We start from the raw sequence: 72,089 nt of genomic DNA on the forward strand, positions 1-72,089 counted from the left end.
ACATTTCACATTCTTAAAATAAAGTGGTCATCCTAACTGACCTAAGACAGGGATTTTTTACTAGGATTAAATGTCAGGAATTGTGAAAAAATGAGTTGAAATGTATTTGGCTAAGGTGTATGTAAACTTCCGACTTCAACTGTATGTTATGTCGGAAAAAGTCAGTTATAAATGATTCTGTCCTATAGTTATCATCCAATAGGCTTTGATTCAATTTCCAATATCCTCGCCCATGTGGAAATCCAGTAAGAGTAATATATATGCCAATTATTTGATGGTCCGACCGCATTCTGTCCCCTATCAACACATTTGGTGCCAGAGAGAATGACGACTAGCATGATTGAGCCTCCGCCATGTGTATCTCACTAGGTCAGGATATTTAAGCCTCCGTATATCCACTAGTTCCTATATATCCATGACATTTGCGATTTCCTTAAATGCGTGAGGGTGATAGTTTGTAGTGTGATTTCCTTTACAGTCCATAGAGGATTTTAAAACAGTATTATAATCTCCCACCATAATAATAGAGTCTTGTATTGCTTGCAGGGTTGATAAATTATTATATATTTTTAAAGAAGTGTGGATCATCATTATTTGGACCGTATAGGATAATGAGCCACATCTGTATATGGTCCAATAACTACCTTGAGGATCTGTTTGAACAATCAAAATTACTGTTCATTAATATCATCACCCCTCTTGAATTTCTTTTTGCCCATGGGAGAAATATATTTTGCCCGTCCAGTCATTTTCCCCCACAACAAAATTGAATGAGTTTCCTGTAAAGAATAGATATGCTTTTCCTCCTCTTTTAGCCAGGTAAATACTGATCGTCTTTTCTTATTATCTTGCTAAACCATTATAATTATAACTGACTCTACTTATTTCACCATTTACAATAATGAGATACAAGTTTCAAATCCATTTATCACAATATATGTTTGTAAACCCACCAAGACTCTTCCTAGAGCTGGGCACCCGGTCAAACTGAGCAATCGGGGGAGAATGGCCTTGTTCAGGGAGGAGACCAAGAACCCGATGGTCACCCTGACAGAGCTATTGAGTTCCTCTGTGGAAATGGAAGAACCTTCAAGAAGGACAACCATCTCGGGAGCACTCCATCAATCAGGCCTTTATGGAAGAGCGGCCAGACGGAAGACACTCCTCAGTAAAAGGCACATGAAAGCCCGCTTGCAGTTTGCCAAAAGGCACCTAAAGGACTCTCAGACTATAAGAAACAAGATTCTCTGGTCTGATGAACCCAACATTGAACTCTTTTGCCTGAATGCCAAGTGTCACCTCTGGATGAAACCTGGCACCATCCCTACGGTGAAGCATGGTGGTGGCAGCTGTGAGGATGTTTTTCAGCGGCAGGGACTGGGAGACTAGTCAGGATTGAGGCAAAGATGAACGGAGCAAAGTACAGAGAGATCCTAGATTAAAAAATGCTCCAGAGCACTCAGGACCTCAGACTGGAGCTAAGGTTCACCTTCCAACAGAACAATGACCCTAAGCACACAGCCAAGACAACGCAGGAGTGGCTTCAGGACAAGTTTGTGAATGTCCCTGAGTGGCACAGCCAGAGCCCGGACTTGAACCCGATCAAACATCTCTGGAGAGACCTGAAAATAGCTGTGCAGCAACGCTCCCCGTCCAACCTGACTGAGTTTGAGAGGATCTGCAGAGAAGGATGGGAGAAACTCCCCAAATACAGGTGTGCCAAGCTTGTAGCGTCATACCAAAGACTCGAGGCTGTAGTTGCTACCAATGGTGCTTCAATAAAGTACTGAGTAAAGGGTCTGAAAACTTATGTAAATGTGATATTTCAATGTAGCATTTGAGTCCTGCCTCAAGCAGGGCAGATACACAGTTTCCAATAGGCCTATGGACGCATTACCGCTTGACCGACATCACTGGTATAGAGACGGACACCGTGGAATACTGCATAAATCCTGTCTTCAATCATTAATTTCGCTAAATGGATAGGCTATACTTTTGGCCTATTCAATAGTAGCTTTTTTGTATCGTAGGCTAATTGTCCAGTAGCCTATACTTATACAGAACATTTCCCTGACAATCAAGGCTAGGATACTGCAAAAATACCAATGTGTGAAATCACTGGGAAGTAATTTATCCGATGCCCCCCATCAAGCTATATGGCGAGCTGCTCTGCGCCCCTGCATTGTAAAGGCATAGTAGCCTGCATATTTAGACAAATAAACGTTGTAAATTATAGCTTAATAGCATTGCCAACTTGGCTGTTGAACTGTGAGGGACTTTTCCCCGGGAATGTCACCTAAGGTGATGCAGTCCAGGAGAGAACGGACGGGTCAGGTCTTAAACACTCGGTTGCGCATCTGAGGGTTTCAAAGGACACATCATCTCATAGGTCTGTTGAAAGAGCTAAGTTTTTATATCATACCTAATTATTGATGTAGGTTTATAGGCTCATCAGAAATATCCAGATCCTGAAATCGACAAAACTAGAAACTGTTCACCCTTGGTTATGACCACTGTGTAAATCATTGGTCATTGGCACGAATTTTACCAGACCCCGGCTTGCCTGCCCATGGTAAATAATGCCTCTATAATTGAATATCGAATGACATTCATGCTTTCCTGTAAAATCTATTGATTGTTGTCTAAGCTCGTAGGCACTGAAGCTTGTGGTGATGAGTTGCATGTTATTGAGCCTATCCACAAGACTACAGGTTAAAGTGCTTAAGGTTGTAAAAGTTGTGGAAGTGGCTGTCTCACTGACCTAGGCAAATTTGGACTGGTCACATGACCCAATACCATAAGTTATTCTGTGGGTTTTATGGCAGCAGGTAGCCTAGTGGTTAGAGTGTTGGGTCAGTAAGCAAAAGGTCACTGGTTCAATTCCCAGAGCCGACTAGGTAAAAAATCTACTGATGTGCCCTTGAGCAAGGTACTTTGCCCTAATTGCTCCTGTCTGCGAAATGACTAAAATCTAAATGGTGTATTATAACCCAAAAAGCCTCCACCAACTGGAAGGGGTTGAAAAAAAACAAGGTAAAAAGAACATCCATAGGTGATAGGGGAAACTAACAATCCATTCAAGTAAAAATTGTACAAAACCAAGACTCCCACTTCAAATGTCCATATCTCAGGCTCTAGGCCAGGGCCTGAGAGGGTCGGTAGGGCTTGTGACAATACTCCATTCAACTCCTCTGCTGAGAAGTCTTTCAGTCTCTGGAACTGCTCTGTTGCATCCATAATGATATCTATTTTCTAGGACTTCCTCTCCACCTTGGCAGTGGCTATAAAGGCCACAAATTCCACCTTCTTAACCTTTAAAATATCTGGGCACTGCTGGTGAAAGGCATCCCCTGCAGTGAAGGCCTATCCACCACCATGGACTCTTCAGGAGCACCATTCAAACCCTCAACCCTTTTAACAGTTGTTGCATATGAAATTCTCTAGACAGCCCTGACTTTGGCCACCTCATTCTCTTTCACTTTTGTCGCGTATTCCAAAGACGTGGCTTCATGGTTCCCACCACAATTGCAACATGTCACATTTTCATCACTTTTAAAACATATGATACTTTCCACAACTTGTACATCTTGGCTTCTCCCTTCTGCAAACACTTGAAACATGTCCAAAAGCTTTAGTGATCACACTGCATTGGTTTTGGGTTAAATGCTCTGACTCTGTAGTTTATATACCCCAACTGCACTTGAGAAGAGAGACTCCACTTCAAAAAACTAAAGAACAGATACTCTTCACTTTTTCTTCATTCACCACATGATTCACCCTACATGCATCAATCATTCCAGGAATATTTTTCATTTCTGCAACATCGACTTCCCTCGAGACGCCAGATATTATCCCCTTGAGTGGGCCTGTTCCGAAGAGACACACACGACATGTTAAACTTCTCAAATCGAGTGAGATGCAACACACGTTCCTTCCGATCCTCAGAAGTACAAAACATCTAAACAAGCCCGCCTCTCGTGATCCTCATAGCCTTCACTTTACCCAGAACTCTCCACCAGTTTGGATATCTCAAATGGATTCTTCAATTTTGGTAAGAAGGGACATTCTCAGCATTGTACGCTACTTTGCTCCATTTTCCATTCTTTTAGACAATATTACAATTCTCCTTGATTACACCATTAGATTCAAGATCCACATCAGCGTCCACTTCCGCCATCTTTTCCTTCTTCTTCCAACATCTGTTCGCCACTACAATGACTGTCAATGATCACATCATTGGAATGAGAAGAAAAAAAGAATCAATAGGCCTAAATAATCTTTATGTTTATTCAATTACATAATATGTAAGATAAAAATCATGAAGATCAACCCATTTATAATTTTCTGTGTTGTTAGAAAGTCACAACTATTAATAGGCCAAAACGTGTGCATGGGTTGAACCACAACTTATAATTAAAAACAATATATTTGAATAATCAAACCATTATTCAGTTTCTCGTTATTTCATATTTCCTTTAATTTAAACAATAAAAACTAAACCGTTTGTGTTGTTTGACTTCAAATTCAAATCAAATAAACAAAGAACGATCCTGTACTCGTTTTGTATCATGTCTAATATGAAATATTAATTGGCCAAAAAGTACACGGACCTTTAAATATATCTTATGTCAATTTCTAATTGATAACCACGAAAGTTTGTTGTTGACTAAGTAGGAAACCGTTGAACTGTCGCACGTTTTGAACGTCATGGCCGTGTGACAACGAGGCACTTTCCGCGTTCAAAACAACTGGGAACGAGGAACTCGTGAAGCTCCGACTTCAGTGCGTTCAAAACAACTGGGAGCTCGGGGAAAAAAACTCCGTCTGGGAAAAATTATTTTGTACGGTCATCCAACTCGGAATTCCAACTTGGGCACTTTCTCTTTATTTGACTTCCTATTTTCCGAGTTCCCAGTTGTTTTGAACGCGGCAACTCTGCCTTGGCATTACACGGCCATGACGTTCAAAACAACACACTTTCGTCGTTATCGGTTCGTAATGTCAGAGAACTTGGTAGTGACATAAAATCCTCTTTCGCAAACTAGCTACAATGCTGAAGCCTGAATTGATACAGATTTTGACAGCGAGTGATTTGGTTGATTTACGAATCGACGAAATTCCTAAATTGCAGGTGGGCTTCAGACCGGGGAGTTTGTTCAGTTCGTTCACATCACAGGACAGGGAGGCGAGGTTAACGTTCACCTTCATTCCACATCAAATACTGCTCAACAAGGACCACGAGTTTTTTGAGGTAATCTAGCTGCTGCTGCTGCTAAATCTATAACTGCTGAAAAACTGAATGTAGCCTATGTGTTCTGTGTTTTTCACCAATTTTGTTACGGAGTCTAGTTGATAGGTAATCGACTAGCCGGACTGTTCCCCGGACTCCGCGTGTAGGGATTTGTACAATGCATGAACAAGGCTATTGAACTAGACATTGGTGTCTGTCTTTATTACTTTATCCAATATATCATACTGAAACATGGTGTCAGAAGTGGGATCGTTTCAATGCTTGGTTCAGATGCTTTGGGTCGATGCAGACCCTCAGCTTCTCTGGTTTTTTTCACTATGACCATATTGCTGATCCAGTCAGTTGGTTCGGTCACAGATGTCATGTGGCCATCGGCCTCATACTTGTCCAGCTGGGCCTTCACAGCCACTTTCATTGCAATGGGCACATTGCGAGGAGCACACTGGACTGGAGTGATGCTCTCATCCACTTCAAAGTGTACCTCACCAGGCACTGATTCAACGGGCATGTTGAATACATCGTCATATCTGCTGAGTAGTTGTTCTTTGGACAGGGGTCCATGCTGGACATGATCCACAATGTGCAGGTCATTTGGTACAGTGAACTGCATCAGTCCCAGGCGTTCGCATGTAGAGCCTGAGAGGAGAGGATGTTGACTGGTTTTCACAATCTCAAACTCCAGCTTGTGTTTGCGTCCCCGAATAACACATTCGGTCTCAAAGGTGCCCATAGAGCTCATTAGCTCTCCTGAGTACAGCTTTAGTCTAGTATCGCTGGGCAATAGATGTGTGTCAGGTGCCAGATTGATTTTGTCTTTGTAGCTCATTACATTGCATGTAGCACCGGAATCCAGTTGACATTGTTGTTGCTTGTTGTGTAATCGTAGTGTCACAAACCATTTCTTCCCTCTTGAGTGTACAGCCCCAATGGATTCATGCATGTAAATGTCACTTTCACTGTTCAGCTCTGAACATTGAGTGACATCATCAACACAGTGAATCTTGCCCTCACTCACCCTTCTTTTGCTTTTGAGACACACTTTTGCAAAGTGATTATTAGTTCCACAAGCTCTGCATGGTTTTCCATAGGCAGGGCAGTGCTCTTTGCCACGTGTGTGCGTATTCCCACATTATTTACATGCTACTGGGCTCTCTGTGTTCACCGTTCGTGGTGAATTACTCTGCCTTGATTGGTTTTGCCTGAATGTCTGCCTAGCAACAGCGTGAACAGTGTCAACGTCGGAGCGTGGGGTTTCGATTTCCATTGCTCTCATTCTCATGTCAGTGACTTCAGCAGTGCGGCACATTTCGATGGCAGTTACTAATGTTAAGCCTCTCTCTCTCTCAGTAGACGCCGGCGTGTATCCTCATTTGCAATTCCCAGTACTATTTTGTCACGAATCAATTCATCTTTCAATCCCCCGTATTCACAAGTGGCAGATTTTTCTCTCAAACGGGTTACAAAGTTGTGTACTGACTCACCCTCTTCCTGTTTGCAGCTTCCGAAAACGAACCGCTCGTAAATTACGTTTCTGGCGGGTTTGAAGTAATTCTCCAATGCATCCAATATAGCCTTTGCATCACACTGTTGTCGCGCTGTGAGGGTGAGATTGTGCCGGTAGATATGCCTGCATTCGCTGCCCATTAAACTCCTCAGAGTTGCCGCTTGTACCTCGTTGGGTTTCTCATGTAGACCGGTCGCCAGCGCATAGTCCTCGAATTCATCCCTGAAATTGTCCCAATTAGTATTCCAGTCCCCTGTGAGAACCATGGGATTAGGTGGCGGAATGTTCGCTGCCATAGCGATGGAATAGGAGACTTCTTTGCCTTCAGTCATCGAGGTAGGTAGTGATGCTAGCTAACCAGCTAACAACTAGTTGATCAGTGTTGTGAGTAGGAATCTGCGTGTGTTCGCATATGGAACGTAACCGCGCCTATACTGTACTTAGCTACAAAAATAACAAACGTATGGTTTTCGAGCCACTTCTGATACCATGTTTCAATTCTGCACAAGATGACAATTAAAGAAAAAAGAAAAATAAAATTTAAAAAGAAAGGAAGATGACAACTGAAGTAAAAAGAAAATGTCATGCGTTCTTAATTGTTATGACTTGATTGTTAAGAATGTAATGTTATGCTGTTATGTTTGCACTTTCTATTGAAAAGGATGATGTTACGGAGTCTAGTTGATAGGTAATCGACTAGCCGGACTGTTCCCCGGACTCCGCGTGTAGGGATTTGTACAATGCATGAACAAGGCTATTGAACTAGACATTGGTGTCTGTCTTTATTACTTTATCCAATATATCATACTGATATATTTAGCATTTTGATGACCGCAGATAAGGAAATGCAACCAGGTCAACCGTTTCATATTATTCTGTCCATTTAACGTAGTATTGTATTCATTTGTGGATGTCCATCACTCATTTCGTATATGTAACAAATTACTATTCATATTATGTTACGAATTTTCAAAACGTTCAATATTTTAAGTATTTGCTAAACGTATATGTTCAGATTCTAGTTAGGTGGCTAACTTTAGCTAGACAATGGGTTAGTCTTAACTAAAATAGTTAAGGTTAGGGGAAGGGTAACCATCTGTCTTATGTAACCATAGTAATTATATTATATGCTATATAAGATGGGCTATTCGGGGTAATAAAATGTATGTTTATAATAACTAAAACAATACATATTTTTTTACAGTGTGGTAATACACCATCATTGCCACCACCAGCAGTGTTATAGTCACATGCAGAGAAGCTACAGCAGTGTAACTGACGTGTGTGTGTGTGTGTGTGTGTTAGGATGGGGACATACATAGACACCTGTACCTCCAGAACCTCTCAACCTGCCCAGCTTATGACTCACCTACAGCCAGGTAACAATATTATCATTATCATGGTGATCAACAACAGATTTTACAGTATAACCCATTCACATGGTAATACAGTGGGGCATGGGAAAGAAGGACGTATGTGGAATAATGTTACAAATAGCTGATGACTGTTAAAGAGCAGTATTTTCAGATAAGTTTACTTAGTCAGGTGACAGACTTGAGTCAGTTAAAAAAAAGTTAAAGTCAGAGGCACGGTCGAAGTAACAGCTTTAACACAGTGTTCTGGGTACATGCAGTCACATTCACAAATGCAAGATGCTAAGACAAGTCACATTCAAGATAGGATGGCTTCCTTAGTCTTGATTATTCAATGTCTTCCTGGCACAAAACATAAGTTTATTGTCAGTGTCTAGTTTCTGCTAAATGGCATTAGGCCTAATTGATAGAGAGCTGATCTTCAGCTTCTGCCTTCTCACATGGAACTAAAAGTATCTTTTGACTTCAGCTACTTTTTATTTCTGTCCCATGGTGTCCAGTATACAGATCAGCAGTTATATTAGTACAAAGTTAAATTGTGGAGGGATTCATGAGACTGTTCTGTGTCCCGTGATATCTGGAGAAACACTGACATAGTACTTCAGACAGTTTTTTTAGTAAGTCAATTGAAGTCATTAGAATAACCTTCATGTTGACTTTCCGTTTTTCTCTCTTCCCCCCTCCTTTTTTTCCTTCTCTCAGGCAGTGTGAGTTCAGGTGTCATATATCTGGCTGTAGCCAGGTGTTCAGTACTGTGGAGGACTATGAGCATCACTATAACATGCTCCACAGACACGTGTGTTCTTCCTGCCAGAGGTCGCTGCCCTCCGCTCGCCTGCTCGACATCCACATCCAGGAGTGGCACGACTCGCTCTTCAGCATTCTGGCTGAAAGGCAGGACATGGTAGCTAACATACATGCACACAAACACACGTGCACACACACTCACTATGTTGCTCACTCTGGCCTTGACTTGGACCAGTCTATGCACCCTGTTTCTCACTCTCTCTTTTTCCCCCCAAGTACCAGTGTCTAGTGGAGGGTTGTGGTTTGAAGTTCAGAACCAGAGAACAGAGGAAAGACCATATGATCAAGATCCATAAGTACCCTTCTGACTTCATGTTCGACAAGGCGAAGAGGATCAAGAATATCAAAATGTAAACACAAATTCAAGGGTTGTTCTCACTGTGTCCAACAGGTGGTGGAAGCGTGTCAGAATGAGTCATCTATCAGCATTCAGGACTGGGTAAAATCTGTGATTGAAGTATGTGTGTGTAGAGGATAAAGCATTCCCCCCTGTCTTACAGAGCGAAGAAGAATATGCCACAGAAAGGCACAAGTATGGAGGTGTCCATGAGTGTGAGTGAACCTGAGGGTGTGTGTGAGGTGTTGCCTGACCAACCAGAGGAAGAGGAATATATGGAGATAAATCACTCTCTGGAACCAGGTATCCTGGACCCTGCAGGAATCCCAATTAACACAGTAGAGCTGCCCACAGATCATGATACTGCCCCAATCCTCTCTGTCACCATCCAGCCCACCACAAACCAACAGAGACCACAGCACAACAGAGAGAGACACTCCTACAGGTCAGTATTCACTTCAAATCTCAAATGGCACACTATTTCCTACATGGTGCACTACATTATTCTACTGTATTTCCCTTAGACCTACAGTCGATGTGCAATGACCCTGAATGCATACATGAATATAGAATAATACATTTGAAGTGGGACTGGTGAACTGCAATGCCTTTACATAGTCCATGCAATTTTTGTTATATTTTTTTAACTATGCAAAATGAAGCCAAGTCCCACAACAATGGGAGGGGTATAGCTGGATATACACAACCGCTGTCGTGGGACGCGGTAGTGCACTTCTCAGGAACGGATTGTGTATGTTTAGTGGACTGTGTTCTGTTCCACCAGGGTTCCTAGGACGGTGTGTTTCGGCCAGGGTTCTGTCCAAGGGTTCAGAGGTCGTGGCAGGAGGATTTAGAGAATCTTTAAAGGTGATGAGTCTTAGACAGGATGCGACCCTTGCATCGGTCTGGTCTGGCGTGTGTTTTAAAAATAATATTTTCGACAATAAATCATGTTTGTTAAACTCAAGATAATGTGTCAAATGTTATCGCACTAGCTAGCCCAACACCAATTTAAAATAAGCTACTAAAATCATTCCAATCCAGATTGAAAAGGCAAAGGCGATTACAGACCTGCCAACATGCATGCATTTTGCGTACCAGCTACGCAATTCTCTGTCCATGTAAGCAGGTACGAAATCCAAGTTAAAAGTACGCAGAAATGAATACAGCCAGATAAAAATGTTTTTTTAATGTGTACTTTTTTGAAAAAACTAAATTCATAAAAAATAAATCCACTGAGTAAATCTAACATCCCGATTCTTGAGCTGCAACACACAGACATGTACGGAGTTTGTGTCAACGGACATGGAGATGAATACATCATTATTCGACGTAGCTACCCCGTGTCTGCCCCTCCTCCTGTTTGTTGTGATGCCAAGTTTGCCGACTGTCAGCTGTACGTAAACACATGGACAAATCCCTTTTCGACTCTGTGTGTTGTGGAAAGGTAAACACTAATTGCTTCAAGCTAAAGTTATCGAACATAAGATGGACATTCAGTAGGCTCTAAAGTGCCAGCAGTTCACTCACATTTGCTAGTGAAAGAAATTAAATGCAAATATGAAAAAGAACGGGTCGCATTTGTGCGAGTGTGATATACATTTGATTCTATGTCCCATTAGTTGTATTTTCCACGTAACATTATGAGGATCACGCAAACCTGATAGACTAACTATAATCCACATCACAGAAAGCATTACAAAAGTATAATCAAAAATAAATATAAACATCATGGCATTAAATGGAGTCGGGAGTTTAGAAGACTGCGCGATGAAGAATGAATGAGTGTCCGGTGTTAGCTATAGAGGCAATGCTTGTAAAATGTCTTTGCACAAGATTTGAGATCAATTTAAAAAATCTGAAATGTATATGCTGCAAAGAAATACAATAGGCACCTTTACATAGGCTGAAGCACCGGACTCTTCTAGCGAACAGTGTTCAGATTCCCTTTGCAGTAGCCTACTTAAGCTTTGTGTAGCCAGTTTGGTCTGTGTCGATGTGATTTTATTTAATTTTTTTCCCAAAAAGATTTAGCTTTTAGTGTTGATTAGGAACCGTGTCTAAAAAGCCTATACTTGTGAGCTGGCCCTAGTGGTTGGCCCTGTTTGAGAGGTGACAACGCGTTCCTCTACTATAGAGACTAAATTTGGGGGCATGTGCTAATTATCTACAACGTTTTTTTCTTATCTCCATTCTACACTGTACATGTAATGGAATAAACATAGACCGTCTGTGCTAATTCCACAAAACATATATTTATTTTATATGTTCTGTACTCATCAGTATGAATCTATTATTTATGTTCTGTAAATACCTTTTCAGAGGACTGATCTGAACCAGGTGTGATCCATAATGTCTAAGCACATGAATCTCCAATTTGCCCCGTGCGTCTGGTACTCTAAAAAGTTTCACAGTGCTGTCAGGTCTGCTATTAGTGTTATTAGAGGCTTGCTTTAGGACCATGCTGACGGGCAGGCTGTTTAGCGGTAGTAGAGAGTATGTTTTAAGACCATGTGGACTCCTCGGAGCAGGTGGGAAGGCTGTATGCCTGGCTGGCTTTAGGACTATGGAGAGTACATGGATGCAGCTGCAGTGAAGAGCAAAACTTTTCTCTCAAAACAGTGCAGAGGTGGAGATGGCTGTAGATGTCTTGGTAACTTCTGTTTGACATAGCATGAACCTAAACTACAGTTATTAATCCCGGTGCTGAGCTAGTGCGTAGCAACTAATTGCTTTATGACATGTTTGTAGAATGTTAAGTCCCCTGTCGACTGAGTTAACCTCTCTTGGGTATGTGGGACGTGACCGTCCCACCTGCGGGACACACTCCCAACAGCCAGTGAAATAGCAGGGCGGCAAATTCAAAACAACAAAAATCTCATAATTCAAATTTCTCAAACATACGACTATTTTACACCATTTTAAAGACACACTTCTCCTTAACCTGTTAGGGCTAGGAGGCAGTATTTACACCACCGGATAAAAAAACGTACCCGATTTAATCTGGTTACCACTCCTACCCAGTAACTAGAATATGCATATACTTATTAGATATGGATAGAAAACACCCTAAAGTTTCTAAAACTGTTTGAATGGTGTCTGTGAGTATAACAGAACTCATATGGCAGGCAAAAACCTGAGAGATTCCTTTACAGGAAGTGGCCTGTCTGACCATTTATTGGCCTTCTTTGTCATCTCTATCCATTACAAAGGATCTCTGCTGTTACGTGACACTTCCTACGGCTCCAATGGGCTCTCAGAGCCCGGGAAAAACCTGAATGACGTAATTCAATGCCCTGGCTGAAACACACGAGCGATTTTGCTAAGTGGTCTATCAGAGGACAAAGGGCTTAGGCTCGTGCACTGGCCGCCCCCGCCTTTCTGTTTTTCCCTCTATTTACCGAAACGCAGATTCCCGGTCGGAATATTATCGCTTTTTTACGAGATAAATTGCATAAAAATTGATTTTAAACAGCGGTTGACATGCTTCGAAGTACGGTAATGGAATATTTAGAATTTTTTTGTCACGAAATGCGCCATGCGCACGACCCTGATTTACCATTTCGGATAGTGTCTAGAACGCACGAACAAAACGCCGCTGTTTGGATATAACGATGGATTATTTGGGACCAAACCAACATTTGTTATTGAAGTAGAAGTCCTGGGAGTGCATTCTGACGAAGAACAGGAAAGGTAATAACATTTTTCTTATAGTAAATCTGATTTTGGTGAAGGCTAAACTTGCCGGGTGTCTAAATAGCTAGCCCGTGATGGCTGGGCTATGTACTTAGAATATTGTAAAATGTGCTTTCACCAAAAAGCTATTTTAAAATCGGACATATCGAGTGCATAGAGGAGTTCTGTATCTATAATTCTTAAAATAATTGTTATGCTTTTTGTGAACGTTTATCGTGAGTAATTTAGTAAATTGATAGTAAATTCCCCGGAAGTTTGCGGGGGGTATGCTAGTTCTGAACGTCACATGCTAATGTAAAAAGCAGTTTTTTGATATAAATATGAACTTGATTGAACAAAACATGCATGTATTGTATAACAATGTCCTAGGTGTGTCATTTTCCCTGTAGTTTGGAAAGGGAATTAATTTTAAAAAACTACAGCCTCAGATTTTCAACTTCCTGGTTGGATTTTTTCTCAGATTTTTGCCTGCCATATGAGTTCTGTTATACTCACAGACATCATTCAAACAGAGTGTTTTCTATCCAAATCTACTAATAATATGCATATTCTAGTTTCTGGGCCCGAGTAGTAGGCAGTTTAATTTGGGTATGTTTTTCATCCGGCCGTGAAAATACTGCCCCCTACCCAAGAGAAGTTAAATGAAGCTACAGCAGCCAACGTAATGGTTGGACTAAATGTAGCTTGTTTTTTGTAATCCAAATACTATTCGTTTTTACATTGTATAGAAATGCAGTAAATGAGCTTCAACTTCATAAAAATAAAGTTGAAGCTCACCCTAGGTTTATCTGAAATAGGCAAGCCAGGAGACTAGGCCTACATTGGCCCAATTTTGCCATTCTCCCATATGATGGCGCTGCAATATCAGCAACCACTGACTTATGAGTAAATATCGGCAGCAACATGTTGCAGATGTAGTCTCGAAAACAAGACCCTAGGCAACAGTAGCTATGTTTCCATTAACCTCTATGGGCTAGGTGGGACGCTAGCGTGCCACCCGTGGTGCACTCCATCAACAGCAGGTGCATTTCAAGAGCGGCAAATTTGAATCCAAATAAATGTCAAAATTCAAATTTTTCAAACATACAACTATTTTACACCCTTTGAAAGATAAACATCTCCTTAATCTAACCACGTTTTACGATTTCAAAAAGGTTTTACGGCGAAAGCATAAATTTAGAGTATGTTAGGACAGTACATTTACAAGAGTTGTGTGTAATGTTTTGTCAAGTCAAAGACAGGGTCACCAAAACCATAAAACCAGCTAAAATGATGCACTAACCTTTTACAATCTCCATCAGATGACACTCCTAGGACATTATGTTAGACAATGCATGCATTTTTAGTTCTATCAAGTTCATATTTATATCCAAAAACAGCGTTTTACTATGGCATTGATGTTGAGGAAATCGTTTCCCTCCAATAACCGGCAGTCAAGTCAGCGTCACAAATTAAATAATTAAAATTAGAAAACATTGGTAAAATATTATATTGTCATTTAAAGAATTATAGATTTACATCTCTTGAACGCAATCAACTTGCCAGATTTAAAAATAACCTTACTGGGAAATCACACTTTGCAATAATCTGAGCACTGCGCCCAGAAAAATACGCGTTGCGATACAGACTAGACGTCATGTTGGGGAGATCTAAAATCGAAAATACTATGTAAATAATCCATTACCTTTGATTCTCTTCATCAGATGTCACTTCCAGGTATCACAGGTCCATAACGAATGTAGTTTTGTTCAAAAAAGCTCATCATTTATGTTCAAAAATCTCCGTCTTGTTAGCACATGATCTAAGCCAGCCGGACTTCTCGTCATGAACGAGGGGAAAAAATATATTTACGTTCGTTCAAACATGTCAAACGTTGTATAGCATAAATCATTAGGGCCTTTTTTAACCAGAACATGAATAATATTCAAGGTGGACGAATGCATACTCTTTTATAACGTATTGGAACGAGGGTACCCAACATGAACTCGCGCGCCAGGTGTCTAATGGGACATCATCGTTCCATGGCTCTTGTTCGGTCAGATCTCCCTCCAGAAGACTCAAAACACTTTGTAAAGGCTGGTGACATCTAGTGGAAGCAATAGGAAGTGCCAAAATATTCCTCAGCCCCTGTGTTTTTCAATGGGATAGGTTTAAAGGTAATACAACACATCAGGTATCCACTTCCTGTCAGAAAATGTCTCAGGGTTTTGCCTGCCAAATGAGTTCTGTTATACTCACAGACACCATTCAAACAGTTTTGGAAACTTTAGAGTGTTTTCTATCCATATATAATAAGTATATGCATATTCTAGTTACTGGGTAGGATTAGTAACCAGATTAAATCGGGTAAATTTTTTTATCCAGATGTGCAAATGCTGCCCCCTAGCCCTAACAGGTTAACTTGTCCAGTAATTGTTTTTGTCGACATTTAGAAAGTTTACATAGAAAACAGATTCGATAATTTGTGCGTGTCTAATTAACAATCTTGTGTCAATTAAAAACAGCTGGAAGTAATGACTTCACACCATTTAGGCAAATTGCGCATTTAATAAATTGTTGACGGCCTGTATGCCCCCCCCACACCTACCTGTGTCTCGGGCAGCATGAATAGAATGCAAGAATTTACTAATATTTGTCATGCTGATGGACGAGCTCTCTCCACACTTTCAGTCTGTATATTTGCATTGTGTCCTGCTACCATGTCCCCCATGGCAAGGGGTTGTTAACAATGATGTGCATTTGGAAAGTATGTTACGTTACAGCCTTATTCTAAAATTGATAAAAGTACTTTTTTTCCTGATCAATCCACACACACACACACACACACACACACTACCCCATAATGACAAAACAAAAACAGGTTTGTAAAATACAGAAATTCCTTATTTACATACGTAGTCAGACCCTTTGCTGAGACTCGAAATTGAGCTCAGGTGCATCCTGTTTCCATTGATCATCCTTGATGTTTCTACAACTTCATTGGAGTCCACCTGTGGTAAATGGTAAATTCAATTGATTGGACATGATTTGGAAAGACACACACCTGTCTATATAAGGTCCCACAGTTGATAGTGCATCTCAGAGAAAAAAACAAGCAGTGAGGTCAAAGGAATTGTCTGTAGAGCTTCGAGACAGGATTGTGTCGAGGCACAGATCTGGGGAAGGGTACTAAAACATTTCTACAGCATTGAAGGTCCCCAAGAACACAGTGGCCTCCATTTATTCTTAAAATGGAAGAAGTTTGGAACCACCAAGACTCTTCCTAGAGCTGGCTGCCTGGCAAACTAAGCAGTCGGGGGAGAAAGGCCTTGGTCAGGGAGGTGACCAAGAACCCAATGGTCAGTCTGACACAGCTCTCGAGTTCCTCTGTGGAGATCGGATAACCTTCTAGAAGGGCAACCATTTCTGCAGCACTCCACCAATCAGGCCTTTATGGTAGAGTGGCCAGACGGAAGCTACACCTCAGTAAAAGGCACGTGACAGCCCGCTTGGATTTTGCCAAAAGGCACCTAAAGGACAAGATTCTCTGGTCTGATGAAACCAAGATTGAACTCTTTGGCCTGAATGCCAAGCGTCACGTCTGGAGGAAACCTGGCACCTTCCCTACGGTGAAGCATGGTGGTGGCAGCATCATGCTGTGGGGATTTGTTTAGTGGCAGGGACTGGGAGACCAGTCAGGATCGAGGTAAAGATTAATGGTGTAAAGTACAGAGAGATACTTGATGAAAACATGCTCCAGAGCGCTCAGACTGGGGCAAAGGTTCAACTTCCAACAGGGCAACGACCCTAACAAGCAACCGGGAGTGGCTTCGGTACAAGTCTCTGAATGTCCTTGAGTGGCCCGAACCTGAACCCGATCGAACATCTCTGGAGAGAACTGAAAATAGTACCTGTGCCTAAGGAAGCGAAGGTAACCTGCCTAAATGACTACCGCACCGTAGCACTCATGTCGGTAGCCATAAAGTGCTTTGAAAGGCTGGTCATGGCTCACATCAACACCATCATCCCGGAAACCCGAGACCCACTCCAAATCGCATACCGCCCCAACAGATCCACAGATGTTGCAATCTCAATCGCACTGCCCTTTCCCACCTGGACAAAAGGAACACCTATGTGAGAATGCTGTTCATTGACTACAGCTCAGTGTTCAACACCATAGTGCCCACAAAGCTCCTCACTAAGACAAGGACCCTGGGACTAAACACCTGCAACTGGATCCTGGACTTCCTGACAGTCCGCCCCCAGGTGGTAAGGGTAGGCAACAACACATCTGCCACACTGACCCTCAATACGGGGGCCCCTCAAGGGTGCGTGCTTAGCCCCCTCCTGTGCTTCCTGTTCACCCACGACTGCGTGGCCAAGCATGACTCCAACACCATTAAGTTTGCTGATGACACAACGATGGTAGGCCTGATCGCCGACAAGCAAGGAGGCCTACAAACCTGACTCAGTCACACCAGCTCTGACAGGAGGAATGGGCCAAAATTCACCCAACTTATTGTGGGAAGCTTGTGGAAGACTACCCAAAATGTTTGACCCAAGTTAAACAATTTAAAGGCAATGCTACCAAATAGTAGTTGAGTGTATGTAAACTTCTGACCCACTGGGAATGTGATGAAAGAAAGCTGAAATAAATCATTCTCTACTATTATTCTGACATTTCACATTCTTAAAATAAAGTGGTGATCCTAGCTGACCTAAAACAGAGAATTTTTTTCTAGGATTAAATGTCAGGAATTGTGAAAAACTGAGTTTAAATGTATTTGGCTAAGGTGTATGTAAACTTCCGACTTCAACTGTATATTCTAGACGGTGTCAGAGGAATGCCCCCAAAAATTGTCAGACTCCAGTCACCCAAGTCATAGACTGTTCTCTCTGCTTCCGCAACTGAGCGCCAAGTCTAGGTCCAAAAGGCTCCTTAATAGCTTCTACCCCCAAGCCATAAGACTGCTGAACAAGTTATTCAATTGGCCAAACTGCCCCCCCCAGACCCCTCCCCCTAAACCTATTTTTGCTTTGTCATTATGGGGTATTGATGAGAGGGGGAAATGATTATCAATTTTAGAATAAGGCTGTAACGTAACAAAATGTGGAAAAGGTCAAGGGGTCTGAATACTTTCCGAATGCAATTTGTTTAATAAAGCTGAAATGTTGGTTGATATGTCTCTTGAGTTTCAACTGTTATTAGGTCATGGCTAGATGGGATACAGCTTTTGACAGATTTTACTTTTCGTAGGTCAGGTTAGAAGGGTTTGCAACATCAATAACAAAGTCACCTTTTGACATTTGTTTGAGAAATGCTGTATTGGTTCTAGCCATGACCCTGCTATGGGATTTCAAACCATGAATAAATTAATTGTCAATCAGCTGCCCCCTTTGTCTTCCCCTCAGAAGTGCACTTGTGAGAATAAGCTTATTAGAGAGAGCGGTAGGTGAAGTCTCAGTAACAGATGAACATAGAAAATATGATTGTTTAGGATGTATTACCTATCATTACAATGGAAAACATTGCAATCGTCTTTGGTTGATATATCAAAGCGAGCGCTCAGACTTGTCTACCTTACATCACTTCTGGAGGTTGTTCACCTCAGAGAGAGTGCTATGTCAGTAGGTCGATTTGCAGGAAATGCTATTGAGGGTCCCCACTTACCCCAAATTGGTCATTGCATCGGTCAATAGGGGCCCACTATGTTTCATTTCAAACCTCTAAGGTACAGTATAGATTAGGTTGAAGGCCTACTGTTAAATTTGTGCCCTGTCATGTATAGCCTACATTGTTTCATACCGCAATGCTCACTGTACTAACCCAGGGTCCTATGTTTCTAATAAATATTCAAACGGTTTTCTTTTCTGGGGCAAAAGGATCCAGTACAACCCTCAGATTGTGTTTTCAATATTGATGTTATTCTAATTTCTTGATTTTAAAGCTTAAAACTAGTTTCATTTGACTTAATGGATGGACCCACCTCCAAGGTAGTCATCATAAGAACGATGCTCCAGCACACTGGACACAATTTAAATATTTTTGTTTTATTTAACTAGGCAAGCCAGTTAAGAACAAATTCTTATTTACAATGACGGCCTATGAACCGTGGGTTAACTGCCTTGTTCAGGGGCAGAGCGACAGATTTTTACCTTTTCAGCTCGGGGATTCAATCTAGCAACCTTTTAGTTACTGGCCCAACGCTCTAACCACTAGGCTACCTGCCACCACAATAACATGACTGAAGAGCAGAAAAACAATAGGATCCACCCATACCTGCTGTCCTACATTGCAACCTGGACTCAGGGGTAGACGTAACATAGTAAACAAATCTGTTACACTCAAATTAGTATATGTATTAATTTGTGGATGTCCATAATCCATTTTGTATGATACAGTGCCTTCAGAAAGTATTCATACCTGTTGACTTAATCCACAGTGTGTTGTGTTACAGCCTGAATTCAAAATTGATTAAATATTTTTTTAAATCTCACCCATCTACACACAATACCCCATAATGACAAAGTGGAAGCATGTTTTTAGAAATGTTAGCAGTGTATTGCAAATGAAATGGTCATCTCATTTACATAAGTATTCACACCCCATTGCTATGATACTCTAAATTGAGCTCAAGTGCATCCAATATCCATTGATCATCCCTGAGAAGTCACTACAACTTGAGAACCTGCCAGAAAGACAACAATCTCTACAGCGCTTTACCAATCTGAGCTTTATGGGAGAGTGGCCAGATGGAAGCCACTCCTGAGAAAAAGACACATGACAGCACGCCTGGAGTTGCTAAAATGCACGTGAAAGACTAAGACAATAAGCCAAAAGATTCTGTGGTCTGATGAGACAAACATTTTACTCTTTGGCATTAATGCAGTGCTATGTCTGGAGACAACCAAGCACAACTCATCACCCTTCTAACACAATCCCTACCGTGAAGCATGGTGGTGGCAGCATCATGCTATGGGGATGTGTTTCAGTGGCAGGAACAGGTAGACTGGTAAGGATAGAGGGAACAATGAATGGAGCCAAATACAGGCAAATTCTTGATGAGAACCTGCTTTAGGGTGCAAACGATCTTAGACTGGGGTAAAGAATTATGTTCCAACAGGACAATGAACCAAAGCATACAGCCAAAGCAATGCAGGAATGGCTTCAGAACAAGAATGTGAAGGTCCTTGAGTGGCCCAGACTTTAATCTCATTGAAAATCTGTGGAAAATTTGAGATTGCTGTTCACTGCCGCTCCCCATCTAACTTAACAGAGCTTGAGAAAATCTGCAAGGAAGAAAATCCCCAAATCCACGTGCAAAGCGGACATACCCAAGACGACCCAAAGCTGTAATCGTGGCCATAGGTGCTTCTACAAAGTATTGACTCAGTGTGAATATCTGTCTGGCCACTACCATAAAGGCCTCATTGGTGAAGTGCTGCAGAGATTGTTGTCCTTTGGAAGATTCTCCCATCTCCATAGAAGAACTCTAGAGCTTTGTCAGAGTGACCGTCGGGTTCTTGGTCACCTCCCTGACCAAAGTCTTTCTCCCTCGATTGCTCAATTTGGCCGGGCGGCCAGCTCTAGGAAGAGTCTTGGTGGTTTCAAACTTCTTCCATTGAAGAATGATGGAGGCCACTGTGTTCTTGGGGACCTTCAATGCTGCAGACATTTTTTGGTACCCTTCCCCAGATCTGTGCCTCGACCCAATCCTGTCTCGGAGCTCTACGGACGATTCCTTTGACCTCATGGCTTGGTTTTTGTACATACACTGTCAACTGTGGGACCTTATATAGACAGGTGTGTGCCTTTCCAAATCATGTCCAATCAATTGAATTTACCACAGGTGCACTCCAATGAAGTTGTAGAAACAGCTTAAGGATGATCAATGGAAACAGGATGCACCTGAGCTTAATTCTGAGTCTCACAGCAAAGGGTCTAAATACTTATGTAAATTAGGTATGCTTTTTAATTTTAATACATTTCCAAAATATTCTATGGGGTATTGTGTGTAGATTACTGAGATTTTTTTTATATATTTTTTTTTATCCATTATAGAATAAGTAATGTAACAAATGTAACAAAATGTGGAAAAAGTCAAGGGGACTGAGTCCTTTTCAAAGGCACTGTTTCTGGCACTAATAGTGGAATGATAGTGTTTCACAGTATTACTTACCCATTGTTTTCTCCCGCCGGAGTGGCATCTGTCAAAGTGCGAAAGTTGTTCAAGCTGTGGCGAACTGCTATCTCAAGGCCCTCCTCATCCATCTACTTTGGCAGTAATTGTCCTGACGTCTCTTTGGCCACTGTTCACTCTGACGTGCCACACGCTCCTTTGCTTGGCGTCTACAACATAAAAATCACAGGGTAGTGCAAAGATGAACTAAAAAAGAAACTAGTTCTAAACTGGGTGACATTAAAGCAATAGAAACTGTGTAAGAGAATAATTACATGCTTGGTCTTTGAATGGACATGTTTGACGAAGGATGACATCCTCATCTTTTTCCAGAAAGAAGCCCTTTTAGCACTAAATAGAGTTAGACTGCAATATTACATCAAACCAAAGCACCAAGGAAGGGGTGGCAGTTAGCCTAGAGTTTAGAGAGATGGGTTTGCTAGTTCGAATCTCAAATATTTGACCATGTTACTCCAACGTCCCTGTGTGTGTTTGTGTGTGTGTTGGAGGGGTTTGGATAAAGCAAAGACAAATCACAGTCCCACAATTTTTCTTCATGGAAAATTACTGCTACTAAAAAGAAGACCAACTGCAATCTAACATCACAAACATACACTGACTGAGTGTACAGTCGTGGCCAAAAGTTCTGAGAATGATACAAATATTAATTTTCACAGTCTGCTCCCTTAGTTTGTATGATGGCAATTTGCATATACTCCAGAATGTTATGAAGAGTGATCAGATGAATTGCAATTAATTGCAAAGTCCCTGTTTGCCATGCAAATGAACTGAATCCCCCAAAAACATTTCCACTGCATTTCAGCCCTGTCACAAAAGGACCAGCTGACATCATGTCAGTGATTCTCTCGTTAACACAGGTGTGAGTGTTGACGAGGACAAGGCTGGAGATCACTCTGTCATGCTGATTGAGTTCGAATAACAGACTGGAAGCTTCAAATGGAGGGTGTTGCTTGGAATCATTGTTCTTCCTCTGTCAACCATGTTTACCTGCAAGGAAACATGTGCCATCATCATTGCTTTGCACAAAAAGGGCTTCACAGGCAAGGATATTGCTGCCAGTAAGATTGCACCTAAATTAACCATTTATCCGATCATCAATAACTTAAAGGAGAGCGGTTCAATTGTTGTGAAGAAGGCTTCAGGGCGCCCAAGAAAGTTTAGGAGACGGTCCTGGGGCTTGCTGAAGTTGATTCAGCTGTGGGATCGGGGCACCACCAGTACAGAGCTTGCTCAGGAATGGCAGCAGGCAGGTGTGAGTGCATCTGCACGCACAGTGAGGCGAAGACTTTTGGAGGATGGCCTGGTGTCAAGAAGGGCAGCAAAGAAGCCACTTCTCTCCAGGAAAAACATCAGGGACAGACTGATATTCTGCAAAAGGTACAGGGATTGGACTGCTGAGGACTGGGGTAAAGTCATTTTCTCTGATGAATCCCCTTTCCGATTGTTTGGGGCATCCGGAAAAAAGCTTGTCCGGAGAAGACAAGGTGAGCGCTACCATCAGTCCTGTGTCATGTGTGGGGTTGCTTCTCAGCCAAGGGAGTGGGCTCACTCACAATTTTGCCTAAGAACACAGCCATGAATAAAGTATGGTACCAACACATCCTCCGAGAGCAACTTCTCCCAACCATGCAGGAACAGTTTGACGAACAATGCCTTTTCCAGCATGATGGAGCACCTTGCCATATGGCAAAAGTGATAACTAAGTGGCTCAGGGAACAAAACATTGATATTTTGGGTCCATGGCCAGGAAACTCCCCAGACTTTAATCCAATTGAGAACTTGTGGTCAATCCTCAAGAGGTGGGTGGACAAACAAAAACCCACAAATTCTGACAAACTCCAAGCATTGATTACGCAAGAATGGGCTGCCGTCAGTCGGGATGTGGCCCAGAAGTTAATTGACAGCATGCCAGGGCGGATTGCAGAGGTCTTGAAAAAGAAGGGTCAACATTGCAAATATTGACACTTTGCATCAACTTCATGTAATTGTCAATAAAAGCCTTTGACACTTATGAAATGCTTGTAATTATACTTCAGTATTTCATAGTAACATCTGACAAAAATATCTAAATACACTGAAGCTGAAAACTTTATGGAAATTAATATTTGCGTCTTTCTCAAAACATTTGGCCACGACTGTACAAAATATTAGGAACACCTGCTCTTTCCATGACATAGATGACTAGAGAATGACTTTTGAGCCTTGAGACAATTGAGACATGGATTGTGTGTGCCATTCAGAGGGTGAATGGGCAAGACAAATATTGAAGTGCTGTTGAACGGGGTATGGTACTACATGCCAGGCGCACAGGTTTGAGTGTGTCAAGAACTGCAACATTGATGTTTTTTTTACATTGAACAATTTACCGTGTGTATCAAGAAGGACATCCCTAAGGACATCCAGCCAACTTGAAATCAAATAATTTATCACATCCGTCGAGTACAACAGATGTAGACCTTACCGTGAACTGCTTATTTACAAGTCCTTAAACAACAATGCATATTTATTTATTTAATTAAGTATATAAGTGCACTCAGGCTATCCGGAATGCCAAAGTGAGTTACTTTAAGGAGCAGTTCTCTCTCTCTGGGTCTAACCCCAAGAAGTTCTGGAAAATGGTTAACCTGTTAGGGCTAGGGGGCAGTATTGACACGGCTGGATAAAAAACGTACCCGATTTAATCTGGTTACTACTCCTGCCCAGTAACTAGAATATGCATATAATTATTGGCTTTGGATAGAAAACACCCTAAAGTTTCTAAAACTGCTTGAATGGTATCTGTGAGTATAACAGAACTCATATGGCAGGCAAAAACCTGAGAAGATTTCATGCAGGAAGTGGCCTGTCTGACAAGGTGTCGTTCTTCTTGTCTCTGTTTATTGAAGAGTGAGGATCTTAGCTGTCCCGTGACACTTCCTACGGCTGCCATAGGCTCTCAGAAGGCGGCAAAATGCTGAATCGTGGCTTTGCAGGCTCTGGCTGAAACAAAGTAGCGCGTTTGGGTAGTGGCTGGTTACAGTACTGTGAGACTCAGGCTCGTGCCCGCGTCGACCGAAAGCTTTGTTTTCTTTCCTCTGTTTAGCTAAATGGACATTCCCGGTCGGAATATTATCGTTTTTTTACGAGAAAAATGGCATAAAACAGCGGTTGACATGCTTCGAAGTGTATTTAGATTTTTTTTGTCACGAATTGCGCCATGCGCGCGACCCTGATTTACCATTTCGGATAGTTTCTGGAACGCATGAACAAAACGCCGCTATTCGGATATAACGATGGATTATTTTGGACCAAACCAACATTTGTTATTGAAGTAGCAGTCCTGGGAGTGCATTCAGATGAAGACAACAAAAGGTAATCAAACTTTTGTAATAGTAAATCTGATATTGGTGAGTGCTAAACTTGCCGGGTGTCTAAATAGCTTGCCCGTGATGGCTGGGCTATGTACTGAGAATATTGCAAAATGTGCTTTCACCAAAAAGCTATTTTAAAATCGGACATATCGAGTGCATAGAGGAGTTAGTGAATAGAGGAGTTAGAGGAATTGTTAGTGAATTCGCCGGAAGTTTGCGGGGGGTATGCTAGTTCTGAACGTCACATGCTAATGTAAAAAGCTGGTTTTTGATATAAATATGAACTTGATTGAACAAAACATGCATGTATTGTATAACACAATGTCCTAGGGTTGTCATCTGATGAAGATCATCAAAGGTGAGTGCTGCATTTAGCTGTCTTCTGGGTTTTGGTGACATTATATGCTGGCTTGAAAAATGGGTGTCTGATTATTTCTGGCTTGGTACTCTGCTGACATAATCTAATGTTTTGCTTTCGTTGTAAAGCCTTTTTGAAATCGGACAGTGTGGTTAGATTAACGAGAGTCTTGTCTTTAAATAGCTGTAAAATAGCCATATGTTTGAGAAATTGAAGTAATAGGATTTTTAAGGTATTTGAAAATCGCGCCACTGGATTAGACTGGCTGTTGCGTAGGTGGGACGAATTCGTCCCGCCTAGCCCAGAGAGGACTTCTACTTCAATAACAAATGTTGGTTTGGTTCAAAATAATCCATAGTTATGTTCAAATATCCTCTGTTGTGTTCGTGCGTTCAAGACACTATCCGAAGGGTGACGCGCCCGACACGTTTCGTGACAAAAAAATTCGAAATATTCCATTACCGTACGTCGAAGCATGTCAACCGCTGTTTAAAATCAATTTTTATGCTATTTTTCTCGTAAAAAAGCGATAATATTCCGACCGGGAAACCCTGTTTACGTTCAAAAACAGAGAAAATAAAAACATGGTGTCGCCTCGTGCACGCGCCTCAGTCTCATTGTCCTCTGATCGACCACTTACCAAATGCGCTAATGTTTTTCAGCCAGGGGCTGCAAAGACATCATTCAGCTTTTTGCCGCCTTCTGAGAGCCTATGGGAGCCGTAGGAAGTGTCACGTTACAGCAGAGATCCTCAGTTTTCAATAAAGAGAATGTAGAAGCCCAAGAAATTATAAGGAATCTTCTCAGGTTTTTGCCTGCCATATGAGTTCTGTTATACTCACAGACACCATTCAAACAGTTTTAGTGAACAGGGAGTACAGGAGGGGACTAAGCACTTTCCCCTGAGGGGCCCCTGTGTTGAGGATCAGCGTGGCAGATGTGTTGTTGCCTACCTTTACCACCTAGGGGTGGCCCGTCAGAAAGTCCAGAAAGTCAGAAAGTCCCAGGGACCTTAGCTTCGTGATGAGCTTTGTGGGCACTATGGTGTTGAACGCTGAACTGTAGTCAACGAACAGCATTCTCATGTAGGTGTTCCTTTTGTCCAGGTAGGAAAGGACAGTGTGGAGTGCATTAGAGATTGCGTCATCTGTGGATCTGTTGGGGTGTTATGCAAATTGTAGTGGGTAACGGGTTTCTGGGTTGATGGTGTTGATGTGAGCCATGACCAGTCTTTCAAAGCACTTCATGGCTTTAAACAACTGTGGGAAGCATTGGAGTCAACATTGGCCAGCATCCCTGTGGAACACTTTTGATACCTTGTCTAGTCCATGCCCCAACTAATTGAGGCTGTTCTGAGGGGAAAAGGTGTTGCAACCCAATACTAGGAAGGTGTTCCTAATGTTTTGTACACTCAGTGAATACTTCATAACAAAAAGAAGACCAGAATGCACTTTAATCCTTCAGAACAAACATCTCACTTTTGGAAATATTTAATACCAAACCTGACATTTTGGAGAGCTGCTTCACAATATCACATGCCCATCTAGCTTGTGACATATAAAAAAAGAGAGGTGTCATCTGCTAATTGACTTTGAGAAACTAATGAGCATAAGGTTTAAAATACTAACAGAAATAAAAACGGTGAGATTGGACAACCTTGTTGTATTCCTTTATGAATGTTAAATCTTGAGGATGTTCCATGACAGAGTTTGATATAGATATTGCCACCATTATACAAAGTTCTAATAGCATCGACCAAAAGATTACCCAGCTTAAAAATGCTCAAGACAATCAAAAATGAAATTGTAACTTACGGTATCAAAAGCTTTCTGAAAATCCAAAAATAAGATAACAGGGAAGTCAGTCCCTCGACTTCTTGGCGCTGACGGAAACATGGATTACCACAGATAACACTGCTACTCCTACTGCTCTCTCCTCATCTGCCCACGTGTTCTCGCACACCCCGAGAGCATCTGGCCAGCGGGGTGGTGGCACTGTAATCCTCATCTCTCCCAAGTGGACATTCTCTCTTTCTCCCCTGACCCATCTGTCTATCGCATCCTTTGAATTCCATGCTGTCACAGTTACCAGCCCTTTCAAGCTTAACATCCTTATCATTTATCCCCCTCCAGGTTCCCTTGGAGTGTTCATCAATGAGCTTGACGCCTTGATAAGTTCCTTTCCTGAGGATGGCTCACCTCTCACAGTTCTGGGTGACTTTAACCTCCCCACGTCTACCTTTGACTCATTCCTCTCTGCCTCCTTCTTTCCACTCCTCTCCTCTTTTGACCTCACCCTCTCACCTTCCCCCCCTACTCACAAGGCAGGCAATACGCTTGACCTCATCTTTACTAGATGCTGTTCTTCCACTAATCTCATTGCAACTCCCCTCCAAGTCTCCGACCACTACCTTGTATCCTTTTCCCTCTCGCTCTCCTCCAACACTTCTCACTCTGCCCCTACTCGGATGGTATTGCGCCGTCGCAACCTTCGCTCTCTCTCTCCCGCTACTCTCTCCTCTTCCATCCTATCATCTCTTCCCTCTGCTCAAACCTTCTCCAACCTATCTCCTGATTCTTCCTCCTCAACCCTCCTCTCCTCCCTTTCTGCATCCTTTGACTCTCGACGACTCATTGCGAGCTCACAGAACAGGGCTCCGGGCAGCCGAGCGGAAATGGAGGAAAACTCGCCTCCCTGCGGACCTGGAATCCTTTCACTCCCTCCTCTCTACATTTTCCTCTTCTGTTTCTGCTGCTAAAGCCACTTTCTACCACTCTAAATTCCAAGCATCTGCCTCTAACCCTAGGAAGCTCTTTGCCACCTTCTCCTCCCTCCTGAATCCTCCTCCCCCTCCCCCCCCCTCCTCCCTCTCTGCGGATGACTTCGTCAACCATTTTGAAAAGAAGGTCGACAACATCCGATCCTCGTTTGTCAAGTCAAACGTCACCGCTGGTCCTGCTCACACTGCCCTACCCTGTGCTTTGACCTCTTTCTGCCCCCTCTCTCCAGATGAAATCTCGCGTCTTGTGACGGCCGGCCGCCCAACAACCTGCCCGCTTGACCCTATCCCCTCCTCTCTTCTCCAGACCATTTCCGGAGACCTTCTCCCTTACCTCACCTCGCTCATCAACTCATCCTTGACCGCTGGCTACGTCCCTTCCGTCTTCAAGAGAGCGAGAGTTGCACCCCTTCTGAAAAAACCTACACTCGATCCCTCCGATGTCAACCACTACAGACCAGTATCCCTTCTTTCTTTTCTCTCCAAAACTCTTGAACATGCCGTCCTTGGCCAGCTCTCTTGCTATCTCTCTCAGAATGACCTTCTTGACCCAAATCAGTCAGGTTTTAAGACTGGTCACTCAACTGAGACTGCTCTTCTCTGTGTTACGGAGGCTCTCTGCACTGCTAAAGCTAACTCTCTCTCCTCTGCTCTCATCCTTCTAGACCTATCTGCTGCCTTTCATACTGTGAACCACCAGATCCTCCTCTCCACCCTCTCCGAGCTGGGCATCTCCGGTGCGGCCCACGCTTGGATTGCGTCCTACCTGACAGGTCGCTCCTACCAGGTGGCGTGGCGAGAATCTGTCTCCGCACCACGTGCTCTCACCACTGGTGTCCCCCAGGGCTCAGTTCTAGGCCCTCTCCTATTCTCGCTATACACCAAGTCACTTGGCTCTGTCATATCCTCACATGGTCTCTCCTATCATTGCTATGCAGACGACACTCAATTAATCTTCTCCTTTCCCCCTTCTGATAACCAGGTGGCGAATCGCATCTCTGCATGTCTGGCAGACATATCAGTGTGGATGACGGATCACCACCTCAAGCTGAACCCCGGCAAGACGGAGCTGCTTTTCCTCCCGGGGAAGGACTGCCCGTTCCATGATCTCGCCATCACGGTTGACAACTCCATTGTGTCCTCCTCCCAGAGTGCTAAGAACCTTGGCGTGACCCTGGACAACACCCTGTCGTTCTCCACTAACACCAAGGCGGTGACCTGATCCTGTAGGTTCATGCTCTACAACATTCGCAGAGTACGACCCTGCCTCACACAGGAAGCGGCGCAGGTCCTAATCCAGGCACTTGTCATCTCCCGTCTGGATTACTGCAACTCGCTGTTGGCTGGGCTCCCTGCCTGTGCCATTAAACCCCTACAACTCATCCAGAACGCCGCAGCCCATCTGGTGTTCAACCTTCCCAAGTTCTCTCACGTCACCCCGCTCCTCCGCTCTCTCCACTGGCTTCCAGTTGAAGCTCGCATCCGCTACAAGACCATGGTGCTTGCCTACGGAGCCGTGAGGGGAACGGCACCTCCGTACCTTCAGGCTCTGATCAGTCCCTACACCCAAACGAGGGCACTGCGCTCATCCACCTCTGGCCTGCTGGCCCCCCTACCTCTGAGGAAGCACAGTTCCCGTTCAGCCCAGTCAAAACTGTTCGTTGCTCTGGCACCCCTATGGTGGAACAAGCTCCCTCACGACGCCAGGACAGCGGAGTCAATCACCACCTTCCGGAGACACCTGAAACCCCACCTCTTTAAGGAATACCTGGGATAGGACAAAGTAATCCTTCTAACCCCCCCCCCCCCTCTAAAAGATTTAGATGTACTATTGTAAAGTGGTTGTTCCACTGGATATCATAAGGTGAATGCACCAATTTGTAAGTCGCTCTGGATAAGAGCGTCTGCTAAATGTCTTAAGTGTAAAAAAAAAAAAAAAAAATCCCAATACTCAACCAAATCTAACACCAGCATCAAATTATTAGATATATAGCCCCCTTTCATAAACCCTGATTGACATTCATCAATCGGATCATTCAAGCCTGACTTTAACCTTTTCGCAAAGATTGAGGCTATAATTTTGTAGTCGTTATTGAGGAGTATGATTGGATGCCAATTATCAATAATTAAGAGATCCTTGTGTGGTTTAGGTATGAGAGTAATAAATCCCCTTGCTTCAGACAGGCAGGTAGGTGTCCTTTTTTATAGCCTCCTTTTTTTAAGTAAATATTGTGCTATTTCTTCATAGGTTTTGTAGGTTTGTTCGTTTTTAATTGAGCAGTCCCATATTGGATGCCCATAATGGACAAATCTTGACAGCAAGTCCGATTAGATTCTTCACTAATAACCGAGTTAACATTATCTATAGAATCAAGGCGTTCTTTAGAGTCATTCAAACTTATCTAAGGAGTAAAGATTCTCATAAAACATAATGGTAAAGTCTGATATCAACTCTCTATCCTCAATGGTTACCCCATTAATCTTACATTTCTTTTCTACTGTTCTTTTCGCCTTTTTCAAGACATTGTTTTCTGGATCTCATGAAGGCTCCTCTAGCCTTTTCATCATATAATTTATATAGTTAATTATCTACATTTTTTTTATTCAGCTTTCTCACTAAGATCAAGATGCTCAATCTCTGTGATATCAGCAATTTTCTTAGAGAGCTCAGTTACCTCACATATCCTTCTTAAAGAAAACTGCTTCCTATAAGTAATACAGTCTGACATTTTTTATTTCAGCAGTTCCCAAAATTTCCTATATTCTGCATTAGAGGTAGCTAAATTCCAATAAACAGAAATTAGATTCTTAAATCATCATGCAATAAGAATTCATTATTCAATTTCCAATAACCATCGGTGTATTTCTTGTTATCATCACTGCACATTCTTACACCCATATGACTTTCTGATCCATCAGGACTGCAGGCAGTATTTTTACCTCTACAGTGTTGGGCTCAAGGCTAGAGGTTATCAACCACAAGTCAATTCTTGATTTTAGTGAAAGATCTTTATTACTCCATGTGTACTGTTTCTCTTCAGGGTTTTTAATTCTTCATATGTCAATTCCAAGTCCAGGCTTTGGCACAAATTCACCAATTTGTTCAAACCAATATTAGGTCTTTGGGGAAATCTATCAGTCTCATTATAACAAACCATATTAAAGTCCCCACCAACTATAAGCTGCCGAGATGGATATCTTCCCAGAAGACTTTTAAGAATTTCCATGATTTCCTCTAGAAGTAAATCATTTGGAGGACTAGAACAGTATCCATATACATTACACAACACAAATAATCTGTCCATGTGGTTGATGACAGCTTCGAGCCAATGACCATTGGTGTCCGTTTGAGTAAACAAATATGTTCCTTTTAAATTGTGTGCTAAAATTGCAACTCCAGCTGAATGATTATTCCCATGGGCCAAGAAAATGTCACCGCCCCACTGATTTTTTCCAGAAGTTATAGACCTCTTTGCATGAATGTGTCTGTTGAACGAATACAAGATCTGCATTGCAGTCCTTACAAAACTGAAAAAAAGCTTTCCTATTCAACTGGTTTCATGTCCCCCAGTCCATATATACAACATAGAAAAAATATCCTATGCAATCTTAACTCTGCCTACTGTATAAAAAGGTGCTTCATAAATGTATGAACAGAAGTCTTAACTTGTAAACCAAAGCACCACAATTCAAAACTAGAATGCTCAGTTTATTGTGGGGGGTGGGGCTACAAATCACCCTGGTTGAATGAATTTCCATCTGTTTATGGAACAGATGGAGAGGTTGTTGTGTAAAACGACAATAGGGAAGATGTTGACGTTTTTTCAATTTCCATTGTTTTCGGGCTTGTTGTCTGCTGCAGGTCCTCACCAAGTTCTCTCCTTCAGAAAGGCGCTTTCCTTTCCTTTTTTCGAACTGCATCTCTCGCTGTGCGGAAAGCAAACTGGATGAGGATCGAGCGGCTGCCGATGGCATCATGCTTCTTCCCAATACGATGTGCGATATCCACAGCCATGGCCATGTTATCATTCAGGAAGTCCGGGGCCATATGGTTACAGATATCAGTTACTTTGCGCTTCACATTCTCACCCTGGTCCATCGGGGACACTATAAAGCCATAACCCCCACCTTCTGTGGTATCACTCTGCTTCTGTCAGGATTCACCTAGCGGTCATGATTTGGGGCTGTACAAATGTTTGATGTATTAGAATAATTGATTATGCTTATGTTATATTAATAGAAGGGGAGGGGTTATAAGATCCCTCCCTCCTTACATTTTATAGGGTCCTAGACTACAGATTAACAAAATATATATTAATTATATAGTTTTAGAGTTGTTCCACAGTTGTTTGTTCTCGCTCTCATAATGTGTGACTGAGACAGAACTCTGCAGGGGAGTGTGGGAGATAAGAGACTGCTCAGACATTCCACAATAAATCAACTTTGGGGATGGGACATTTATTGCCTAGCTTTTAGATAAACACAAACTCTATGTTTGTTTAGCTATAGATGCAGGGTTTTGGTCTCAGGAGTAATTTACTCAGAAACATGCGTGCTATGTTCCTGTTTGTCAACATCTGTCTGCAACAGCATTAATAAAGGTTTTTGAATGATTTAATTAAAGATATTGTCATAATGATAATTTCACCAATGAACCAATGATTGACAAAGGACGTAAGAAACGAAACCTAACATTTGGCGAGCTTGCCAGGAGTGAGTGTCCCTCGGTTGGTAGAGATTCCACACCACGTTGCCAGAGCTCAAAATGAAATAAGGTAAGCAGACACCCGTTTAAGTCTGTAATTAAATGGCATTTACTGGTGTGGTTTCCCTCTAACAAGCAAGTGGCACCTCACTCGATCTAAATTATAGGCATACGCTTTGAATATGACGTAGTCGGATTTTAGTTTCGTACATTTACGTAACGGGATGAATGAAACGAAAGCTTGATTAATTTTATTTGTTTACTAGTTATTTTATTATGCAGAAGTGGTTTGACGAGGCCATCTAAGGCTTTCCCTATCCTACGGGGGTTGCCGGTATTATTTGAGTTATTGTGCAGAGGTGGTTTGACGAGACTAAGTCTTTCCGGGTTAGAGTAAAATACTAGTTAGTTTTGCAGAGGTGTTTCAGCGTTAATCACCCAATTTTATTTGAGGTAATTACCCAGATACTAGTTATTTTTTATTATTTTGTAGAGGTACCCAATGAATGGGTTGAGTTGGTTATGAATAGTGGTAATTTTGTGTTAAATTTACCAAGTGAATTGAGTTGAGTTGTTTATGTATAGTGCGTTGTATGTTTCATTGTTTGTTTGTCTGGATTATGGCGGGAGTTATTGGGTAATGGCCCAATAGTGGAATACAAAATTAGGAGTAGGACAGAAGTTATTCTAATAAAACATTGAACGTATTTGTTAGTGACAATTTCCTACCATAGGACAGTATTGGAAATGTACAACCCCTTAGGATATTAGAGAATTATAAAGTCGTTATATGGACAGTTTAAAAATACAATTAAAATTAAGTTATTTTGTGATCCTACACCATGGGCACTGGTGTATGACATAACTATTACTCTTCACTCTTGAGATTAAACATTAGAAATTTAAGTTTACCATGAGGTTGTCTCTCTGGGGCCTGTGTGTGAAATATATTTGAGTATAAGTAGAACCATTTACTATAGCCTGGATCAAGTGAGAGTAGAAATAGGATTGCAGTATCAACCACTGTTATTTAACACACACTGAAAGGAGATAGAGAGGAATATATATATAGGCATGGACTGAGATGGCAGGAGAAAGTAGATATCCAATAGCTGGTTCATTTAACAAGACTAGGTTGGATTTAGTCAAGGAGATAATTCAGACAATAAAAATGGACAAACAGAAGGAGATGACGAGTGCCCTTGTCTCAGAAACTGTGATGGGAATGATGGTGCTAGAAGAAAAAGGAGGCACAGTTCCTGGAGGGAGTTTTCCCTAGCCACCCCAACTCACTCTACAAAAAGGAACAGACTGGAAGATGCAAGACATCTGCTCAATTTGTTCCCACAGGCTCACCACAACCACAACCTGCAGGCCCCCCACAGTCACATCTGGTACCCCTGAACCTGGTGCCTGCACGGTCTGTGCCTTTCCCCATTCAGCCTTATGGTGACACAAAAACATGGTATGGCAAAGGATATGGGCCCGCTAGAGCTCCTCGTGACTGGAACACTCAATGCTGGACCTGTGGGAAGTTGGGGCATATAAGTTCACAGTGTGGGGGAAATGGAAGAGGAAGATGTTATAGCAGTGGCAAAGGACAATTTAGGCCTGGAAGAGGACACTTTGCAAATGACAGAGGACAGCATGGCCAATGGGAAATCAGAACATCAACAGATCTCATTTCCCTCAGAATCAACAATGAAGGTGCCTGACTCCCCTGCTCCAGTATGAATTCAATGATGGAAGAGAAGAGCCAATGGATACTCTTAATGTTATGGACATGACCTATCATTTATAATAGACACTGAAACTCACTGTTCCTGTTTAGGAAAACCTGGACAATTTGTTGGAGCATCCCTGAGCAAATTATTAGTAACAATAACAGGGACATCTGGACAGCCCAGGAATGTGTACCGGACAAAAACTTGTTTGAAGAACCTGCTTGACTCTGACATGGTGCTGTTCGTTGATGGTTCTGCTTATATAGATCAAAGCTCAGGGTAGTAACATGTGGGAGGTGATATTGAGGTTTTACAGCCCCTACCAGACCATTTATCAGCGCAACAGGCAGATTTATTAGCTCTGACCACAGTTTGTGAATTGGGGGAAGGGAAGCCTTTACTGGCTACTCTGACTCAGCATATGTTATTGGGGTTTGTTTGTTTACTAATTCCACGGACACACTTATTAAAAACAGACCTTTTGTTGAACAGTTGTTTGAAGCTTTGTGAAAACCTAACACATTGGCTATTGTTCAGGTTGAGGCATACATGGGTTGGTGTGATAATGCTAGAATTAGTAACAGCATAGCTGATGAGGCGGCCAAATTGCTGTTTCCTTTTGTCACACACATGCGTTTTATTTTTTTAGTCGTTTGTGTCATCTGAAACTACTGATCTTGAGAAACAGCAGCAGGCTGATATTCTCAATCACCAGGTGTGGAGGGAGAGAGGGTGTGCTCTCTGTCCTAGGTCTGGCTGATGGCTACATCTTTTGTCTAGTATGCCCTGTTTAGGATCAACCATGATTTTATTATTTGCCGATTGGCTCATGGAGTGAGCCATTCGTCAAAAGGGGGATATAAGAGGAGAATGGAGGAGGAGGAGAATGTTTGAAAATTTGAAGCGGCATGTAAAACAGTTAATTTATCGTTGCGCGACATGTTTATTATATAATATAGACAAGGGAACTCCACTACAACCAGGGAAGTTCCACACTCCAAAAGGATCTTTTGTCAACATAGCTATGGATTTTATAGACATGATAGAGCGAAAAGAAAGAGATACTGCCTGGTGATAATTGACAGGTTTACCAGGTGGGTGGAACATCCAACTGCATTGCGCAATTAGTTGCAAAATTACTAGTTAGGAAAATTATACTCAGGTTAGGAATGCCTGAGGTTTGTCTGCAGACAATGGGACCCATCTCATAGGAGATGTGGTTACCCAAATGGCCAAAATGATGGGTGTTCACCAGAAGTTTGTGTCCATCTATCAACCGCGGAGTAATGAGAGTTACTGAGGGCTAATCTGGACCCTGAAAGGCTCCCTTGTCAAACTATGCCATTCCACAGGAATGACATGGGTAGAGGGATTACCTTTTGTCCTCATGAAAATGCACAGCAGCCTTAACAAAGGTATTGGGTGTACACCTTATTAAATGTTAACAAGATGACCAATGAACACCCCAGGGGTGAGACCTATGACTGACCGATAGATAGACATAACTGAGATATAGTGTGACCATCTTAAGTACATGAAGGAACTAACTTCTGTTGTAAGTTTTCTCCACTCTCACACTAGGAACCAATACCAGGTGAAGACCCTGACGGGCTACCCACAAACTTTGGAGAATGGGTGAAACTCAGGGTCCAAAAGCGAAAATAGAACCAACCACGATGGATGGGTCTGTTCCAGGTAACCATGGTAACACCAACAGCCCTGCAGGTAGAGGAGAGGTCCGGCTGGCATCATCTCTCCCACTGCAAGCATCTCCCAGAGTGGAAGCCATGGATGAGCGACTGGAGGGAGGGAGAGCAGGGCCCCGAGAACATCTGAAGGAAGAAAAAGATCCGAGCCACAGGACAGGAGCAGAAGGCCGAGACAAAAGGCCATAAGAACCATACAGAGGGTTCATCCACAGAACCTGAAGAATCATCAAATGTCGAGGAAATCATCATATACACACTCTATGGTTGTGAAACAAGAAAATCGCAACCGTGGAAATAAACATGCAGGGTATTTATTGCTCTCCAAATCTTACCCGTTCCCTTTGTGGACAGGGATGAGGAGAATAATAAATGGGTAAAAACAGTGACATACATTGGATTACAGGGGAGGGGGAACACATCTGGCACACGGGTAATTATTTTCCAGAAACCCACCTCCACAGCATTTCTGTGGGGAACCCAGGCAGTACCAATTGGAAAGAATGATTTTGGATGTAGATTACTCCAGTTTATGAAAAGGTACAATACTAGGGCTCGACAAAGAAAAAGCAATTATACTATTCTGATGTTGGTCAATAAGGGGAAGGAAGCAACATGGGAAGGTGGATTATCCAATAGGTAATAGTTCAGATGCAGCTGAAGAATTTAAGGAGGGTGGGAACATTGAGACTGAATGGCCAAGGTAGGAGAAGGTTCATAGCTTACAACCAGGTAACAATTCCCAGCTGATTAAAAGCATAGGACCTCCAAAAGTACAATGGGGAGAGTATCTGACTGGTAGTGTAAAGCCCTAAATGATAAAGGAGATGTTGTGTTGGCAGGATTAAAACCCACAATAACGCCCCCTGTTTGTATCTGCAACTCAGGGAATGTGGATGTAGGAAACACCACTAATTGCCTGTCTTACACAGACCTAAAAACAGATACAAATAGTTTTGATGTACTGGATGGGCAACAATTGATAACTAGGGTAAATATGTCAAACATAGGCAAAGGCATGGGGACACCTCCGGATCTTCTCTGGATCTGTGGGGGTAATGGCTACATTTTCCTCCCCATGGGATGGAAAGGGTGTTATTATCTGGGGAAAACTGAACTGACAGTAGCAACATTACTTGCTTCTGCGTTGCTGAATATGTCTTTGCAAATTAGTTTCAGATTGAATGGCAGAGCTAAAAGAGCAATGGCTCAAAATAATGAAGCTTATGGACATGTGCTGTCTCAGGTAGAGATGTCAGCCCTAGTAATATTCCAGGTGTAGGAGTTGTAGTAAAGGGGATTAACAATTTGACATATTCCATGTAGGCCCTTACTAATTTGATAGTACAGGGTTTTACTCAGTTGTCAATAGATGTGCAGAATTTGAAGGCAGTAGTGACCAGAGACAAAATGGCACATATTGGCTAAAGACTGAGTGGTCTACAGGTCCCTTGGAATAAACAATGAGGATTACTGTGTCATGTTGCTTCTTGACTCCTCTTACGACATGACAGCTATTATTAATGACCTGGCTAAATTAGGAGGTACTCTGGGAAAAGCTGTCAACACCATCTTTGACCAAATTGGACACTGGTTTAATGGTGTATTTGGAAACGTGATGGGGAAGGTAATGATGTTCCTGTTTGCCATGATTGTTCCACTCCTGGTAGGACAACTGTGTTTTGCTTTTGATTTATGTATAATAAAGTGCTTTGCTAGAAAGACTGTTGAAAATTTGGGGATTATGGAACACATGTATGTTGGGGTGGTCACAAGAAGGGAGAAAACTTACCTAATGTGGTAGAGGGAAGATATGAGAGATACTAGAGCTTGTCATGAATATATGGGTCAACTGAGAGAAGAGTATAGTGATAGCAGAAACTATGATAAAGGGGATTTTAGTGTGTTAGACTTACAGGTGACAGGTGTAAACTTTTCCAGGATAGAGGAAGGCATGGGAGCACTTTTTGAATGAATGTGAGTATGCAGTCACTGATCTTTTCAATGAAACAGGTAAAACCAACTCTGGGGAACCGAAGCATGACAAACGACTCATCCCAGACAATCAGGAAGCCTATGGTCATGTCCTACACCCGGGTGAGATGTTGGTATGTCAATCATACCCTCCTGGGGTGTGGCTGTTCTGGGAAAGTGGGTGAATAATTGAACCTACTCTTTACAGGCCCATATGAGTTTAACGATCCGAGGATTTAGTCAACTCTCATTAGATGTCCAAAATCTGAAAGCAGTCGTCAGCTGCCATGAGTTGGCTATAGATTATCCTTTGGTGAAGGAAGGAGGATACTGTAATGTACTAGGTATTATTGATCCTGAAAATTGTGTTATGCTTCTCCCTGACTCCTCTGAGAATATGACTGTAATTATTGATATGATTGCTGATCTTAGTATAACTCTCAAAATCTGAAAAATCTGTTTTGACAAAATTGGTGACTGGTTTAATGCTATATTTGGAAATGTGATGGGAAAAGTTATTTTGACTATGTTTTTATTTTTTATTGCTATACTGGTGGGAGGTTTGGTGACTGGTTACTGTTTATATTTGTAAGAAAATGACTAACTGCTCTTGAACATGCTGGAATGATGGTGTTGGTGGAATCTGATACAAATCGTGCTGAAGGTGATACCTGTTAATTTCTCTTAATCCCATTGTTTATTTAACTCTGTGGTTCTTCCCTGGACACAAGAGGAATGGGAGTATAGCCAGATTCACCCACCCCCAACAGCATTCCAGGAACCTCAGGAGTTTTTTCTCCTTTTAGAATCAACTGGGATCAACTGGATCTGGGGGATATGCCTAATCTATTTGATTTCAGAGGAGAATATTATGATTGAAGCTGTGAGACTAATTAGTCTCAAAGGGGGAAATGTCAGGATTCACCTAGCGGTCATGATTTGGGGCTGTACAAATGTTTGATGTATTAGAATAATTGATTATGCTTATGTTATATTAATAGAAGGGGAGGGGTTATAAGATCCCTCCCTCCTTACATTTTATAGGGTCCTAGACTACAGATTAACAACATATATATTAATTATATAGTTTTAGAATTGTTCCACAGTTGTTTGTTCTCGCTCTCATGATGTGTGACTGAGACAGAACTCTGCAGGGGAGTGTGGGAGATAAGAGACTACTCAGACATTCCACAATAAATCAACTTTGGGGAGGGGACATTTATTGGCTAGCTTTTAGATAAACACAAACTCTATGTTTGTATAGCTATGGATGCAGGGTTTTGGTCTCAGGAGTAAAAAGATAATGACGTAGTCAGTGACATCACTAAGGCGGGACTTCGGTTTAATAAAACAACTTCAGACCTTTTGTTTGATGCAGAACTTACTCAGAAACATGCGTGCTATGTTCCTGTGTGTCAACTTCTGTCTGCAATTGCAGTAATAAAGGTTTTTGAATTATTTAATTAAAGATATTGTCATAATGCTAATTTCACCAATGAACCAATGATTGACAAAGGACGTAAGAAACGAAACCTAACGCTTCCCACAAGTGCTCTTGCATGTTGGTGATGGACTTCTTCTGTGTAGTACATTTATCAGTGAGTGCAGTATTTGCACTTTTAAGATCTTTGATACTCTCATATGCATGTTTCAGGGAGTTTTCGAGGTCAACGATTTTGGATGTGTTTTCGCGTATCATTTTCTCCAGACCATCGGTTCTTTCGTTTATCTTTACAGTGACAGCATCAATCGGAGTTTGCACAAAGACAAATCTTTCTTCGTCTTTTTGGGTGCAGGGTTATTGACCGGGGTATCTGAATAAACACAATGTCCAGATTCCTCAATTTCTTCTCCTGAGGAGTAAGATGGCGGTTTCTCTCCAGTGTATAAGTGGTTATCTACAGTTGAAGTCAAAAGTTTACATACATTTAGGTTGGAGTCATTAAAACTTGTTTTTCAACCACTCCACAGATTTCTTGTTAACAAACTATAGTTTTGGCAAGTCAGTTAGCACATCTACTTTGTGCACGACACAAGTCATTTTTCCAACAATTGTTTACAGACAGATTATTTCACTTATTTCACTATCACAATTCCAGTGGGTCAGAAGTTTACATACACTAAGTTGACTGTGCCTTTAAAAAACAGCTTGGAAAATTCCAGAAAATGATGTCATGGCTTTAGAAGCTTCTGATAGGCTAATTGACATAATTTGAGTCAATTGGAGGTGTACCTGTGGATGTATTTCAAGGCCTACCTTCAAACTCAGTGCCTCTTTGCTTGACATCATGGGAAAATCAAAAGAAATCAGCCAAGACCTCAGAAAAAAAGTTGTAGACCTCCACAAGTCTGGAAGCAACATCTCAAGACAACAGTCAGGAAGTTAAAGCTTGGTCACAAATGGGTCTTCCAAATGGACAATGACCCCTAGCATACTTCCAAAGTTGTGGCAAAATGGCTTAAGGACAACAAAGTCAAGGTTTTGGAGTGGCCGTCACAAAGCCATGACCTCAATCCTATAGAAAGTTAGTGGGCAGAACTGAAAAAGCGTGTGCGTGCAAGGAGCCCTACAAACCTGACTCAGTTACACCAGCTCTGTCAGGAGGAATGGGCCAAAATTCACCCAACTTATTGTGGAAAGCTTGTGGAAGGCTACCCAAAATGTTTGACCCAAGTTAAATAATTTAAAGGCAATGTTACCAAATACTAATTGAGTGTATGTAAACTTCTGACCCACTGGGAATATGATGAAAGAAATAAAAGCTAAATAAATCATTTTCCACTATTATTCTGACATTTCACATTCTTAAAATAAAGTGGGGATCCTAACTGACCTAAAACAGGGAATTTTTACTAGGATTAAATGTCAGGAATTGTGAAAAACTGAGTTTAAATTTATTTGGCTACGGTGTATGTAAACTTCTGACTTCAACTGTAGTAGCAACTGCCTTCTCCTTCCTTTGCTCTTTCGCATTTGTTTGTTGTTGTTGTTGTATTTAAGTAAGAGTTTTGTTACATTTAAGTAAGTTTGAGAGGGATAAAAAGTGAAGGTTACTCGGAGCTGGATAAGTTCCCGTCTGCACTCGCCGGAACCAACCTGCTAGCTACAGTTGTCTTGATCATGCACTGCCTGGACGTCACTCTTTTTGTTTCCAGGTGGTTGGCTGAGTCAACCAATAGTGTTTTACTCCTCCATTGTGCTAAAGATGAAGGGGGCAACGCTATAGGCTGTGAATGAGAAGCTAAAACTAAACTAGCTAGCTGTATTTGCCAGCTAAGTAAGTAAAACTGGAAAAAATGACACTCTCCATATCTCTCACTTGCTTGTCCTTAATTTTTGAAGAAATGAATTAATTAAAAACTGTTCAACTATTGTCTTTCTCTCTCTGAGTCAACTACTCACCATATTTTATGCGCTGCAGTGCTAGTTAGCTGTAGCTTATGCTTTCAGTACTATATTTATTCTCTGATCCTTTGATTGGGTGGACAACAAGACAGTTCATGCTGCAAGAGCTCTGATAAGTTGGAGGACGTCCTTCCGGAAGTTGTCATAATTAATGTGTCAGTCTATAGAATGTAGTGAGAACCATGAGAACATGTACTGAAGTCAATGTACAGAGTGCTGTTGAAGCAATTGTAGACCTTCATTGCAAAACAGCGTGTTTTAATCAATTATTTGGTGACGTGAATATATTTAGTATAGTTTTACATAAAAAGGATAACTTTTTAAATGTTTTTTTGGATGGTCCTCCCCTTCCTCCTCTGAGGAGCCTCCACTGATGGAGATGATTGGACATGGTTGACAGCCTAACGTGAGTATAATAGCGCCACGCTCTACCAACTGAGCTACAAAGCAACCACACATAAGATAATGAGCATGATGACTGGTATTTGTTGTATTACATTTTGTAGGCCTACATTCATTGTATAGCTTATTTGTACAGATGACTAAAATATATATACAGTGGGGGAAAAAAGTATTTGATCCCCTGCTGATTTTGTACGTTTGCCCACTTACAAAGAAATGATCAGTCTATAATTTTAATAGTAGGTTTATTTGAACAGTGAGAGACAGAAAAACAACAACAAACAAAAAAAAACGCATGTCAAAAATGTTATAAAATGATTTGCATTTTAATGAGGGAAATAATTATTTGACCCCTCTGCAAAACATGACTTAGTACTTGGTGGCAAAACCCTTGTTGGCAATCACAGAGGTCAGACGTTTCTTGTAGTTGGCCACCAGGTTTGCACACATCTCAGGAGGGATTTTGTCCCACTCCTCTTTGCAGATCTTCTCCAAGTCATTAAGGTTTCGAGGCTGACGTTTGGCAACTCGAACCTTCAGCTCCCTCCACAGATTTTCTATGGGATTAAAGTCTAGAGACTGGCTAGGCCACTCATTTACATTTACATTTTAGTCATTTAGCAGACGCTCTTATCCAGAGCGACTTACAGTAGTGAATGCATACATTTCATACATCATTTTTTTCAAAAAAAATTCGGTACTGGTCCCCCGTGGGAATCAAACCCACAACCCTGGCGTTGCAAAACCCATGCTCTACCAACTGAGCCACACGGGACCAGGACCTTAATGTGCTTCTTCTTGAGCCACTCCTTTGTTGCCTTGGCCGTATGTTTTGGGTCATTGTCATGCTGGAATACCCATCCACGACCCATTTTCAATGCCCTGGCTGAGGGAAGAGATTCTCACCCAAGATTTTACGGTACATGGCCCCGTCCATCGTCCCTTTGATGCGGTGAAGTTGTCCTGTCCCCTTAGCAGAAAAACACCCCCAAAGCATAATGTTTCCACCTCCATGTTTGACGGTGGAGATGGTGTTCTTGGGGTCATAGGCAGCATTTCTCCTCCTCCAAACATGTTGAGTTGATGTCAAAGAGCTCCATTTTGGTCTCATCTGACCACAACACTTTCACCAGTTGTCCTCTGAGTCATTCAGATGTTCATTGGCAAACTTCAGATGGGCATGTATATGTATTCTTGAGCAGGGGGACCTTGCGGGTGCTGCAGGATTTCAGTCCTTCACGGCGTAGTGTGTTACCAATTGTTTTCTTGGTGACTATGGTCCCAGCTGCCTTGAGATCATTGACAAGATCCTCCCGTGTAGTTCTGGGCTGATTCCTCACCGTTCTCATGATCATTGCAACTCCACGAGGTGAGATCTTGCATGGAGCCCCAGGCCGAGGGATATTGACAGTTCTTTTGTGTTTCTTCCATTGCGAATAATCGCACCAAATGTTGTCACCTTCTCACCAAGCTGCTTGCCAATGGTCTTGTAGCCCATTCCAGCCTTGTGTAGGTCTACAATCTTGTCCCTGACATCCTTGGAGAGCTCTTTGGTCTTGGCCATGGTGGAGAGTTTGGAATCTGATTGATTGCTTCTGTGGACAGGTGTCTTTTATGCAGGTAACAAGCTGCTGTTCGGAACACTCCCTTTAAGAGTGTGCTCCTAATCTCAGCTCGTTACCTGTATACAAGACACCTGGGAGCCAGAAATCTTTCTGATTGAGAGGGGGTCAAATACTTATTTCCCTCATTAAAATGCAAATCAATTTATAACATTTTTGACATGCGTTTTTCTGGATATTTTTCTTGTTTTTCTGTCTCACTGTTCAAATAAACCTACCATTAAAATTATAGACTGATTTCTTTGTCAGTGGGCAAACGTACAAAATCAGCAGGGGATCAAATACTTTTTTCCCTCTCTGTACAAGGCCTCAGGGGGAGACGGACTACCAGAATGACAAACTGGCAAGTGTCTTCACTGATATTTTCAACCTCTTCCTGTCCAAGTCTGTAATACCAACATGTTTTAAGCAGACCACCATAGTCCCTGTGCTCAGAACACTAAGGTAACCTGCCTAAATGACTACCGACCCATAGCACTCACGTCTGTAGCCATGAATTGCTCTGAAAGGCTTGTCATGGCTCACATCAACACCATCATCCCAGAAACCCTAGACCCACTCCAATTTGTATCAAATCAAATCAAATGTATTTATAAAGCCCTTCGTACATCAGCTGATATCTCAAAGTGCTGTACAGAAACCCAGCCTAAAACCCCAAACAGCAAGCAATGCATGTGAAAGAAGCACGGTGGCTAGGAAAAACTCCCTAGGAAAAACTCCCTAGAAAGGCCAAAAAACTAGGAAGAAACCTAGAGAGGAACCAGGCTATGAGTTGTGGCCAGTCCTCTTCTGGCTGTGCCGGGTGGATATTATAACAGAACATGGTCAAGATGTTAAAATGTTCATAAATGACCAGCATGGTCAAATAACAATAACCATAGTAGTTGTCGAGGGTGCAACAAGCACGTCCGGTGAACAGGTCAGGGTTCCATAGCCGCAGGCAGAACAGTTTAAACTGGAGCAGCAGCATGGCCAGGTGGACTGGGGACAGCAAGGAGTCATCATGCTAGGTAGTCCTGAGGCATGGTCCTAGGGCTCAGGTCCTCCGAGAGAAAGAAAGAAAGAGAGAAAGAGAGAATTAGAGAGAGCATATTTAAATTCACACAGGACACCGGATAAGACAAGAGAAATACTCCAGATGTAACAGACTGACCCTAGCCCCCCGACACATAAACTACTGCAGCATAAATACTGGAGGCTGAGACAGGAGGGATCAGAAGACACTGTGGCCCCATCCGATGATACCCCCGGACAGGGCCAAACAGGCAGGATATAACCCCACCCACTTTACCAAAGCACAGCCCCCACACCACTAGAGGGATGTCTCCAACCACCAACTTACCGTCCTAAGACAAGGCCGAGTATAGCCCACAAAGATCTCCGCCACGGCACAACCCAAGGGGGGGGGCGCCAACCCAGACAGGAAGACCACGTCAGTGACTCAACCCACTCAAGTGACGCACCCCTCCCATGGACGGCATGGAAGAACACCAGTAAGCCAGTGACTCAGCCCCTGTAATAGGGTTAGAGGCAGAGAATCCCAGTGGAGAGAGGGGAACCGGCAAGGCAGAGACAGCAAGGGCGGTTCGTTGCTCCAGCCTTTCCGTTCACCTTCACACTCCTGGGCCAGACTATACTTAATCATAGGGCCTACTGAAGAGATAAGTCTTCAGTAAAGACTTAAAGGTTGAGACTGAGTCTGCGTCTCTCACATGGGTAGGCAGACCATTCCATAAAAATGGAGCTCTATAGGAGAAAGCCCTACCTCCAGCCGTTTGCTTAGAAATTCTAGGGACAATTAGGAGGCCTGCGTCTTGTGACCGTAGCGTATGTGTAGGTATGTACGGCAGGACCAAATCGGAAAGATAGGTAGGAGCAAGCCCATGTAATGCTTTGTAGGTTAGCAGTAAAACCTTGAAATCAGCCCTTGCCTTAACAGGAAGCCAGTGTAGGGAGGCTAGCACTGGAGTAATATGATCACATTTTTTGGTTCTAGTCAGGATTCTAGCAGCCGTATTTAGCACTAACTGAAGTTTGTTTAGTGCTTTATCCGGGTAGCCGGAAAGTAGAGCATTGCAGTAGTCCAGCCTAGAAGTAACAAAAGCATGGATTAATTTTTCTGCATCATTTTTGGACAGAAAGTTTCTGATTTTTGCAATGTTACGTAGATGGAAAAAAGCTGTCCTTGAAACAGTCTTGATATGTTCTTCAAAAGAGAGATCAGGGTCCAGAGTAACGCCGAGGTCCTTAACAGTTTTATTTGAGACGACTGTACAACCATCCAGATTAATTGTCAGATTCAACAGAAGATCTCTTTGTTTCTTGGGACCTAGAACAAGCATCTCTGTTTTGTCCGAGTTTAAAAGTAGAAAGTTTGCAGCCATCCACTTCTTTATGTCTGAAACCCAGGCTTCTAGCGAGGGCAGTTTTGGGGCTTCACCATGTTTCATTGAAATGTACAGCTGTGTGTCGTCCGCATAGCAGTGAAATTTAACATTATGTTTTCGAATGACATCCCCAAGAGGTAAAATATATAGTGAAAACAATAGTGGTCCTAAAATGGAACCTTGAGGAACACCGAAATTTACAATTGATTTGTCAGAGGACAAACCATTCACAGAGACAAACTGATATCTTTCCGACAGATAAGATCTAAACCAGGCCAGAACTTGTCCATGTAGACTAATTTGGGTTTCCAATCTCTCCAAAAGAATGTGGTGGTCGATGGTATCAAAAGCAGCACTAAGATCTAGAAGCACGAGGACAGATGCAGAGCCTCGGTCTGACATCATTAAAAGGTCATTTACCACCTTCACAAGTGCAGTCTCAGTGGTATGATGGGGACTAAAACCAGACTGAAGCGTTTCATATACATTGTTTGTCTTCAGGAAGGCAGTGAGTTTTTCAAAACATTTTGAGAGGAATGGAAGATTCGATATAGGCCGATAGTTTTTTTATAATTTCTGGGTCAAGATTCGGCTTTTTCAAGAGAGGCTTTATTACTGCCACTTTTAGTGAGCTTGGTACACATCCGGTGGATAGAGAGCCGTTTATTATGTTCAACATAGGAGGGCCGAGCACAGGAAGCAGCTCTTTCAGTAGTTTAGTTGGAATAGGGTCCAGTATGCAGCTTGAGGGTTTAGAGGCCATGATTATTTTCATCATTGTGTCAAGAGATATAGTACTAAAACACTTTAGTATCTCCCTTGATCCTAGGTCCTGGCAGAGTTGTGCAGACTCAGGACAATGGAGCTTTGGAGGAATACGCAGATTTAAAGAGGAGTCCGTAATTTGCTTTCTAATGATCATGATCTTTTCCTCAAAGAAGTTCATAAATGTATTACTGCTGAAGTGAAAACCATCCTCCATTTGCGAATGCTGCTTTTTAGTTAGCTTTGCGACAGTATCAAAAAGATATTTCGGATTGTTCTTATTTTTCCTCAATTAAGTTGGAAAAATAGGATGATCGAGCAGCAGTGAGGGCTCTTCGATACTGCACGGTACTGTCTTTCCAAGCTAGTCGGAAGACTTCCAGTTTGGTGTGGCGCCATTTCCGTTCCAATTTTCTGGAACCTTGCTTCAGAGCTCGTGTATTTTCTGTATACCAGGGAGCTAGTTTCTTATGACAGATGTTTTTAGTTTTTAGGGGTGCAACTGCATCTAGGGTATTGCGCAAGGTTAAATTGGGTTCCTCGGTTAGGTGGTTAACTGATTTTTGTCCTCTGACGTCCTTGGGTAGGCAGAGGGAGTCTGGAAGGGCATCAAGGAATCTTTGGGTTGTCTGAGAATTTATAGCACGACTTTTAATGCTCCTTGGTTGGGGTCTGAGAAGATTATTTGTTGCAATTACAAACACAATAAAATGGTGGTCCGATAATCCAGGATTATGAGGAAAAACATTAAGATCCACAACATTTATTCCATGGGACAAAACTAGGTCCAGAGTATGACTGTGGCAGTGAGTAGGTCCAGAGACATGTTGGACAAAACCCACTGAGTCGATGATGGCTCCGAAAGCCTTTTGGAGTGGGTCTGTGGACTTTTCCATGTGAATGTTAAAGTCACCAAAAATTAGAATATTATCTGCTATGACTACAAGATCCGATAGGAATTCAGGGAACTCAGTGAGGAACACTGCATATGGCCCAGGAGGCCTGTAAACAGTAGCTATAAAAAGTGATTGAGTAGGCTGCATAGATTTCATGACTAGAAGCTCAAAAGACGAAAACGTCATTGTTATTTTTTTTGTAAATTGAAATTTGCTATCATAAATGTTAGCAACACCTCCGCCTTTGCCAGATGCACGGGGGGTATGGTCACTAGTGTAACCAGGGGGTGAGGCCTCATTTAACACAGTAAATTCATCAGGCTTAAGCCATGTTTCAGTCAGGCCAATCACATCAAGATTATGATCAGTGATTAGTTCATTGACTATAACTGCCTTGGAAGTGAGGGATCTAACATTAAGTAACCCAATTTTGAGATGTGAGATATCACAATCTCTTTCAATAATGGCAGGAATGGAGGAGGTCTTTATACTAGTGAGATTGCTAAAGCGAACACCGCCATCTTTAATTTTGCCCAACCTAGATCGAGGCACAGACACGGTCTCAATGGGGAAAGCTGAGCTGACTCCACTGACTGTGCTAGTGGCAGACTCCACTAAACTAGCAGGCTGGCTAACAGCCTGCTGCCTGGCCTGCACCCTATTTCATTGTGGAGCTAGAGGAGTTAGAGCCCTGTCTATGTTCGTAGATAAGATGAGAGCACCCCTCCAGCTAGGATGGAGTCCGTCACTCCTCAACAGGCCAGGCTTGGTCCTGTTTGTGGGTGAGTCCCAGAAAGAGGGCCAATTATCTACAAATTCTATCTTTTGGGAGGGGCAGAACACAGTTTTCAACCAGCGATTGAGTTGTGAGACTCTGCTGTAGAGCTCATCACTCCCCCTAACTGGGAGGGGGCCAGAGACAATTAATCGATGCCGACACATCTTTCTAGCTGATTTACACGCTGAAGCTATGTTGCGCTTGGTGATCTCTGACTGTTTCATCCTAACATCGTTGGTGCCGACGTGGATAACAATAGCCAGCACCGTCTTTAGATTAGCCTTAACGTCGGTAGCCCTGCCCCCTGGTAAACAGTGTATGATCGCTGGATGATTCGTTTTAAGTCTAATACTTGCGGGTAATGGAGTCGCCAATGACTAGGGTTTTCAATTTGTCAGAGCTAATGGTGGGAGCCTTCGGCGTCTCAGACCTCACAACGGGAGGAGTAGAGACCAGAGAAGTTTCGGCCTCCGACTCCGACTCGCTTAATGGGGAGAACCGGTTGAAAGTTTCTGTCGGCTGAATAAGCGACACCGGTTGAGCATTCCTACAGCGTTTCCCTCTAGAAGCCATGAGAAAGTTGTCCGGCTGCGGGGACCGTGCGAGTGGGTTTATACTAACGTTACTATCTGTACTTACTGGTGGCAAAGACGCTGTTTCATCCTTTCCTACACTGAAATTACCCTTGCCTAACGATTGCGTCTGAAGCTGGGTTTGCAGCACAGCTATCCTTGCCGTTAGGCGATCGTTCTCCTGTATATTATAAGTACAACGACTGAAATTAGAAGGCATCATGTTAATGTTACTTAGCTTCGGCTGTTTGAAGTCCTGACGAACCATGTCCAGATAAAACCTCCGGGGTGAAAAAGTTGAATGAAAAAAGTTGAGTGAGGGAAAAACTAAAAATATACGGTAATGAAAAAGTAAAAACCGTGAGGTAGTCAGGTAGCAAAGTAAGATCGGCAACAAAACGCACAGCAGCACGTAAACAAGTCTGCAAGTTGTGACCGGAAACTAGACTCCTAGTGGGACCACACCCTTTACCACCCCAACAGATCCACAGATGATGCAATCTCTATTGCACTCCACACTGCCCTATTGCACTCCCACCTGGACAAAAGGAACACCTATGTGAGAATGCTATTAATTGACTACAGCTCAGCATTCAAAACCATAGTGCCCTCAAAGCTCTACAATAATCTAAGGGCCCTGGGACTAAACACCTCCCTCTGCAACTGGATCCTGGACTTCCTGGCGGACCGCCCCCAGGTGGTAAGAGTAGTTAACAACACATCCGCCACGATGATCCTCAACACAGAGGCCCCTCAGGGGTGCGTGCTCATTGCCCTCCTGTACTCCCTGTTCACTCATGACTGCACGGCCAGGTATGACTCCAACACCATCATTAAATTTGCTGATGACAAAACAGTGGTAGGCCTGATCAACGACAACAACGAGACAGCCTATAGGGAGGAAGTCAGAGACCTGGTCGTGTGGTGCCAGGACACCAACCTCTCTCTCTCAACGTGATCAAGACAATGGAGATAATTGTGGATTACAGGAAAAAGAGGACCGAGCACGCCCCCATTGTCATCGATGGGGCTGCAGTGGAGCAGGTTGAGAGCTTCAAGTTCCTTGGTGTCCACATCACCAACAAACTAACATGGTCCAAGCACACCAAGATAGTCGTGAAGAGGGCACGACAAAACCTATTCCTCCTCAGTAGATTGAAAAGATTTGGCAATGGTCCTCAGATCCTCAAAAGGTTCTACAGCTACACCATCGAGAACATCCTGACTGGTTGCATCACTGCCTGGTATGGCAACTGCTCAGCCTCCGACCGCAACGCACTACAGAGGGTGGTGTGAACGGCTCATTACATCACTGGGGGCATGCTTCCTACCATCCAGGACCTCTATACCAGGCGGTGTCAGAGGAAGGCCCTAAAAATTGTCAAAGACTCCAGCCACCCTAGTCATAGACTGTCCTCTCTGCTACCGCACGGCAAGCAATACCTGAGCGCCAAGTCTAGGTCCAAGAGGCTTCTAAACAGCTTCTATCCCCAAGCCATAAGACTCCTGAACATCTAATCAAATGGCTACCCAGACTATTAGCAGTGCCCCCCCACCCCCTCACCGCCTCTTTACACCACTGCTACTCTCTGTTGTCATCTATGTATTGTCACTTTAATAACTCTACCTACATGTACATAGTACCTCAAATAACCGGTGCCGATTGAATCTGTATCGGTACCCCCCTGTATAAAGTCACGCTATTGTTACGTTACTGCTGCTCTTTAATTACTTGTTACTTTTATCTCTTATTCTTATTCATATTTATTTTTAACCTGCATTGTTGGTTAGGGGCTCATACAGTTGAAGTCGGAAGATTACATTCAGCTTAGACAAATACATTTCAACTCAGTTTTTCACAATTACTGACATTTAATCCTAGAAAAAATTCCCTGTTTTATGTCGGTTAGGATCACCACTTTATTTTAAGAATGTGAAATGTCAGAATAATAGTAGTGAGAATCATTTATTTCAGCTTTTATTTATTTCATCACATTCTCAGTGGGTCAGAAGTTTACATACACTCAATTAGTATTTGGTTGCATTGCCTTTAAATTGTTTAACTTGGGTCAAACGTTTTGGGTAGCCTTCCACAAGCTTCCCAAAATGAGTTGGGTGAATTTTGGCCCATTCCTCCTGACAGAGCTGGTGTAACTGAGTCAAGTTTGTAGGGCTCCTTGCTGCACACGCTTTTTCAGTTTTTCCCACTAATTCTCTATAGGATTGAGGTCATGGCTTTGTGACGGCCACTCCAATACCTTGACTTTGTTGTCCTTAAGCCATTTTGCCACAACTTTGGAAGTATGCTAGGGGTCATTGTCCATTTGGAAGACCCATTTGTGACCAAGGTTTAACTTCCTGACTGATGTCTTGAGATGTTGCTTCAATATATCCACATAGTTTTCCTCCTCATGATGCCATCTATTTTGTGAAGGGCATCAGTCCCTCCTGCAGCAAAGCACCCCCACAACATGATGCTGCCACCCCTGTGCTTCACGGTTGGGATGGTGTTCTTCGGCTTGCAAGCGTCCCCCTTTTTCCTCCAAACATAAAGATGGTCGTTATGGCCAAACAGTTCTATTTTTGTTTCATCAGACCAGAGGACATTTCTCCAAAAAGTACGATCTTTGTCCCCATGTGCAGTTGCAAACCGTAGACTGGCTTTTTTATGGCAGTTATGGAGCAGTGGCTTCTACCTTGCTGAGCGGCCTTTCAGGTTATGTCGATATAGGACTCGTTTTACTGTGGATATAGATACTTTTGTACCTGTTTCCTCCAGCATCTTCACAAGGTCCTTTGCTGTTGTTCTGGGATTGATTTGCACTTTTCGCACCAAAGTACGTTCATCTCTAGGAGACAGAACGTGTCTCCTTCCTGAGCGGTATGATGGCTGTGTGGTCCCATGGTGTTTATACTTGCGTACTATTGTTTGTACAGATGAACGTGGTACCTTCAGGTGTTTGGAAATTGCTCCCAACGATGAACCGGACTTGTGGAGGTCTACAATTTTTTTTCTGAGGTCTTGGCTGATTTCTTTTGATTTTCCCATGATGTCAGGCAAAGAGGCACTGAGTTTGAAAGTCGGCCTTGAAGTACATCCACAGGTACACCTCCAATTGACTCAAATTATATAAATTAGCCTATCAGAAGCTTCTAAAGCCATGACATCATTTTCTGGTATTTTCCAAGCTGTTTAAAGTCACAGTCAATTTAGTGTATGTAAACTTCTGACCTACTGGAATTGTGATACAGTGAATTATAAGTGAAATAATCTGTCTGTAAAGAATTGTTGGAAAAATTACTTGTATCATGCACAAAGTAGATGTCCTAACTGATTGGTCAAAACTATAGTTTGTTAACAAGACATTTGTGGAGTGGTTGAAAAACGAGTTTTAATGACTCCAACCTAAGTGTTTGTTTACTTCCGACTTAAACTGTATATTGACCGGTATACCGCCACACCCACACGAATCTGTTGTTTGTGAACAGGACAAGCATGGGTACAAAGAAAAGCTGCTTTTTAACATACTTTATTACTCATTTCAATCATATTGTAATTCATTATTCAGTAATATTTCATACAAATCTTGAACACTGGACAGCTACTTTAAGTGAAAGATTTTTTACCCACAAATAATGTGATGCTGACTTGTCAACACTCCTTTTAACTTATACATTTTAGTTTCCACCATTGTCTGGCCATCCTGACTTCTGACCCAGAGGCTAAACAAGCTTTGCCTCTCCAAGGTATGATAACAGACTTGTAGAACAAGCCACAAGGCTCCTCTACATGTATGCTGATTTTTTTGCCTTATTAAGTCATAAATATCATTATCTAACAAATATACGCATCTAAAGTATATTCTCTAATACGTGAACATATCTGGGGAATACAGAAGTGACGATGATGACAGAGATGTATGAGAGTGACGGTTGGTTCTGATTGGATCCTGACACTCTGGTCATGTAGCAAACAGTCCTATTGTAATCCTCCCCATCATAATCCGAGTTGACATGACTGCACCGGTAGGCTGAGCGGTACAATCTATCAGCTGTTAATGCAACTGCCGCACCAGCAGCCGCCGCGCTCGCAACACGCACTGGGGATGAGCGCCCAGGCATGGTCTTGAACCAGGCCTTTGTTGAATGGGTCCTGATACGGAAACGGCCACTGCTACGAGACGAGCCCCGAGATGAACCCCTGCCCCCCCCGCGGCCGCCCTTGGACAGGACAGGCTCACACAGCAAGGCAAAGAGCAGGAGACACAACCAGCACGTAGCCACCAGCCGCTGCTCCATCACCAGACGCCTATCTGTCTGGAAACAACAGGACAAGACATAATGGGGTTAATCTCCATACAGCGGCTTCCTCTCCTCCATCTCAATAGTCTACAGTGGATTTCTCTTTTGTCCTTTACTTCATCTCAATAGTCTACAGTGGATTAATCTCACTCGTCTTCAGTGGCTTCATCACCTCTTCGTCATCCTCCATCTCAATAGTCTACAATAACTTCCTTTCCACTCCTCCTTCTCAATTTATCTACAGTGTCTTCCTCTCCTCTATCTCAATTAGGGTTGCAAAGCTACCGGTAATTTACTAAAGTTACCGGAATCTTCAGTAATTTTGGTAATTAACAGAAAATATATGGCAATCTATTGTTATTTAGGTAATTTATACTTGAATAACTTTAAAAAAAAATATTCATATATATTATTAATTTTCTATCTGTGTCCATAACTGTCAATGAGTTTCTAGTAGATAGCCTAATTAATGAAAAAAGCATCTAATCAACAATGACATTATTTTCAATTACCTCTGCAACTCGTCCAACTATGGACTTTTTTCACAACTGCCACCAGTTCGATGCCTAAACATTGACAACAAATACATATTGACAGAGTAAAATAAATAAAAGTGTGTAAAAAAATATATCTAGGATATTTCATGCTGAAACACAGATATTAAACACCAATGTTATTCACTAAATTAATGGGTTTATATTTAGGATAATGTTTTACAGCTTTGTAATTCTCTTTTTTGTCATCTTATTTAATTATTTCATATACTGTATATTACATGTGATAATGTCAGAGAGAGGGCCAGAGATAATTACAGCCGCCTGTGATAATCTGAGCACCAAAAAGGGCCACTGAATGTCTTGTGATAGATTGCGTACAATTCTTGAAAGATACCAAAATACTGGTAGTTTACTGGTAGTTTCCAGTAATATACCCTCCCTTTGCAATCCTAATCTCAATAGTCTACAGTGGCTTCCTTTGCTTCCACCTGTCGAGTTATTTTACATCAGCACAGTTGAAGGAATGGAGGCACAGAGAGGAAGCCACTTTAGACTATTGAGATGAAGCCTTGATGTACAGCCTGCTCACATCTCTAGTCCCCCCTTTTCATTGAGTATGCCAAGTTGTTGCGGTCTTGGGGCAGGTCTTTCTTTTCAAATATATGTTTTTATTTCAATGATCATCTACAGGTATAAAGGATAAATAAAATACAGTTCACCCTACCCTAGATATCATGTATAGATATTAAAATGACGTCACTGGTCCACTCCCCCCATGCAATGGCATGGATAGAGGAACAGCAGCTGAGACGTTGAACGAAGGAGAAAGACTGTACATCCCAAATGGCACCCTATTCCCTATAGTGCACCATATGGGTTAAAGTAGGTCAGTTATAAACAGAACAGGCAACAACACAGAGGATGCTCTCTCTGGCTTTCTCTAACGCTCTACTTCTCTGACTCACCCTCTACCTCTTCCCGTCTCCCGAGTAGACTATATGTAATGCCCGATATAGATGCTTAATTCTCTATAACACATCTTGTGTCAGGTGAACAAATAACTTGGTTGAAAATACAATATAGTAATTGGTTTGCTTATAGCGATAGAAAGAAATGTGAGTTTGAATAGGGCTGTGGGAACACAATATATAACCAATATTACGCGCTTGATTCGGAAAGATGTAACGGTTTTTTAATGCCTTTCGTGCGCATTGATGAGAGATGAGCCATTTCTGTATCTGTATCGCCATTTCTTATTTCCTGCTTACTTTATTTTACATTGCACACCTATTTTATTGTCGGGAATCAGACTACTATAGTTCATAAGAATTAAGATTATAATGATGGCAATGTACTGCTCATAAATAGACTAATTATAAAAACAAATGTATAGTCTTACCCCACAGCGCTAGTTTTCTTCCACGGAATGTTGTTGGAAATAACCAATAATCAGTCCGTTAAACCGGAATCAATAGCCAGGCTCACAGCTAGTGAGACGGTAGAATAAACCACGTGATATCCCTCATGAGCCTGAAGATGACAAAACATGGTAGAAGCTATTCTTATCTAATTGAGAGAGAAAACATTATTGTTTATCATAAGTGATGAGCTCTATCTGTGGCAGAAATGATTGAGGTGTGGTGATGATGATGAAAGATAGGATGTTAATTATATAAATGATGGTAGTGATGATGATGAATGGTGGTGTTGCTGCTTCTGCTTCTTGTTCACTTTATGTGCCCATATCCATATTGTATAATCTAAACATAAAACATAAATGACATCTCAAAGACAAACCTACTGGGCACAGACGTGAATTCAACTTCTTTCCATGTTGGTTCAACATAATTTCATCGAAATGATGTGGACACAATTTTGATTCAACCAGTGTGTGCCCAGTGGGAAGACTGGAATGAAACAATGTATTATTTTGAAAAAATCTATTCATAAAAATCAACAGCAAAATAGATTGAATAGCAAAAACAAAGACCTAATCAATCAAATTAAATCTCAGAGTCAGTGGATACATGCATGAGAGTCAGTCAATCCCCATAGAGCTAAAATCCCTGTTTTCCTGAACAGCTACCAACCTACCCTTCCTACCATCAAAGTTGGAACCAACCATAGAAATATAATTATATTGTTGAAACACCACAAAAGTTGTGTGGATCAAGCAATTTCCCCTAGCCATAGGAGTCTAATTGTTGGGGTATGTCTGAATTAAATGGTTCACTCAATCATGGTATGTGTTGAGTACTTATGGCTCCCTCACCTTCGCAGTAATCAGTAGTAAATGGACTACTCATCACTATCAAAGCATAATTGAAATATGTTCACTTTTAGGGAAATTTTAATAGTGTTGATGAAAAACAATAAAAGCAAAATAAAGGGTGAAAAAAAAGGAGGAAGTGTGTGTGAGTAAACACAATTCCTGTGTGTACACTACTGTTACATCTCTCTCGGTCTGTCTGTCTGTCTGTCTGTCTGTCTGTCTGTCTGTCTGTCTGTCTGTCTGTCTGTCTGTCTGTCTGTTACATTTACATTTTAGTCATTTAGCAGACGCTCTTATCCAGAGCGACTTACAGTAGTGAATACATACATTTCATACATTTCATTTTTCATTTCATGCATTTAAAAAAAAAAAATGTTCCGTGCAGGGGCGGAAATCCCGGGGGGGACGGGGGGGACACGACCCCCCCCTTCCTGGGAAAAATATGATTTGTCCCCCCAATATATCACTGAAACATAACTATGTAATTTAAATAATATTAATAATACGCAATCAAAGCAATTGTGCTGATTATAGACCCTTAATAGCGCGTTTTTAAGTTTCAAAAGATTGCGACCCCCCCGCCCTTTGCCTCACAATGGTTTGATCCACTGCCAGTTCCTTAGTTTGCACGTAACTGCCGTGAGGTTCATCCAGTCAATCGCGCACACACACACTAGCTGAATATGCAGCGCTAGCGCGCAAATATTAACTATTAAGCTAGATAGTACCTATTCCATTTATGTGGCATTGTCAAAGATGGAATCAGCATGCAGATGATGTAAGTTAGTGCTTCAAAGTCCCTGTGATAAGGTTAGCGATAAACTGAAGTCCAAACTGAACAGAACTACACTCTCATCTACCATTGTCTTAAATATATTTAATGGTCTCGTTGCAAAAGCTAAATTGTCGCAAGGGAACTTTTATTTATTTATTTTATTTCACCTTTATTTAACCCGGGTAGCAAAGATTATAGCAAACACCACTGAAACTGAATTGGTGCTCGCTAGCTTTGCAAATTCAGCTATTGTTGGAAGCCAGCCAATATGAAACAAACTATTAAAATTACAAAAGGTTGCAGCATATGTTGTGTAAATGGTGAACTCATACAGCTGTCAACTCTTGTCATTTTAATCCGTTTCACATTTGCTAGCTACCTTTTAGATCGAAGCCCAAATAGAATGATTGAAGATGATAGAAGCCCATCTCCTACTGTAAATAACCTACACACTGTGTGTGTAGCCAGCCAGCCAGCCAGGTAGAAAAATGGCAGAAAAATAAAAGACGGACATCAGAGTATTTTTCAATACACCAAAACGCATAGTAAGAACCCTAGTAGCCTAATATCTCAAAGACTAGTTGATAAAACGTTCATAAGAAAGAAATGAAATTCTAATGGAAATGTTTCACAATGATGTCATTAGGCAGAGCAGGCAACAGATGGCACACAGACAGCAGAGTTGGGGACAGATATGCAGGGACAGACTGGCAGAGACAGGGAGTCTCAGGTAAGTTTGTTGAGTCTTTGTTTGGCAACATTATGAAAGGTTCTCAATTTTTTTGACTTGTAAAATAGGAACATAATTGGAAAATGCCATGGATACCCCCACTCTCAACTTAGACTGGTGACTGAACTAAGATTTGTTAAAGGCAATGGTATTGCTGTTGTGATTAGTTGTGTAGTTTTGGGTACCGGTAGTTAGGAGTACGGCAAACACCTTATTTCTTTGGTTCCTCAATATACATTTACCATATTACAATGTAGGCTATGTGTTACAGCACTACTTTTGGTGTCCCCCTCAGGAATTGCTCTTGAGAAAATGTCATGTAATTGTCCCATCCAAAGTGGATATCAGATTTTCGCCCCTGCCCCCGTGGAAATCGAACCCACAACCCTGGCGTTGCACACACCATGCTGGCGTTGCAAACACCATGCTCTACCAACTGAGCACATGGTTGACCTGAACCTTAAAAGTAACACACCCATATATCCAACCTCAGAAAATATATGGATAATAAACAGTCTCTGTACAGTTGGTACAGTCAGTCAAGGCATTAAAGAATATGTGTGTGTGTGTGGTGTTAACATGGGGTGAAAAAGTCACATTACCATTTGGTACGAACCAAACGTTGACACAAGGTTACAGCTTGTCATGCTCTTCCTTATCAAATCATGCCACAACTCTTACTGCTTATTCGCCTCATTGATTTGAACTTTTGGTGTGAAACAGATAAATGAATATCTTATAAACATGACTCACTCAAAATGGGATGTTTTTGATGCCTATGGGGTTGTCTATCTGCGGAGAAGAGAGAGGAGCACAACTCTCAGTCATTCTGATTGGTCCCAGAAACCGATGGGGTGGGCCAGAGCCAGAATACGTGGGTAAAGTGGCAGTTTGAAAATGTGTCATTGGCTTTGATACTCTGATTGGTTAGAGATGATCCAATCGCTGATTACTTTGTTTTGTACAACACTCCTCATTTTGACATCACCACAAACGACTTCAATGGTGGCAGTCTCAGACTGAAATGTGCAGTGAACAATAGAGTCTACAGGCAAAGGCCTAGGCCCTGCGCTAATTGTTATTAATGCATTCCTGTTTTTAAAGTGCTGCTGATTAGGGTGGGAGGAGAGGAGAGGAGATTAGAAGAGTGTATCGGGAGGGGACTCCCTAAAACACGCCATTTCGATACAGCTATGACCAGAATGGACTTTTCGTAGCAGGTTAGGACAGCATTTTTGTAACCCTAACCCTTTTCCTAACCTTAACCTAATTATCCTAACCTGCTAAATTAATTCTCTTAACTTGCTGCTTAAGTTCTCATAACATGCTACAAAAAAGTTACTTCCAGTCATAGCTGTATCGAAGTGGAGTGTTTTTTAGGGAATCTTGTATAGAGAAGAGAAGGAGAGGACTACACTAGCTGCACTGTTGGAATGTTGGAACTCATCCTATGTGCCTCTAACCCAGTGGTCACCAACCAGTCGATCGTGATCTTCAAGGCATTCCTAGTCAATCACCAAACATTTCTGTACAAAAGCAAACGATAAAGGCATAAAGGCTTGAACTCCTTTTTTCCCCCGTGTTGCGCTGTTGGCAGTAGGTGCACTTGATTCAAAAGCCCTGCGCTGATGGCGGTAGGTGCACTTGATTCAAAAGCCCTGCACATCGGGCAGGCAAAGTGTTCCCATTTTGAACCATTTCATTTGTAAGAAAAGACAAGATCTGCCCACCTGGCGGACCAGGTGGGCAGTAATGAGGAGCTTAAAAAACATGAGCTGGTGCACACCCAGAAACATGTGTTTGTTTGGAGGTGCTGACAAATGACGAATAAACTATCAAAATAAAGAAAGTCACACTCCATATATAAACTCCCAGGAATTTATTGGGTATTTACCAATGTTTTGGCATCACTGTGCCTTCTTCAGGGTGATGTCATGAATACTTGAACCAGGTTATGTAGACAAACAGTGCAATTAGTGCGACCAATGACAATAGTGTGGGGTGTGTTATAATGATTAAGTTAATTAGAATGAATTAGTGAAACTGTTAAAAAAACAACTTTACGGCATATTAAATATATTAGGCTATTGTTATCATATAGAAACAGATTTCAATATTGTACATCATATTAGCATCAACATACATTTTTGTTTAATTAAATTTCACATATTTAATTGTTTCATATTTCATTTCATATTTGTTACATGTAATCTTTTGGTTCAACCTTCATGTATAATGAGCATAATCATAATAAGCTGTAGAGAGAATATATCAATTTATAAGACTTGTTCATAAAATAATTGTTCATAAGATGGGCCTGAGATCAAAGTCAATATTCAGACCACTAGGTTGTAGTGGTCTGGGTGTAGCTGGTGCAGAGGAGTCAGGCGCATGACAGCAGAGATGAGTAACACAAGTAACTTTACTCAAATATTCCAATAACATGTCGTAATACCGAGCCCACAATAACAGACCGAACATACATAAAACAATCACACACAAAAACCATGGGGAAAACAGAGGGTTAAATAATGAACATGTAATTGGGGAATTGAAACCAGGTGTGTAAAACAAAGACAAAACAAATGGAACATGAAAAGTGGATTGGCGATGGCTAGAAGGCTGGTGATGTCGACCGCCCAACGCCGCCCGAACAAGGAGAGGAACCGACTTCGGCGGAAGTCGTGACATAGGTTTAATGTTTTTAGATAGGATATCCAGTAAGCCTCCCTTTGTAGTAGTAGGATCTCGATGTTACCTCCTCTCCTTGGTAGAGCAACATGCTCAATGCCTGTGTATTTGAGGGAGGAGATTGGATGGTTAGCTTAAACAAAGTGAGCTGCTACTGGACAGTCAATGTTCTTACACCTGATGGAGCTGCGGTGTTCAGCTATGCGTTGTTTTAATTGTCTTTTGATTTGTCCTACGTAGGCTTTTCCACATGAACAGGAGATGAGATAGATTACTTCCTTGGTCTTGCATGAGATGATATCCCTAACAGGGATTTTTCGACCTGTATGTGGGTGTCTGAAGAAGGATGTTTTTATAGTGCTGTTGCACTGTGCGCATGAGCCACATTTGTAGTTCCCATTTGAGATAGGTGTCAAGAGTGTCTGAGTGGGCTCAGGGGGCATGTCATCTCACCAAGCTATCTCCAATACTGCGAACACGCTTATAGACCACCAGTGGGGGTTCCTTGAAGAGGTGTGTGATTTATTATTTCTAAAATTGTCTGATTGCAGAATATGCCAGTGCATTTTCAGGATTGCTTTCATTTTCTCCGAACACTTGCTGTACTTACTGCAAAAGACGGTGGCGTTGTTTTTCTTCTTTGGTTGAGTTTTTAGTAATTCCTCTCTTTGTTTTTGAGTAGCAAACAGAAACTGCACCTGACACATTTATGAAATTGCTTATTCCAGTTACTAATAAGCATGCAACCATTAAGAAAATGACTAAAAACTATTAAATCCCCGTGGATTGATGAGGAATTGAAAATTATATGGTTGAGAGGGATGAGTCAAAAAGAATGGCAAATATGTCTGGCTGCACAATCGATTGGAAAAAGTATTGTAAATTGAGAAATCATGTAGAAACTAAACTGAATATAAAAAGAAGAAACTACACTATGAAACAAAGATAAATGACAAAGATAGTAAAAAGCTTTGGAACACCTTAAATACAATTTTGGGAATCAGATGGCTCATTCATCTAAAAAACAACTGATATTGCCAACTACTTTAATGTTTTTTTAATTGGCAAGATTAGCAAATTTAGGCATGACATGCCAGCAACAAACGCTGACACTACACATCCAGGTATATCTGACCAAATTATGAAAGACAAGCATTGTAATTGTAAAGTGAGTGTGGAAGAGGTGACATTTTTTGTTGTTGTCTATCAACAATGACAAGCCACCGGGGTCTGACAACTTGGAAGTAAAATGACTGAGGATACTTACTGGGGACAATTTAAGGCTACTAGAAAGTGTATGCTTGGAGGGAAGCAAAAGTTATTCTGCTACCTAAGAACAGTAAAGCCCCCTTTACTGGCTCAAATAGCTGACCAATCAGCCTGTTACCAACCCAAAACACAAAAACACATTGTGTTTGACCAGACACAATGCTATTTTACAGTAAACAAATTGACAACACACTTCCAGCATGCTTATAGGGAAGGACATTCAACAAGCACAGCACTTACACAAATTACAGATGATTATTGGCTGAGAGAAATTGATGATAAAAAGATTGTGGGGGCTGTTTTGTTAGACTTCAGAGCAGCTTTTGACATCATCGATCATAGACTGCTGCTGGAAAATCTAATGTGTTATGGCTTTGTGGATAAAGATTTAACTGTCTAACAGAACACAGAGGGTGTTATTGAATGGAAGCCTCTCCAACATAATCCAGGTAGAATCAGGAATTCTCCAGGGCAGCTGTCTAGGCCCATACATTTTTTCAATCTTTACGAATTACATTGAGTAAAGCCAGTGTGTCTATGTATGCGGATGACTAAACACTATACATGTCAGCTACTAGAGCAACTGAAACGACCGCAACACTTAAAGAGTTGCAGTTAATTTTAGAGTGGGTGGCACGGAATAAGTTAGTCCAAAATATTTCTATAACTAAAAACATTTTATTTGGGACAAATCATTCACTACACCCTAAACCACAACTAAATCTTGTAATAAATAATGTGGAAATTGTGCAAGTTGAGGTGACTAACCTGCTTGGAGTAACCCTGGATTGTAAACTGTCATGGTCAAAACATATTGATAAAACATATATTGATAAGATGGGGAGAAGTACAGTACCTGTCGAAAGTTTAAAAGGGTTTTTCTTTATTTGTACTATTTTCTCAATTGTAGAATAATAGTGAAGACATCAAAACTATGAAATAACACATATGGAATCATGTAGTAATGATGTATTGTTGTTTCTCTTTGCTTATTTGAGCTGTTCTTGCCATAATATGAACTTGGTCTTTTACCAAATAGGGTTATCTTATGTATACCACACCTACCTTGTCACAACACAACTGATTGGCTCAAATGCATTAAGAAGAAATTCCACAAATTAACTTTTAACAAGGCACACTTGTTAATTGAAATGCATTCCAGATGACTACCTCATGAAGCTCAAGCAAATGAGAAATAAGCGCACCCAGGCTATCCGGAAGGCCAAAGTTAGTTACTTTAAGTTAGCAGTTCTCTCTCTGTGGGTCTAACCCCAAGAAGTTCTGGAAAACGGTTAAAGACTGGGAGAATAAACCTTCCTCCTCACAGCTGCCCATGTTCCTTAATGTTGATGATGTGGTTGTTACTGACAAGAAGCACATGGCTGAGCTCTTTAATCACCACTTCATTAAGTCAGGATTCCTATTTGACTCAGCCATGCCTCCTTGCCTGTCCAACATTTCCTCATCTCCCACCCCTTACTAATGTGACTATCCCCGATGCTTCTCCCTCTTTTTCCCCTGCCAGCTACAAAGTTTCTCCCTGCAGGCAGTCACTGAGTCCGAAGTGCTAAAGGAGCTCCTTAAATTTGACCCCCCAAAAATATCTGGGTCAGATGGTTTAGACCCTTTCTTCTTTAAGGTTGCTGCCCCTATAGTCACCAAGCCTATCTATCTAAAACCTTTTTAACCTGTCACTCCTTTCAGGGGAGGTTCCCATTGCTTTGAAGGAAGCCACAAGTCGTCCTTTATTTAAAGAGGGAGATCAAGCTGATCGTAACTGTTATAGGCCTATTTCTATTTTGTCCTGTTTATCAAAAGTGTTGGAAAAACTTGTCAATAATAAACTGATTGACTTTCTTGATGTCTATAGTATTCTCTCGGGTATGCAATCTGGTTTCCGCTCAGGTTATGGATGTGTTACTGCAACCTTAAAGGTCCTCAATGATGTCACCATTTCCCTTGACTCTAAGCAATATTTTTGTACTATTATTATTGACTTGGCCAAAGCTTTGGATATGGTAGACTTAACCGGCCCATTCTTGTGGGCCGGCTAAGGAGTATTGGTGTCTCTGAGGGGTCTTTGGCCTGGTTTGCTAACTACCTCTCTCAATGAGTGCAGTGTATAAAGTCAGAAAATCTGCTGTCTCAGCCACTGCCTGTCACCAGGGAGTACCCCAAGGCTGAATCCTAGGCCCCACGCTCTTCTCAATTTACATAAACAACATAGCTCAGGCAGTAGGAAGCTCTCTCATCCATTTATATGCAGATGACACAGTCTTGTACTCAGCTGGCCCCCCCTGGATTTTGTGCTATGCTCTACAACAAAGCTTTCTTAGTGTCCAACAAGCTTTCTCTACCCTTGTTATGACCACCTCCAAAACAAAGGTAATGTGGTTTGGTAAGAAGAATGCCCCTCTTCCCACAGGTGTAATTACTACCTCTGAGGGTTTAGAGGTTGAGGTAGTCACCTCATACAAGTACTTGGGAGTATGGCTAGACGGTGCACTGTCCTTCTCTCAGCACATATCAAAGCTGCAGGCTAAAGTTAAATCTAGGCTTGGTTTCATCTATCGTAATCGCTCCTCTTTCACCCCAGCTGTCAAACTAACCGTGATTCAGATGACCACCCTACCCATGCTAGATTACGGAGACATAATTTATAGATCTGCAGGTAAGGGTGCTCTCGAGTGGCTAGACGTTCTTTACCATTCGGCCATCAGATTTGCCACCAATACTCCTTATAGGACACATCACTGTGCTCTCTACTACTCTGTAAACTGGTCATCTCTGTGTACCCGCCACAAGACCCACTGGTTGATGCTTATTTATAAAACCCTCTTAGGCCTCACTCCCCCCTTCTGAGATATCTACTGCAGCACTCATCCTCCACATACAACACCCGTTCTGCCAGTCACATTCTGTTAAAGGTTCCCAAAGCACACACATCCCTGGGTCATTCCTCTTTTCAGTTCGCTGCAGCTAGCGACCAGAACGAGCTGCAACAAACACTCAAACTGGACAGTTTTATCGCGATCTCTTCATTCGAAGACTCAATCATGGACACTCTTACTGACAGTTCTGGCTGCTTTGTGTGATGTATTGTTGTCTCTACCTTCTTGACCTTTGTGCTGTTGACTATGCCTAATAATGTTTGTTCTATGTTTTGTCCTGCTACCATGTTGTGTTGCTACCATGCTGTGTTGTCATGTGTTGCTGCCTTGCTATGTTGTTGTCTTAGGTCTCTATCTAGTGTTGTGTTGTCTCTCATTTTGTCATGTATGTATCGTTCTATATTTATATTGTATTTCTTTCTTTATTTTTGATCCTAGGCCCTCATCCAGGCAGGAGGCCTTTTGCCTTTTGGTAGGCCGTCATTGTAAATAAGAATTTGTTCTTAACTGACTTTCCTAGTTAAATAAAGGTTAAATAAAAAAAGCTGGTTGAGAGAATGCCAAGAGTGTGCAAAGCTGTCATCAAGACAAAGGGTGGCTACTTTGAAGAATCTCAAATATAAAATATATTTTGATTTGTTTAACACTTATTTGGTTACTACATGACTCCATGTGTGTTATTTCATAGTGTTGATGTCTTCACTATTATTCTACAATGTAGACAATAATAAAAAATAAAGAAAACCCTTGAATGAGTAGGTGTGTCTAAACTTTTGACTGGTACCCAACGTTTGACTGTGTGTCCATAAGAAAGCGCTGCTCTACCTTATAAAGCATTATCAACAAGGCAGGTCCTACAGGACCTAGGCCTACTGGGAAACAGTGGGTTAACTCTCTTGTTCAGGGACGACAGATTTTTACCTTGTCAGCTCGGGGATTTGATCCAGCAACCTTTCGGTTACTGGCCCAATGCTCTAACCACCAGGCAACCTGCCGCCCCCTGCATTACTACCTTGCATGAATCTGCAGGTAGCTAACCAACCGGTTTCTATGGCAATAACTAGTCAAGCAAATGTGTCTGAGAAACGAAGAATAAGATCATACACATAACGTTAGCTAGCGACCCAGCCAGCTAACGTTAGCTAGCTAACAGTACACTTGAAATGAAACCACTTGCTGTCAAAATTAGAAAAGTGTAATATCTGAAAATCTTACCAGTACACATCATGGTTGGATGCGTCTCCTGTCTGATGCCATGCATTGTTGCCTTAGTTTGACGATGTAATCCAGACTGGTGTTTTCTCCATCTCCTTATCTATCATACTCAAATTCCACTGATTTCAAAACTTGGTCCTCCAGAAAGTGGAGAGCATACACATAACATTAACTAGCAAGCCAGCCAGCTAACGTTAGCTAGCTAACAGTACACTTTAACTTGACATTAAGTTCATGCAGTTTTACTACGCAATGATTTTTTTTTTTTAAAGCAGCGTTCAACATGATTACCTAAACGTACTGACCAGCTCCAATAGACAGACACGTGCTATATGGTAGACCAATCCAAACTCATCTCTTGGCATGTCCAGCCCACTCATGATCTCAGCCAATCATGGCTAGTGGAAAAGTTGCTCACTTTTTCTGTGGCTAAACCAACTAAGCTTTTTTATTAACAACTGATAAGGGATTTATATGTTTAAATGTAATGATTAAAGAATTCTACTCTGAAACTTAAGTATTAGTTATGTAGCATGTATAATGAATGATTAAAGTACTAAACGTAAGTCCCATAAGGTTTAGTAGAGACCTGTGATGAAGAGAAATGTATGTGTGTGCCTAAGAGAATACCGAGAACAATGAAGACTGTGTTTTGCTCGACCTGGCTAGAACTGAGAAACCTATGATAGGACAGGGAGTACTCCTCAAGGTTCCTCTAATCTCGGGGGAATGGAACGGACAGCGCTGGGTAGTGATTAACAGTGGTGAGAACTCCGGGGAGGGATACAACTCACCTACTGTTCGTATGTATGTGTGTAGGATATCTACTGTTTGTGTGGAGGTATGTGCGTAAGTAGGGAGTGAGCATAAAATGAATGTCTTTGTATTATGGACTTCAGAACGTTCTCTGAATAAACTGTACGAACCTTTTGCAGAAGCTGAGTCTTTGCCTAATTATTCTTAACCCAGTGTCTTACAAACCTTGGGGATTAGTCAAAGCTTATTGATTGTTAGTTATTATCATTGGGATTGAAAATTCTCCTGACAACAACAAATCAATACAGGAAGTACGTGTGAGAACACAACAGTATATATAAATAATATGCAAAGGACAATTGGGCTAGGGGGTACAATATCACGTTACACAAGGACCTTAAGGGACATACATACACTTATTATTCTAACAGCTTTTTTGTAGAGTATTTAATTGTCTTAAAATACAGTTCAATTTATTTTTGTAAGGTAAGAAAATGTGGTGTTTTGTTTGTAAATTTACATTTGTGAATATAAAATTTGGTCAAAAGAATAATGAAATGAATTACATAAAATTGTTTCAGCTGATTTCTATCGTAGGTAAAGAATCCAAGCAGTACATCTCTCCACAATAGTGTAACATTTTCATAAATGTGTTCAATTATAAATCTACTAATGCCTTGCCAGTTTTCTTACATGAATACAATGCCAAAAAAGATGCAACATTGTTTCTGGGTGGTCGTTACAAAAGGTACAATTTGAGTTGATGTTTTCATTAAGCTTCTTCATATAGTGGTTGGCAGGATAATATTCATGAATAATTTTAAAGGAAACTTCCTTAATTTTGTTAACAAGTAGGTATGTGTGTGGCAACATCCAAACTTTTTCCCAACAGATATCAGTAAATCCGTTCCAATAAGGCATGACATAAGGTATAGATACAACATCCTGCTGAAACAAGGTTCGTATTGCTCTGTTGTTGAATGGACCAAAAGAGAAACAAATCTTTCCTACTGATGAGTCAACAGGGTCAATTGAAGGTAGGCTCTGAGGGTCAGGTCTTGACACGTTACGGAATAATAAAGCAACACCTGAGGGAATGGCATCTAAAACAATTGCAAAATCTTTAGGTGTTACAGGGACCTTGTAAAGTGATAAGAATTCCTTATAACTAAGTAAAAGACCCTCAGCATTTACCAGTTGGCTCACCAATAGGATATTATTTCGGAACCAATATTCTAAAAACAAAGAATAGTAAGGCTAATATCTTATAGTCATGATTAAGAAGACAAATTGGATGCCAGTTATCGATGAGCAGCACTTCTTTTTTAGGCTTAGGTATCAGTGTTATTATCAGTGCATCAGTGTTACCATTGTAGGAGGGAGAACATTGTTTTTAATACTGTCTAAAAAGACTTCAAATAGGGAGCTACTTGTTCAGAAAATAATTTGTAAAATTCTGATGTAATTCCATGATTTATTGTTCTTTAGATGTTTGATAGACTCTATAATCTCTTCAACTTTGATGGGTTCATCACACTGTTTAGATTCTATATCACTGATAGAGTGAACATTATTCAGTGAGTCAAAAAACATATCTGTGGATTCCTGACAGTACGTAGAGCTATACAATTTCCTGTAAAAATTACAGTATTTAGTGATTCATTTTTGGTCATCTGTAATAACACCATCAATGTTTAACTTATGGATAGTGTTATTTGTAGAGTGAAATTTCTCAACTCTAAAGAAATAGGATGAATTCTGTTCTCCCTCCTCAATCCATTTTTCCTAGATCTAATAAAGGCTCCTTCTGCTTTTAATCTATATATATTATCCAGTTTATTTTGTAACTCAATCAGTTCCATCTTCTCCTCCCCCGAGAGGCTGGCTGGGGACCTCTGAGAAAGGAAGTAATGACCACCTTTTCCTCCTCAGCTCTTCTGGTCTTAGAAAGATTACTACCATATTTTCTAAGGTATTTGGACACCTCAAATTTAAAGAGCTCCCAGTTCTTGCAATAAGATTTTTGTTCACAAGCCCTTTCCCAAAAGTGTGAAAGCAGATCTTTAACCTCAAACTTAACTAAATCATTATTTAATAACGAACTATTTAGCTTCCAGTAGGATGCTCTACCAAGGTTAGTATCAAGGGTAAATATTTTGATATCAATGTAAATGGCCCTATGGTCTGTGAGGGGAGTAATACAAATATTTGTAGTAACACACTCACTATCAATACATTTGGATATAAGCCAAAAATCTATTCTGGACTGTCTGGAACCTGTTTTGTTACTCCAAGTGAATGATCTGTCAGCCGGAAACCTCTCTCTCCATATATCAGTAAGATCAAACTTTTCCTTAAAACGTATTAAACCCAAATTCTGATTGGTTGGCCTAACCGGGTGCCATCAATCAGTTGAATTATCTATAGTAATGTTAAAGTCCCCTTCTATCAATAATAACGAATTCGGATAATCAGTGAAGTATATGTTTTTCTATAGATTCAAGCAACTCATCATTCTCATGTTTGGTATTGTAGCTGTAGAAGTTTACGGTAATGAGCGTAATGTCATTGTAACTGATCACAAGACAAATAAAGTGACCAAAGGGGTCACATTCCGAGTGTAGAATATTACCACCAAAGGTATTTTTCATTGCAGTGACACCAGCGGAGCGTTCAGATCCATGGGAAAGCCAAATATCATTGCCCCACTGCGACCTCCAGAAGTTGGCATCAGCCGAAATTGAGTGAGACTCCTGAAAAAGCAAAAATCTGTTTGAAATTGTTTAGCAAATAAAACTAAGGCCTTGCGCTTCACATTGTTTCGTAACCCCCTAGCATTAAAAGAAACTATAGACAAAGACAAAACAAAGATTATATAAGTACAAACTGTAGGTTGAGTCGAAAACGTAGGAGCAGTGAACATAAGCAATAACGAATCGAAATCTGCACCATTTAAGTCAACTTAAAGTGAAAATAGCTTATTCCATAAACTCTGAGCTAGATGTTATCCGGCTTTTGAAATTCAACTCAACAGAAAATTATGTTCAAGACCAAACCAGGGGTTCTCTGTAGTAAGAGAGACTAAAAACCCTCTTTAGTGTAATCAGGAACTATTCTGAGAAATAAAATACAAAATAATAATTTAAATAAAAGGCTACCTACTATTTTAAGTGCATATGAAAACTGATCATAAAAAAAATAGAATAAAAAATGTTTTACATATACATGTTCCTAAGACCTTTTTCACTTGGAAATAAGTATTAATAACTAAACTAAACCAACTAGGCTCGTAATTTAACAATTTTATTCATATTTACAGATGGCATACAAATTTGATATTAAGGCACATGAAAGTTCACATGTTCGAGAAGGCATTTCTGGCCAAAACTTCATTTTGATAAAAAAAAAATGTTACGTTCAAACAGCTTTCCTGTGAAATCGTGACTTGCGACATACGCCTAGTTTCCTGAATCGGGTCACACATAAGCAAACAATGAAAGCTCTTACAATATTCACTGATGACATTTCTCTAAAACAGGCTATAGGCTACATGTGCACCACCAAGTCAGTACAATAGGCTAAGTTCTGAGGGGGAGAGGAATCAAATTCTTAGGGTGAGACACATGGGCTACTAACAGCATACTACAATACGTACACATAGTATTACTTTCTTAGCTACTGTATACATTATATCTCCCTGGCATATTACATAATTTATGCAGCAGTATACAAGACATATTTTTGTACTCTTCAAAGTCTGGCGTTCTCTGGATTTATGGTGCTTTCAAGACAACTGGGAACTCTGTAAAAAACAAGGTCGAATTATGATGTCAGTGATCTTCAGGTCGGAGCTCTAGAAAGAAGTCTGAGTTCCCGACTTGGAATTCAGAGTTGGATTACCTTTGAAAAAGTTCTTCCCTTTCTTTCCGAGTTCCCAGTCGTCTTGAATGCACTGAAGTCTGAGATTTCACAGTTCCAAGTTGAATTGAATGTGGCAGAAATCATGCTGGATTGACAGCATGGCCAATGTATTCAACCTTTTCTGGCCCATGGTATTGAGTGTGTGTGTGAGTGTTTATCCCTTTAAGCTTGGAAAAGCTTTCAGATAGATGTTTTACATCTGTAAACCCAGACTTGGACCACACACACCCTCTCCACCGAATAGCACGCAGAGGAAGCAAAAAAAGTGATTGTTAGCCATTGATTCCTTACAAACTACTCATTGTCGAATTTGCGATTTCCGCCTTGTGTAATGTTCATGTCCAATGGCCGATGAGCACCAATACCTTTTATCTATAATTTCTCTTCATGTGACAAGGATTGAAAAGGATTTGTCAGCAGATTGTCGACAATATTAATGATGAGTGCTTGTCTAGCTTGCTATTTAAGATTATGAAAAGATGATGTTGACTTGATCAGTCCAATCAAAGCTACAATAGGTTTAAATGATTTGACGGAACTTTATCTTGTTGGACGGGCACTTCTAATGTAAATCTATGGCATCACCTAAGGGGGCTTGAACTGCCTAGCTCCCCCTGTACATTCGGAAGTGACGTAGTGTCCCCATGAGTGACAGATCACTGAGCCAATCACGGCGCAACTAGACAAGGCACAACTAAACCAACGCCAACGCTCTGTATTTTTGCTGAATGCTCCTCCATCAAAGAAAGCACTGAGCTAGGCTGAAACACCTGCATTTTGGAGCTGCCTTACTCAAGAAAGAGACCATGTTTATATGCAGCCTTATTAACTCATGGACAATTTTTTGAAACATTATTTGCAAACTGATATGTGACATGAATTAATGCCAAAATAACATGCAAAACAGGCACAAAAACCAAAACAACAAAATATATACAGTACCAGTCAAAAGTTTGGACACACCTACTCAATCAAGGGTTTTTATTTTATTTATACATCTTACATTGTAAAAATAATACAGAAGACACCAAAACTATGTAGTAACACATGTGAAATCATGATTCGAGTGGATTTGAGCCATTGCTGGGCCGATTCTGGCCCTAAAATGGTAGCTCTGTCTCAGTTCAGGCTGCTAGATCTGGGGCGAATAACTCACGTCATTCATTTCTGTATGGTCATTCATTTTGGACTCGGGCCGGATTCAGCTGCCAGATCCGGGCCAGCAGTTTTAGATCTGGCATGCTGGAATCAGGCCAAATGGGGGCCAGACGTTTGTGCTACCTGGGCAGGTTCCACTCATTAAGCGTATCTTTACAAATATGTCCATTCATTGGAATTGACCTCTGCATTTAATACAGAAATAAAGAAATGTTAGAAACACAGCTAAACTTAGTTGGCTACGTCAAATTTAAGGTAAACTCGAACGTTAGCTAGCTAACAGAATTTACATAAATCTTCATCAATTTCACAAATCTGGCTAAAGCTGCCACTGTCAGAAACTTGAATACCAGTACAGTAACGCTAGCTAACTCAATAAATCACCATGAAGCATGCGACAAGCCTGCCAAATAGCTTGGTTAAATTAACCCAGATGGAGAATAAGTAAAATCTAGCTATGGTAATTTAGTTAGCCAGTTAACTTAGCTAACAAGTGAAACAGTGTCCGAGTCAGTCCAGAAGAAGTGTCAGACTAAGCTAGCTAAGATAGCTAGCTAACTTTAGCCACTACCGTTACAGACACTGACACTAGCTAGCCAAACGTCAACAAAAATAACATAAATTTAGTTATATTCCACGACATCCCTTCAGTAAGCTAGCATCACAAGCATGTTCGCGAGGCTAATGTTAGCTAGCTAACTATGGTAACTTAGCTAGCCAGCTAATGTTAGCTAACGAGTGAAACAGAGTCCGAGTCAGTCCAGAAGAAATGTCAGACTAAGCTAGCTAGCGTTACCACAACCAGAGATATTAGCACAGAAAATTGAAAGCTAGCTATCTACCTAAATATAATAGGACAACCTATTTAACCTGAATGACCATCAAATTCATGATTCGTCACATTTTCACGGTTCAGTCAGCCAAAACACCCTTAGTCTGTTGAAATAATGTCAGCTGTTTTCAACTTGTCAGTCACTCAGTTGCACTAGAACTAAAATACTTACAAGTGTTTTGGTGGACTTCACGCGCTGGTGGCATAG

The 72,089-nt window shown here is 41.5% G+C and overlaps 1 protein-coding gene across 3 annotated transcripts; it reads left to right on the top strand.

The window, feature by feature from the left end:
* Nucleotides 1-4,728: 4,728 nt before the first annotated feature.
* On the top strand, nt 4,729-39,212 carry znf511 (zinc finger protein 511). 3 transcript variants are annotated; one of them, XM_014198240.3, is made up of 7 exons: nt 4,729-5,251; nt 8,061-8,134; nt 8,831-9,032; nt 9,152-9,285; nt 9,436-9,717; nt 10,057-10,139; nt 35,760-39,212. In XM_014198240.3, the coding sequence occupies exons 1-6, from the start codon at nt 5,051-5,053 to the stop codon at nt 10,124-10,126; spliced, it is 963 nt and encodes a 320-aa protein (XP_014053715.1). In that variant the 5' UTR covers nt 4,729-5,050; the 3' UTR covers nt 10,127-10,139; nt 35,760-39,212.
* The last annotated feature ends 32,877 nt before the right edge of the window (nt 39,213-72,089 follow it).

This window comes from Salmo salar, chromosome 01, assembly GCF_965601325.2.
Source record: "Salmo salar chromosome 01, fSalSal1, whole genome shotgun sequence".
Classification (NCBI taxonomy): Eukaryota; Metazoa; Chordata; class Actinopteri; order Salmoniformes; family Salmonidae; genus Salmo; species Salmo salar.

Excerpts from the sequence above, each read along its gene's own strand:
- znf511 (XM_014198240.3), top strand. The coding sequence starts at position 5,051 with ATGCTGAAGCCTGAATTGATACAGATTTTGACAGCGAGTGATTTGGTT. Across the intron at positions 9,033-9,151 it reads TGGCTGAAAGGCAGGACATG|TACCAGTGTCTAGTGGAGGG; the intron begins GTAGCTAACATA and ends TTTCCCCCCAAG. Across the intron at positions 9,286-9,435 it reads AGGATCAAGAATATCAAAAT|AGCGAAGAAGAATATGCCAC; the intron begins GTAAACACAAAT and ends CCTGTCTTACAG.